Source organism: Larimichthys crocea, chromosome XX, assembly GCF_000972845.2.
Source record: "Larimichthys crocea isolate SSNF chromosome XX, L_crocea_2.0, whole genome shotgun sequence".
In the NCBI taxonomy this organism is placed as follows: Eukaryota; Metazoa; Chordata; class Actinopteri; family Sciaenidae; genus Larimichthys; species Larimichthys crocea.
This window is the reverse complement of record NC_040030.1, coordinates 6468644-6539689: the sequence shown is the minus strand read 5'-3', so window position 1 is coordinate 6539689 and position 71046 is coordinate 6468644. Positions and strand designations below refer to the sequence as shown.

Sequence of the window (71046 nt, the reverse complement as noted above, 5' to 3'; positions counted from 1 at the left end):
ACCGGCTTCTGTAAGAGTTTGATTACATGATACAGTTTGTTGATCTTACTGGTTGGAGCTCATCCTTGGAGACGGTGATAGACTGATCATCAAATCACCTGCAAAGTATTTTCTGAAGGTGCCAATTTCCAAGAACGTTCAATCTAAAGGTTTTCAGTGAGTTTTTCACATGGCCCTTTCATCTATTTTAGACCTAGTGTTTGATTGAGGCTGAATAAACTCTTGCATAGACAGACTGGAGAATGTGTGAAGGAAATCAAAAAAAAAAAGATAGAAAGGGAAGTGTGTCTATAACCTAAATGTAGTACACACACCAACCCCGCCTCCACCTCCTCAGGCATACTGCACGGGGAGCATGTCCATCCTTTCCGGAAGAATACTCAAGCAGACGTAGTTTGAAGTATTTAAAGCGGCAGCAGGCCTGTGCTACATCCATCAAGCTGCCAGAGAGGGTAAATACAGCCGCTACACACACAGTGTTTTACAGAGTGAGGCTAACAAGTGACTGAGTGAGGAAATAACACCCAGGTAGAGGAAGAGACACATACTCAGAACCACAAAGAACAGAAAATGGCTGTTAAAATAGTGGCATGTCAGGTTTGAGTCAGATGTGGATTCAAACTGTGCCAAGAAGATTAGTTTAAACTTTTAGCCGAGATTTGAATAAGACTCCCGCCATCACTGACATTGCTCCCAATAATGGACCAAAAGTCTGTTTATGTGCTGCGTCATCTCTACAGTTCATATTCAAGCAGATCCCATCTGTTTGCTGGTTCATATTTTAGTGTTTGTGTGTGTGTGAACGACATTAAAACCAAAGACGCACGGTGCAAAACAGCGTGGAAATACCATGCCACGGCAGCTCCTGCATTCACTCCGCATCCCCAAAGTGTCAGGAGTTGCTTGGCAACAGGCACAGAGGTGAATTCCAGTGCTAAAATGGTGGCATCTGAAAAGAAGAGAAACCAACCTCTCTGTGCGCAGCGATGACTCTGCTCTGAAGTTTTTGAAAAAACAACCAAACAGAAAGCACAAAGAAGCTGCCGACTGCTGAGGCAGTCTGAGTCTAAATGCTGCGCAGATTGCTCCAGCTTTGGAGAACAAATGAAAAATGAATGAAGGAGATTTCATTTTGGGTTTTAAATCAGACTTTGGAAACATGCAGTTCGGTTGGTAGAAGCTGTTTCAGATAAATTCATGCCCTGCATGAATTTATGAGAATATCCTTTGAAAGTTTTGAATATCATAACCACAACAGCACTGGAGTGAAGCCATACTTTGTAAGTCACAAAGAAAGTGTTGACGTCCCAAGTTAACCAAATTCACCCTCACACAGTTTATACAGGAAGTAAGTTACAGAGACCAAAACAGTTTTTTGTACCAGGCTGTAAACATGTTTATTTCTGCTGTGAAGTTGGACATTTGGACATGGGGACTTATGGAGACTGACATGCTTTTGCAACCAGCCTCAAGTGGCTGTTCATGAAAGTGCAGTTTTTGGCACTTCCATGTTAGCTCTTGAAAGAAATGGCACTGAAAACATAACCTCAGTATTGAAACTGAAATGAATTCAAATACTTTCATGACCTCCTAAAAAAACATTTCATCAGGCACACCTTCAATGGACAAGTCTTCTAAGTGAAGAGAGATTCAGCTATATGGATACACAATTACAGATACAATACAATTCTGTATAAAAGTTTCCGATTCAGTTCAGACATCTGCATGATGATTGTGTACAGCACAGGCTGTGATTGCTTTCTTGCATCAGTTTAATCATCCCTAACTAGCATCTTTTAAATATATATATACTGTATATTATATATTTTATTCATTTTATATTATTTTACCTCAGTATTTAGTCCGATCCAACCAAAAATGGATAAAACCTGAAGTGGTGAAACATCTTTAGCACATCCAGTTACTTTTGACTTTTAGAGTTCAAAATTCTTTTTTTTTCTTTTTCATTCACTCTCTTGAACAAAATTCAAATGTTTCATCAAAAAAAAAAATATTCAAGGTTTCTCAGTTCTTTCTATTTAAACTGACAATCTACCAGGATGAAAAGATGTTTGAAAAATATGCTGTAGTCAAGGGGAGGCTACAGCATGCTTTTAATAAAGAAAAAGAAGAAGCCTTTATCTTGCATCCATGGAGACTGTGACATATTGAATTTGCGTTGTTAGCACAAAGGTTCATCCTTGGAGCATTCAGCAGAACTTCTGCCATAGAAAATCTTGTCTTTTCACCTGGCAATGAAAGTCCTTCCAATCATCCTCCCATGCAAACACAGAAAATCTGAAAATCTGACATTATGAAGCCAAACCACTGCTGGCAGATTTGGTAGAGGACCGGTGGAGATGGAGGTAAGACACAGGACAAATGACCGTCCTTGTCTGTCGCAAAAAATGACGAATGAGACAATCAAACATTTGACCTGAGCAGATCAATCAGATTAAAGGACAGTGTCATTCCTCATAATTTGTCATTCAAAAGGAAGAAATCTCATCCATCACCTCCTCTGACAACCCGCAGGTTAATATCACGTATTTCGATGTATTTGGTGTCTTGCCTCCTAGAAATGTTGTCTCGCAATCATCCGTATGTTTTATATCAATCTCAGCAGTGTCTCTTAGATCTGAATTCTTCTGCAGGGAGATTTGTAGCGGTTTAAACCTATGGCTGAGCGCGTAACCTTTCCACCTTCTGCTAACATGATGGGAGTCATTATCGTGGATTGACATATGGGTATGCTATGCTTCAGGAGGAAGCCATCTGGCATAATGTTTGCTGGCAAGCCTTCACATTTACAATACACAAGACGGTCTTTTTATAGCGAGGGAAACATTTTTTACTGAGGTTGCTTCACTTCACTCCACCTGTATCTGCATGTACATGAAGCAGCTCATGTAATACATATAATGTGCGTTGTACGTTATTTTCCAAAGTATATTTTGACTTTCATCACAAAACTGCAATATTTTTAAAATATGCCAAGTTACTTTTAATAATGAGTGTGTAAGATTTAAAGATCTAGAGGGATTTATTGTCTTTGCCTGTGAACCTATTGCTGTTTAGCAGCATGATGTTACATAATGGCATATACAGTGAGACAGTAATCACCATTAAACTTCAGTTCATCAGTTTACATTATCATCAATTAAATTAAATCGCTGATGTCTTCATACCTAATCCAGTTTTACCATTTTCTGTTACACACATCTTCCGTCAATCTTAGAGAATAGGTAATTTTTTCCATCATTAATATTTCCTGTACTATATCTAACCACTGACTGTGTCTGGGTGGGTCCACATCAAGCCATATTCTTGTGGTAGCCTTTCTACTAGCTGTGAGCAGCACTTTGGCTAAGTAATTATCCCTTTAGCACCACATCAGTTATATTACCTAGATATAAAACTAAACATTTCTTGGGGACTACATACCCTAATACCTCATTCAATACTGCGTTCACTCTTTCCCAGAATGGCTCTATTTTTGGGCAACTCTATAAGATATGTGAATGATTTGCATCTGTATGCCCACATTTCCTCCAGCATGTTTGCTGTCTTAAGAGTTGTTTGCCTTTTATGTTCAGTGTGATAAAGAAACGAAAAAAGGTTTTTCCAATTAAATTCTCTCCAGCTATGTGACTTTCTGATGCCTCCCCTTTTTAGTTCTTTAATGTAGAAGAAGAAGTCTTGATTCTTAAGAACAAATGTATCCTTTAAATCTTGAAAACATCTGAATTTTTCATTTTCAGTCACAATACAAAATGCAGTCATTCCTTTTTCATCCATTCTTTAAATGTTGAATCATACTAGTTTAAATTCATTATCCAAAGCTATCCATCTTAACATGTTTTGCCCTTTTTTCAATTTAAGTTGTCTGATAAGAGTAAACCATGTTTCCAGTGTAAATATTGTTATTGGATCAGTCTTACTCTTGATATGTTCTGGAAGTGTTTGGATATAGTAACCGGGGGTATATACGTCTCAATCTCTTTCCATCTAGCTTGAAAACTATCATGACACCAATGAGTGGACTGAGTTGGGCTGCATAGAAATAATTCCTAAAATTTGGTAGTGCCAGTCCTCCTTTATCCTTTAGTAGCTGTAGTGTAGTATATCGGATTCTGGCCTTCTTCCCTCCACCAAATAAACCTTTATACTAATTTATCCCATTCTATGAATTGTTTCGGTGGTGCCTCTATTGGCAAGGAATGAAAAAGATATAAAAGCCTTGGTAAGATGTTCATTTTCACAGCATTTATCTTATTACTGAAATCTACTACTACTACTACTAGGTATGTAGACCATCTTTCTATATCCTTTCTTATATTCTGGTTAATGTGGTTGTAGTTTGCTCCATATAACTTTGATGTATGTTTTGTTATATATATAACAAAATAATTTTTGTTATTTTGAAATGTTTCATTTATACCCTGAAAAATAATAAAATTCTTCTATAATCCCCATCATCTTTGCAATGGAGGAATCAACGTCCATGAGGTATATCATCACATCATCTGCAAAAAGACCTATCCGGTGTTCTCTGTCCCCTATAGCTATTCCCTATCAATCATGACCGATTTGATCCATATTGCAACGAAGTTTCCTTAAGAAGCTAAATGCATGTTTTGAGTCTGATTCGTAGTTATACATGCATATATAAATGTAACAGAGAATACATGAATTTATTAAATGGAGCAACTTTAGAAGACAGACATTAACATAAGCCAGCAACTGTAAAAAATGAACCAAGTGAACTTTTGTACCGTCTGTTAATGTGCTTGTTTCTTTTCTTACACAGCAACTGTATAAGTGAACATTCTGCCTCTCTGTTAGTTTCCCTTGTTTATTTTAATATAATTTTTATAATGTATTTAAATGAAGAACTTCTGGTAACGCTGCTGTGATAAAGCTGACGTCAAATAATTTTTTGACAATATAAAATATGTCTTTAAACGACTAATGTCTAATGTATTCGGAAGCAGGCGTTGTTCAGAAGTCCAGGTTTAGTTCATTCTAAGTCAGGATTTTTATTTTAACAGTTTAAGTTGCAAAATAAGTTTGATCTTTTTGAGCAACAGTGCAGCTCTAATTCATAATAATGATGATTCTCTCCATTTTAAACAATATATGTCAATATTAAAACATATTAAAACATGAATAGCATCATTTCCAAAATACATTATGTAGCATGAGAAAGAAAGAAACAGACAGAGGAGGCTGCCCATTCCTTGAGTACACACAGTCACACACTCCCTTTACCATCTGCATGTTACCTCGGGGTCTGCTTTCACTCCAGAAAACATCTTAATCTCAACTCTGGGTTCCTGGCCATGTTTTGGCAGAATACCTCAGTGTGAGCTAATGATCTCATCCAAGTATGTGTTCATATCACAAAACAACTCTTCATACCATAAACAGAAGAGTGCCCTGCTTTTACCTCAAACACACACACACACAGACACACAGACTGTCAGCATGCAAAAATGCATTTCCTTGTTTGAAGAATGGTGAGCAGAGGTTAGGCCGTCCTTCATGCTGCACTCTTCCAATTCGGCTGGATCCAATTCTTCAAAGCCTTTCTATTACATACATGATCGACCATGCCTGACATATATTTCTAAGTGTAGATCTTGCGCAAATAAAATGTGAAGTAAACGCAGAAAGAAGGTCTCAAGGTGAGGTTTATTTATCCGTATAAAAAAAAACATCCGTTCTCTCCGTCTGGTTCAAGTTATTTGCACAAATATGTTGGCATAAATTAGCAGAGTGTAGTAAGTCACTTTGTAAATGAATTGAACAAAGTTTAGTTTTTGTCAATTGATGGAAACACTCTCTGATCCGGAGGAGGATCATGATGTGTGCCAGCTTAGCAGTTGGTGTTTATGACTGCTGAGTAAACACTGTGCTTATTGAGTAGAGCCCACACACCTGGTCAGTATGAGAAAAATAAAACCTGACAGATGGTTTTTGATGGCTGGTTTTGTTTGGTCTCCCCAACACAGCTGAGCCTTCTGCTGCTAGGACTCTGCTTAAAGAATTCAAGTTATAATATGTTTATGATCACACATGTTCAGTGAGGTAATTGTTAAAGCTTGATTGTGTGTGAAAGTAAACGTTAAGTAACTTCACAAAAGTACATTGCTTTATTCCCGCAATATTCAGTTCATATTTCAAAGAATGTTTTTTCATGGGAGCAGCTTGTTGGTTCCAGTGTTCTTTCAGTTCAACTTGGTTCATTGCAACACTTGACTGAGACTGAAAAGCTGAACCATTCAGTATCACTTGCAGTGTAACCTGGCAACATTTTAGCCCATGGTGTTAACTGTGTGTCAGTTTGCTTGTAGAAATTTTATTTAAATGCACATTTGTTTGGGGAATATGCACCACTGATGCACAATACCAACTGAAATGGTACAGTAGGTCCTTACATTATTACCTTATTTGTAGTCCTTGACTTGCAGAGATGATCTTTGTCAAAAATCTAATTTTAAAACTTCATTATTTAAATTGGATATCATTAAATCTGTTTATGTTTAATGCCATAAGCTAACACCACAAACATCTGGATTCCAACATTAAGCACTGGTTGGTTTCTTGTCTGCTGTGTGCACATATTTGATTTAGTAGTTAGCTGCTAATAAACTATTTTTATGTTATATCAAATATGTATTTAAAAGGGACTGCTTGTAATGACAAACATTCAGACAAATCCTCTGAGATTTTTAGCATCTTTTAGCTCATTGTTTTGGTTTTACAGCACACAGTGTTACTCACCCTCTTTCACTGCTCTTTTTACTCAAAAACTATATATATAGATATACAACGTTACTGACTGGCTTTTGAACATAGTGGAGTGTTAGAGAGCCAGATGTTTATTCTCAAAAATAGGTAGATATTAATGCTAATGTACTGTAGCTTGACCAGATGTGTATCAGGTACCTGTTTGCTGTTGGTGATGACACATCTGTGTTGTGTTGACAGCTTTATTCCACTTCAACCAAAAATCAGTTATTGCAGGTTTAAAATGTCAGAGCATACAGCATGCACAATGCACAGAGAGTGTGGGTGTCCATAGGGGCCCATAGTCCAGAACAGCCATGAGGTCTCTAAGCAGGTTAGTCCTGCCATGTTCTGAAGCAGTAATAACCAATGTTCTGATATTAAACGCTACACTGTGAACAGTAGTGTACTTTACTGCCCTTTAAATTGATCCTGATTGCATGTTGCTGTCAGCTAATCGGGATCTACAGTTGAGGTTACTCTGCACTAATGCCGCATGCCAGTCATGGTAGATTTAACATTAACACAAACTTCCCACTGGGGAAAAAACAGAGCCTATAAGTAATTACAACTAGGACATAAACAACATTTTGTAGGCTCTGATGTCTGTAATTTAATGTCATGGATGGCTGAAGTGTGTCAACATAGCTGGCAAACATGGGAATGAAATCCCTCCTGTAGTGCAGTGACATTCAAAATATATCACAGACACTGTACTACCATGTACTCAGATAAAGTGACTGAGATTCTCATCAGTTTGTTTCCAGATGTTATTTTGTTAAACAAACATGAATGTGACATAAGTTTAACTATCCATTTTCTACTAAACCCTGGCTTTAAGCTTAACATACCTTGCATACAGACTAATCTCACCTTGTCCTACAACCCTAAATTAAAACTTACAAATGTTTTTGTGGAACAAACTGTAGCAAGCTGTGTTTTCCTTGAGAAGTTTGTTCCATTGAGAAGCTTCAGACTCTGTTGAACTGGGAGAAAAAGAAGGTTTGGGATGACCGGGCTTATCTCGTCCTTATCTTGTCTGGCCTCCTTTTTCTCCAAAGAGGAAAGCAATTCGTCTTTGGTGAAAACCTGCTCTCAGATGCCTCTTTTTGTTTCTCCATCACCCAAGTAGGTGTTTCTATATTAGGACGGTGAAGGTGTAGTTTCGGATGACTGTGTGTGTATGTGTGTGTATGTGTGGAAGAGAGAGAGAGAGAGAGGAAAGGGAGGACAGAAGGAGAGCGGCGGGGTCGATCTCCGCGGGGACACAGTCAGCTGTGTTCTTAATTCAGGCTGTTTGCTGGGCCTTTGCCCTCCATTTGCCCTTCAAACAGCATCCATCCCCTCATAGATCACCATGGCAACAGGGCACACTCAGGACAAAGCAGCAGAGGATATGAAAAGGATTACGTAAGAGAAATTTAGATGAAGTGGGTTTGGTATTAAAATCCACTACTGACAAACATAATTGCGGGTCTCCGATCAAGTACAACAGGGACTGGTAAATGATTAAACAGCAGCGCCGGAGATGCTGCAGCAGAATAAAACACACAGATAAACCAACGTGGAAAACCTGAGTGTATGTGTAGCGTGTTCTCTCAGTGTGTGTGCCTGTGTGTGTGTGTGTGTGCTGATGAAAATAAAACCTCTCGAGTTAGTTCAACTCAGTGTGTTTGAGGAAATGAATTGCCTTGAACCATTTAAGATAACCAACTCACAATTTAAGCATGAAAAAAAATCCCATTCAAATCAGTACAAGTAACTCGAGGATTAGGGTGAGTCAGGTAACTGTACTTGTTTCATTCAATTCAACTACGAAGCATTTTACATATTTTTTCAAACTTATTGAAAATGTGTTCCCACATTCAACTCACTTCATTTGTGCAAAAGGATTGCCTTAAATCTTTGAAGTCTCAACACATTATGAACACCCATGTCTGACACAACTTAAACTGTTTATGTAGCTGTACTGCTTCTCCCCCCTCTTGGCTAATCTAAAAATCAGTAAAGATGTGGATCGTTGGATGACCTAAGGCAAGGCGAATGACGCCTGGGTGCTCAAACAAACCATCTGTGACAGCACTTACCTGACATTCAAAGCAGCCATGCTGTTAATTATGCATAACTTTAAGCCTTCATTTAATTTAAATGGGTGAGTTATATAAAAATTCAGACTGAGGACAGTTAAATGGGTAAATGAACCATGCTGTAAACATGTTTATTTCTGCTGTGAAGTTGGACATTTTAAAAGCCAGCCTCAAGTGGACATTCAAGGAACTGCAGCTTTTGGTACTTTGGGGCATTGGCTTTACTTCACTTCCCAGACACGGAGGTTGTTAGGGTTTTTGGGTTGTTAGTTTTTCTGATTTCAAAGCTGAGGTATCTAGATCAGCATGTAGCAGGGTGCTGTATAGGCAATACCGTACATGTGTTGCTCATATGAACATGCATTTTCTAATTTGGACATTTATGTTAATATAGTAATCTAGTAAGTGAATTTAGCTGAACTTGCTTTAAAGCACATTTTCCTTGTCAGGATTTGCAACTCTAGTTTTGAAAGTGTCTTTAGCTGTCTTTAAAAGTTTTCTGTGGTACACAATAAACGATACAAAGTTGTAGACAGTTCTTGAAGGTACTTTGTTTTCTTTATAGTACCTTATGTTGGTCAAGGAGAGATTTGAGGAAAGTCAGAAGTATGTTGAAGTGGCAGAGACTGAAGAAGGCTGTGAAGACTACAATACATTCTTCAGAAATTTTGAGAGTACTTTTTACACAGCCCTGATTTTATGAGTAATCGGATCAATTGCTATAATGTTAATTAAGTTCATAATAGCAAGTCAAAATATGCTATTGATAGATAAAATGTATGCTAGAAACACTATTCAGAATAACCCCCCTGTATATACAGTATAACTGTAAATGGGAGCATACTAATAAGTGTAAAGTTTTTCAAATCAAATGTTGTCTTAGGTCTTCCACTACAGACAGAGCTGCACTTGTCAGATGAATCAGGGACAGAAGTGGATGCACATGTGCACATGGAATATTGTTGTGCCGTTATCCTTGCTAGTGAATGTTTGTTTTATTTGTCACAGTCTGTCATACAGAGAGTCAGATATCTCATCCTTTGTGCCATCTGAGTCACAGGTGTCAGACAATTCATCCTCTGTGCTGTGTGATTCATCAGACGCAACAGTGAGTTGTTATTGTTGGAGGAAAGGCTAACATGATGACTATCTGATTCTTTATCTTCTAGATGATAAATCTGGGCAGGATAAATCTTGCACGAATGACAAAACTAAGACTTTAACGGCTCGTACACGTCAACAGATGGCTGATGGCAGGTGGCTGACAAGATTTAAGTTCATGCGTAAGCACTGAATGTTCTCTTGATGCTAATCATGTTTCTACAAGTGATGTAGGTGTCCATTTTTCAAACAGTTGAGCATTCAGTTATTGTGGTCTCAGACCATCCAACTGCAACACTACAGTTCTGTCCTTGAGATGGTCCACCAGCACAACCTATCAAGATGGTTAACAGAGCAAGAGGGATTTTCTCCCGACTGACTTTTAGTTGCACAGTTAGTTGCTAAGACTTAAGGTGTGTAGATTAACCAAGACTGTACCATAATGTTTGCAGAGGACGTTTCTGGCAGACTTTTGGCAAAATGGCTCATTTATTTCTTTATTATAGGATCACAACTGAATGAATGCAGGAACCTGGTTTCTAATTAGCAGTTTGAAGACTTTAAGCCCAGTTGAGTCTCTTGAGAACATTTTGTTTAATTTCAAGCTTCTGAAAGCTTTAAATCTTGTTCTTGGAGCAATGTGGATTTATTTAAGACTATTTTCAGATGCAAATGTTTCCAACAGTGACTGGTTGGAGCAGTGACCTGTCAAGCATTCTACTTTTGGGTCACCTACATCCCCATGCCTCAAGAGGCCATAAGACGGGTGCTAAAATGAGCTCATATGAAGCTGTCAACCATGTTTTTGTGTATTTTTTATGCGGTTGTTCTGACACTGCTGTGTCTTCTGTTGGGGCATATTTGTTTTTACTACATGATTCCCATGGGCCATTGAAATTCTTGAAAGTTTGTGAATGAGAAAACAAGGGACAGAGGTGTCTTTCTTTGAATCGCCATTGTAGTCTGTTATCAAAGTCCAGCTGACACAGTTTACATGAGCCATGGACCTCCACTACTGACCACTGACAGTTCAAAATAAAGAGAAACTAGCTCATTATTTTAAGATATTAAGTTATTATTTTGAGATTATGACTTACAGTATTATTTCATCACATACTGGTTCCATATACTTACTACATAGTTCAGTGTTCTAACATGTCAGTGTTGACGAGAGAAGTTCACTTCACTTTCCTTTACTCTGAGATTTTGCATCAGAATATTTTTTGTATTACTTTGAGTATTATCATGTCAGTGTTGGGGTATTTTACATTCTGCCTCCAGCCAATCCTGTGACACATACAGAAAATCAAATAACAAACTAATGGACATCTGCTCAGGGTTTCCTGCTTTTACTTTGACATCTGTCTGAGATGAAGCAGAACAGAGGATGACACCACACATCACCATCACTTATGCACAGTGACTTGTCTACAGAATTTTTTTTTTTCTTTTTTTGTCTGGACTCTCTCTGGAGAGTTGAATATTCAAAACTATATATGGTTCTATAGGGAAATATTTGAAATATATTAAGAGTTAAGAGTGTAGTTTTGATGGCTTACTCTTCAAAATAGGCCTATCTTTCCATCCCTGAAGAATAAATTAATGGGGTATAAAGCTTTCACTTCTTTAAAATGTAATGAAGTTTTAGTAGAGCAACAGACTTCAGAGACTTTTGTCTTTTTGTCTGTATGGAGCAAAAGTGAGTCACACTAGATCAATAATGACAGATGAAAGCAATCATCCATACAGATGACACTTTGTTTCTTTACACTGTGCTTATGGGACGATTACTACAATTTTAGAAGACAAAGAACGGATAGTAGACAGCAGTCACATTGTGTTATTGCATATGAACATCAGATGCTTTGGTGCCAATCACAGTGGTGTGTGTGTGTGTGTGTGTTATCCTCGAGAGGACACACACTAACACTAACACTGTTTGTGTCTGTAGATAACTACATCAGTGCACCATAGCACAACATACATGCTGGAGGGTTGAATGTCAGATAGTAGTGTGATATGTGTGGGTGTGTTGGTGATGTGAACAGGACCATCCTTCATACCCAGCACCTGTTGGCAGGTCCTCCTTGACTCACTCACTATATCAAGGTCATGCAGTAACACCAGTGGCTCTCTATCTCTCTCATTTCACACAATCTGTTTTTCCCTGTGCTATAAAATTGCATGTTTAATTGAGTTCTTATTCTATTGTGCTTTAATTCTACAGATGTAGATAGATTTATGGCTACTAGCAAGCAGAAGAACTCCAAAAGAAGTTGACAGACCCGACCTGACATATTGGTTGCAAACAGTCACCTATTTACATACACAGCAGACACAAAGCAACAGTATCATCTTAGTAGCCCTCTGCCAAATGTAACTACATCATTAGCTTTGGTCCAGCCTCCATCAACTCTTGAGGAAAACTAATTTTCATATAATTTGCGTACAGTGCTTTTGTAAACACAGCTCATGTAAAGAGTAAGACAGAACTAAACAAAAATGTATAGGTCACAAAACCAAAACAACAAGCCAAAACAGGCTAAAAAGCCCCATAGAGCCACAGACTCATGTGCTTATTCCCTGCCACATTACATAGTAATAATTCCAGTCAGAGGTAATATAACAAAAAAAGATGATTGATCCATGACAGCATATATTAAAAAATGTCACAGTAGCTTCTAAGGTAATAATAAGCAAATAATCATCAAATGTATTGCTTAATGTGTGTATTACTTTTACAGTCAATGCATTATATTTCACTTCATACATTGTCATAAAATAATAAAAACACACATCACAATTACCCAGAACTGAAAGTGATGTCTTCAGATTATTTGCTTTGTTTAAAACAGTCCAAAAAAGATTCTTGTTAAAATGATATAAAGCAGAAAACATATTTTTAAATGATTGCATTTTGCATTCCACATAAACTCTGCTCTCTCTCACCTCATTTCCTGTCTGTGTCTAAACTGTCTGCTTTACAGAATGGGATGAAGGGATGAAGAGGATCAGAGACTTTTCCATTATTGTTGTACAGTACTTAAACTCAAACAGTCCTGCATCTCATTAATTTTTCAGACCAGTCTTAATATGATCCCTTGCAAATAAAATAAAACGACCAAGATCCTTATTCAATGTTGGTGACAGGATCCAGATTGTTAATATCTTGTCATCTTTTCTTCAAAATGGCCAAGAATCATGAGAAATTCATTTTTTTCTTATTGTTGTGAGTAGGTGTTGCTTGTTCAAATTGCTATATTTCTCTTGTGGAGAACTCGTCTCACTTACTGGAGCAAAGTGGAAAGCATCATCCCCGATCACGACCCACACACCTCACACATCAGCATCAGTGTCTCCGTTGCCTGAGTCATCAAAAACAGCAATTATACTGTGTATCTTTCTCTAGCTCAATCACATGCCATTATTTGGTACAATACAGCACACGTTGTGGACCCATTGTTCAGTGGCTGTGCTCCCTCCCACTCAGTTACCCGTCTGTTTCATCTCCCCGTCTCTGCTCATTCTCGATTTCGACGGACCAATTGGACTCGTCACGGTCCTTTCAGTCATTCACCCGGCGTCTCTATCTGTGTTCCCTCCCATCCACCCCCATCACCATCAGTGCCGATTCCTCCTACGATTCTTCCTCCCCTCTGCTCCTTGTCTTCCTTCAGGTGCTGCAGCTTTGACCTTGATGGAAATCAGTAGTCATCACATGCAGGGACCTATCAAAATGTAAATGATGACAGGTAGAGGCAGGGAAGTGGGAGTGGGCCCATCGTTCGCCCAATGAGCCGTGCCTCAAGGGACCAACCAAATCAATCGGTTAAGAAGGCTGCAAGGGGTTTCCCAGAAGGCAAATGGTTGACCTGCCTGATGATGTCACTGTAATCTCTTCTCCTCGCTGTGGCTGACATGGTTACCACCACCAGTACACACAGCTGGGTGGTTCAAATGGAGATAATGGCTGGTTTTGTGTGTGATACTGTCATCAGTGCTCTTTTTTTCATTTCTCCCCTCCATGCTGAAATAATAACACGCCTCAATGTTACTGCAAATGACGGTGACCTTTTCCACTAGCTTATTTCAGCCATCTGTGTCTTAGAGGCTTGATGTGACCAAAAAGAAATCAAACGACTTAAATGTTGTCTACTACAACATTTAATGAACCAAAAGCCTGAATTTTCACTGCATTTATAACCGTTTTCTAAACTAGCCACTTTGGTGTAGCAACAGCCATGGATGAATTTACATGTGTTCTACACAAAAAACATTTTGGATCCATTCAAACCTTTATAATTAATCTGTGTTTTTAACACCAGTTTTACTCTTAAGTACTCTTCTGCACCACTGTCCTCTCCATAAAGAAGACGACTGAGGGCCAGAGGCTTTTTGTATAACCTCCCTGCCCCCTTCCTCCACAATGCCCCTCCTGCCCTCATCAGAACAGCAGATACTTTCTCAGGATTAAAATTCAGATTCGTGACAAATTTATTCAGCTACCGCCTTATCTGTCTGGCTTCTGCTGACCTCTATCAGCGACCAGTGGAAACAGATAGAATCACAGAGGTCACTCGTGACTGAGTGGCGTGGTAAAGCAATAACCATATGAGAAATCTCCCAGTCCCAGGAATGGAAAAGACACACAGTCCTTTACTTTGAAATGAATCTATTTTCAGTTTTCTGTCTTTGACATTCAGACACTCTGTACTGACTTCTGTCCAAATGTTTTGATGTCACTTGTAAAGAATTTAACTGAGCCTGAGATGACTGATCCACTCTTTACCTCTCACTAGAAAAGCTAGATATTTAAGAAAAAAGTAAGTACACACAGGTATATAATCTTGCTTTGCCCTGAGAACTAGTGGAAATGCAAGTTTTTACTTTTTACCAAATTATCTGATCATAATAATTTAAAAGATTCTTGAAAAGAAGAGGCACCAAAGGTTCCTACCTAACGTAACCAGCCAAACTCTGTTAGTCATGATTATCAATTAGCATTTTCTGTAACTCCTTGCTCAGAATCCAGAGTCCAGGATCAATGAGCAACTTACCATCAAAATTTTAAACCTGTTGGATTATGGTGAATCAAAATCTAAGCTTTGCTACCTTCTGAGAAGATCCACTATTCAGTGTGAGGCAAGACACAAAGACAAAGTAAGTCAATGACTTTTAAAACAGGGACTACAAATAAGGGGTAACTTTGGTGAGCAGCTGAGAAATGTCACCAGGAAGGACAAGGCCCATTATAATGCATCCCCTCTATAAGGACAGAGAGGTTGTGTGTGTGAAAGACAAAGCTGTATGTAATGTATAGCTTTCTCTGGCAAGGTAACCATGCTGTGATCCAATCTTGTTGTGTGACTTTGTGATTAGAGCAAAAAAGAAATTCTCCTTGTGCGTGTGATATAACCTGATTACCTTCCATCCGGGTTCAAACCACCCTGTGATGCTATTTTTGAATTCTCCTCTTCATCCTGTTTGGCTGCACTGATCTGCAGCCGTCACTTTTGTTCTGAGTGATGCTCGTCCATCTGCACTTTAGCTGCCTAAACTAACATTAAAGTTAGCCTCACACACTGACAAAATGTTAAACCGGCATGTTTCTACAGTAGTTGTTTACACTGGGCAACTGCCAGGCCTTACTACCTGTCTGATAGAAAACCGCAGTTAGAGCGCAAGGCTTAAATATAGTGGCCAGATCTTGTAATGACAGCAATGGCGAGGTCATGTGATAAACACTAGCCCAAAATTTTTTTTTTTACTAGGAGCTTCCATTGTTAAAGAAGAGGCTGTAAAATGGTGGCAGTGCCGGTCCTGGCCACATTTGCGCCCTGGGCGAAATCCCCCCCCCGAGGCGAACATTTTCTCGTGCGCCCTCATGGCCGCCCGTGCGCCCCTGGATGCGCTGTGCGCCCCCATCAGTCTGTCCGCCGCCCCTCTCTGTTTTGTCAACACCCCGCTCCCAGGGCGCCCGCTCCGCTAACTTAATGAGCGGTATCGAAAATTACCGAGGTTTTTTTCTTTTTCGGGCGCTCGTGCGCCCCCCACGGAGACTGCGCCCTGGGCGGCCGCCCACATTGCCCATAGCTAAGACCGGCCCTGAATGGTGGGGGTTTTTTCACGATCCCCACAAATTTGATCCAATTAGTGCGGAAATATTTAGAAAGTCTAGAACAGCAGCATGATTTCATATGTCATAAGTCTCTTTTGTGCGCACACCATTGTTGAACTTTTTTCACTAAGCAGCTTCCATAGGAATAAATGGAGCCAAGCCTCCAGCACCGTATCCAGTCCTCTGTTAAAACATCTTTTATCTGAAACTGACATTAGGCGACCATCTTCCAAAATAAGACACAGCCCTCTGTACACAGAGAGGTGTTTTAAAGACTGAAAACAAAATTAAGTGAGTATGACAAACTCTATGTAGGCTAGATTTTTGAATAAACTAACTCTTATAAATCAAGTGGAAAGATCAGATTAGATTAGAACAGAACACTCGCAGGTCCAGTGCACATTTACTGACAGATAGTGGTGACACGCTGTTTAGCTGCAAAAGTCACTATGTGTCACTGGGTCGTGCTTTGAAATGCAGTCAGTGAGGAGCTCTTAAAAGTAACAAAATCCAGCGAGGAAATTGTTACAGACCCCAGTATGCGGTGACGAACAGAGTTTCTCATTTGTTACTTTGGCAACTCATAGTATTATTGTTAATTAAGAACAGCTGTGGAAATTTGTAAAATTATGACAATTATGAACAGTGTAGTCCTGACTCTTGTGAATTCTAAATATCACGGTTTGAAAATTTCAGTTTAAGAAGATTTCAATTTAAAAATAATAAAATATTCAGGCCTACCACATGGTGATCATTTTAAATTATTTATTTATGTCCGTCATATAAGATTTATTTATGTTATGAGGCAATAATATCTACCTGTAACAAGCTACCATCTCAGCAGCCATTCTTTTCTTGATGAAACAGCTCTGATGCTCACACACACACTGGCCCTCTTTATAGTGCCCCCCCTCCCCTTTTTCAATCATATTAATGATTGTCTTTATCATCACTGCTTTTCTTTACTACCTGTATATGCATAAATGCAGTGACAGACACTTACAGTTCCCTGTGCACGGTTAAAGACACTTAACAACAATGTTAACCCCCCGAATGTGCTGATAGTGTGTTGTATGTTATGGCTATCGACAGGCACACACACTGTAAATGCCATCACCACACACGCTTTTGTTTTATTACTCAATCTAGCTCCATCACAGCACGCCTCCTGCTGTGGAAGTCATCTGAAGGTCTTCTTTAAATCTCTCTACTTCATTACCTGAAGCTCCCGTGTGATGGCAGAGCCCGATAGATCATTATTATCCCTAACAGTTCGCTTCACAACATTTAGCAGCCGCTCCGTTCCAGTGGATGCCTCTACTATTACTCCACTCGCTGTTCTCACATTACAGCTGGAGCGCGGTGACGTGGTTCAGCCATTATGTTTAGGAGCACAGCAGGACATCTACAGGGTTGATATCCTGTAGATGTTATTACTCATTCCTTACACAATTATATATAGATATATTTTTTGTGTGTGTTGAAGATGAAGGACTTCTTTTGTGAGTGAAGCCTGGTGAAGTCAACATTTAATAAGAGGGGAGCAGCATCCTTACACAGGTTCTATCTAGAGTCTTTATAGATATATAGATTTCCTCCAAAAAATACAAATTAATGATGATTTTAATAAAGAATTATTTTAGAAAAAACAAGAGACAAAAAAGGGGGGACAGAACTGAGAAAAAAAGAAAACTAGCTCATAAGCTCTTCGTTTTCAATATTTGAACTGTCAGCAGATCATCAATAAATATGTCATATTTTTAAAAAAATGTCAAACACTCAGATTTAACTTCTCAAAAATGAGAATTGAATGCTTTTCTCTCTTAAGTCGGATCAGTGCATTCAATATTTGCCCAACAACGTCTTTAAAATTCACACAGAGCAATGACTACATTTCCCAAAGCTTCAAGTCTCCCTACAGGCTTCTAGAAAGGAAGGCTGCAGTACTGAAATGAAGAAAGTTTGAATAATGATAACTTTGACAACTTGAGCACCAGAAGCACATTACATTTTTCATTTTTTACACATTTTATTGATTTAGTTGCTCAACAATGTTTTTGTAAATAGTTTCTTCATTTTAAAGTTAGTGATGTATCACATCATTTTTACATGGATCTTTTTAGAAATATAGTTCAGAAATATTTGGACAGTGATACGATTTTTATAATTGCACATACGCCACCACAATGGATTTGAAATGAAACAACCAAGATGCAATTAAAGTCCAGACTTGACTTTCAGCGTTAATTTAAGGGGTTGAACAAAAAAAAACTGAATTAAACTCTTAGGAATTTGAACCATTTTAATACACAGTCCCCTTATTTCAGGGGCTCAAATGTAATTGGACAAATTAACATAATCATAAATAAAATGTTCATTTTTAATACTTTGTTGAGAATCAGTGAAATGCAGGCAATTATAGCTTGAAGTCTGGAACTCAAAGACATCACCAAATACTGTGCTTCCTTCTTTTGTGATGCTTTGCCAGGCCTCTATTGCAGCTGTCTTAGGTTGTTGTTTGTTTGTGGGTCTGCCTTCATCGACTGAAATGCATGCTCAATCTGGCTGAGATCTGGTGATTGACTTATTCATAAAACTGATACTGTACTGTCAGCCTATATTCATTACTGAATATGAACTTGAATATGTTTTGATAATCAGATAAAATAACAAAAGTCAGTGTCCAAATATATATGGACATAACTGTATTACATTACACTTTTATCCAAAGCAACTTACAATATGTACATTTAATTACGTGGATACAACCCAAAAGTTTTAAGAATCACACTTCCTGTGTGAAGTGTCAATGTCCTGCTTCATTTCCAGATTACATGTCCAGTATCAGCCTTGCTCTGATACAGAGGGTGTTTACAGCTCCAGTGGCGAAATCATCAGTGAGAGCATCATTATGTGTACTGACTGGAAAGCATGCTGAGAAGCCATACATCATGCCAAGATAATACATCTGCCACTTATGTGGCTCAGTGTCATGTTGTGATATTACCCCTGAGAGTGATGTTTACCATAATCATGAACATGACTGTGATGAAAAAGCCCCAAGGTGGATCTACGTCACACGCCTAATCCACAAGGTCAACAGTGAGATCATGCCCAGTGAAGGTGAGAGGGAGAAAGTGCAATCCATTACGTTAAAAGCCATTATTATACAGCTGTAAACGAATACATGCAGAATTACAAAAACAGGTTTGAATGGAAGATGCCACGAGGTGAAGACATTAAGACATCACAACATTACACAGCATGTGTCATGTGTCTTTATTGCACTACTCCAAGTTGGCATTCATCAGTCATGCCACAGCAGCCTGAGGAAACTGAGATTACAACTGAGTTTTGAAAGGAGGTAAACAATCAGGAGAGGACCGAGGAAGAGGGAACGGGATGCAAGGTCCCCGTTCTAACTTGTGTTGATGTTTGTAGGTGGACGTTTTGGTTTCTTGTGGTGGATTTTCATAAAGATACACAAGAAATTAGGTTTAAGTGAGTGGGAAAAAACTGTAAATAAGTGAAATAAGTGTAGTTTTACATCAGAACAGCATTGTTGAGATTCTCTGACAGAGCCATTATTCTACTATATATACTATGAAACTGTGTGTGTGTGCGTGTGTGTACCATCTGTAATTCATTCTTTTTTTCTTTTCAAATCTATACTATTTTTAAAGCAATAAATGCAAAGGAAATGTATTTCTCAAATGTGAGTAATTAGTGGTTTTCTTTTCTTGGTTATCTGAGACAGTAAAGTGATTTTCTTTGGGGTTTGGGGTTTCACTGATCCCTTTGTCCCTTTGTTACTGTTGTTAGGTTGTACAACCTTGACAAAAAGAAACATGGTGACGCTGGTTCTGGTTATCCAGGTGCTGCAGAGTGTGTAAGTTTCAGCAAGGACTACAGTATGTGATGGAAGGATTCATTCATAGTGTTAAATGTTATCAGTATGGGTATTGAGTGTTGCTTTTCCAGGTCTTCCAGCAACATACATAACCACCTTCTTTTCAGCATAGGTGAGCCTAGCACAGCATATCTAAGTACAAGAAAGTGAAAAGTTGAAAAAGTCTGCCAGGTACCAAGGTGCTCAACTGTTATTGGAGCAGAGAGCAAAAAGGGCGGGCACATCAGTTATCATTGTCGCATTAGGAGACAGGTCTAACAAAAGCAGACAGACACCTTTTGGACAATACAGATTAAAACGCTCACAGCAACAAAGTGATGAACAGGGTCAAAAATCTAGTTGGATGTTTCCTAGCAACAACACAATCCCATATGACAAAGCTCAAAAAACCCTGTAGCACTATAAGCTATGTGATGATTTCTGTTGTACACATAAAAAGCAAAATCACACTGACCCTGACCTCCGACCTTTGTTTGGTAGTGAAAACAGTTTCTTGGTTGTGGTGGTAATAAAAATCAAAGCTGTAATGTTCCTCACTCTCCTCCATGTCAGCAGAGTCTGAAAGACGGCGAGCAGCTTGTCAACACAGTTCATTTGTGCTTTTGATGTTTCCAGGATGATCAGTAGCGAGCTTGTCGACTGTGACAACGCTCTATTCAGGAAGCATCTGCTGCTGCTGCTGTACACCATCAGCTCCTCGTTTAACACTCAGGATGTCTGAAAAGATCATAACGTGAGGGCAAGAAGAGCTTGTCACTAAAAAGAGATGTCCGTTATCTGACACCTCCAAGAAACGGCAGAAGTACAAATCAAAACAGGATCATGTTCTTTAAAATAGAAAATCCAAATCAGACTCTGTGGCCTTGAATTGGCCTTGGTAATATGAACCAGTACACAACTTAGAAAACAGCACCCATTAAATTTTTCCTGGATAAAAAAAAGGTATGAAGGCTGAAGGATATGCTGCACTGTAGGCTGAATTCACTATACTTCTGTATTGGCCATACTTGATCAAACATTTCCAAATCCAAGAATTGTTTCCCTTTAACAAAAACTAAACATTCACCCTCAGTACAGTTGTCATGAATGGTGAAATTAGCGAAAGAGAACAAAACCGTTTTTTGTACCAGGCTGTAAACATGTTTATTTATGTTGGACATTTCAACATGGGGACTGATAAGGATTGACTCACTTCTGCAGCCAGCCTCAAGTGGCTGTTCGAGGTACTGCAGTTTGAGGCACTTTTATATTGACTTCACAGCCATGGACCTTGACGCCTGGTTAATATGCAACAACAAACAAGAGGAAAGGATTTTTCCTGAACAACATGTCATAACCCAAACATCTGTCCAAACAAAAGCAGTCAGCCACAGCTGACTAAAGAAGAAATAAATAAATCATGGCTAAATAGGTTAAAAACATAGATAACAATACAGAGAAAGCATCTATAATACACCTTAACAGTAATAGAAAAAATAAGTCAAAATAAATTAAACAAGAAAATAAAAAATGGGATAGCGAAAGGAAGAACAAACTAACTAAAACAAACAGGCAACTACTCAAAGATTCATGTAGTCAAAACGGGGTGCCACACTTTGTAAAATGTACTTTCTGTTTCCTGGGTAGTATAAGAGATTTTCTCAATATTCATACAGGGCATGATGTCTCTAATCCAGCGTGAGTAGAAAGGACGGTAAGAATCCTTGTACAGTAGTGAAGTAAAAGCAAACAAATCCAAAAATGGCAGTCAAAGAATTTGGCTCCATGTGGTAGTGAAAGGTTTCTGAAATAGCTTGAAAAACTGAACTAGTAAGGCAGGTGCACTTTTACATTTAGCACATGTTGGATCCACATCAGGGACCAAACTAGTTTGGCTTTCAGTATGTGGATACAATGGACTACTTTGCCTACAAAAGTGCATGATGAGCACACATGGAAGAGAAATGTATCCAATTAGGGATTGAATCCCATGTTTCATCCATGAAAGTATAATCCAGGTCCTGTTCCTAAGCAGTTCTTATAGCCACCAGTGAGGGGCAGTGCACTTTTGAAATGACGTTGTAAAGGTTAGACATAATATTGGATGTCAGGTTGACAAAGAGAAAAATAAATCAACGGGATTAAGCAGATGGGGAAAATTGGGATAATCAGCGCTTGACTTACCTTCAAACGAACAAAAACACACTCGCTTGACAATTGACAGCCTGTAACCTCAGCCTGGACAGACGGAGAATCTGCTATTTAAAACATGAGTTGTCACAATATGTCTGTAATGGCTGCTCTCGCTTATTTGATTCAGTGTGATGGCTCAACATCCAGCTGGCGATTTAATGAAAGCTGAAGAAGCTCTTCATTTGAAGTGTGAAATAATCCTGACGGTTAAGTTAGTATTTTGACAACACTGCTTAACACCTGCATAGAATATATCCATTATTATAGAACACTTGGCTGCAGCCTACTCAGGTGTTTCGTTGTAGGTGGTGTGTGCGTTTTCTTATTTGATTTTATCTGCACCACGACTTTCTTTCTGCTTCTTTTTCATCCATTTCCAAACAGTGTTTGGAACACTGCTGAACTTGACCAGAACACACAATCCTCGATGTCACGAGGTCAGGGCAGGATTCTACCATTTGCAGAAGAGGCGAAGGAAAAAATCCATATTTCCAAGTCCACCATACTATATGTACTTTAACTCTGAGTGTTACATTTATGCACAATATAACAGAATGCCTTTAAAAATGTAACATGTATACTAATTTTTGCTTGTATACACGTGACAATGACGGTCATAAAAACACTGCACCTGTCAGTGATGGAGCACAATGATTCATAAGTGCCTGAAATCTCAATTTACACACTGTTGTTTTTAAATGTTGAATGACACTCTGATGCTTCATAGGCCTGCATATTATCTTGTCAGTGCAAATAAATAGAGTGCGTGGTGTATCAGTGTTGAGTTATCAAGTGCTCCATGCAGCTGTAATGAATGTGTGCAGAGCTGTTGCCAGATGGGATTAAAGAGACGGTGAAGGTTTTGACGGTGTTGCTTGTGTGAGATTTTCAGGTACGTGATGTGCAAGAAGAACTTGTCACCTGCATGTGTGTGTGTGTGTGTGTATAGGAAGGTCTTTGTCTCCTTTGTTTAAATCAGAGTTAGACACAAACACATGCAACGGGAAGGAGAATAAGTGTGAACAAGGCTGCGTTCACACCTTATTCATAACTTATTCCCTGTTGTATCCATATCTGGTAACAATTCAACCTGACGGCGGTGTTCTAAAGGCAAGTGGCAATAACAGAAGACATCACATCTGTTTTCGTAGCTCTGCCTCCCCTTCTCATCTCCATCACATTCCAGTTTAACTGACCTGATAAGTCTCCTCGAATTCCAATCAAACCTCTGCTTGTCTTCCTGCCCATTCATGTGTCTCATCGTCCTCCATGGAGCCAAAATTACGACAGCTGTCTCAGGTGAATAAAGGTTTGCCTATCGCCATGGCAACACCACCAAATTGCAAGTGTTAAAAATACGAGTCGCATGTGGGTCACTTGCTTCAACACAAGGATTTCCAAAATGTAGCCCAGATCGACAGAGAAAAGGGACCGTGGCTTTTTGATGCCAGTTAAAAAATATCAGATCAGTGTCACATGTCAGGGCAAAAAATGAAATTTGGCACAGGTTGTGGTTGTGTGCTGTTCCAAGAATGAATAAAAACATGTCACAGGTTGATAAGAAGGTGACTACCCTGGTGGTTTGGAGCTGATGCCATCAGGCAAGCAGGCCAGATCCTAAAGTGTCAGAGCTGCTGATAGAGAGGATAAAGGAGAGGCTGCTATTAACAATGAGTAGGAGAAAGGGAACTGTGTGTATGTGTGTGTGTGTATGTATGTGTGTTGATTAGCCTGTTGTGTAGCCAAAGTCAAAATTGTCCACCTCTCTGTCACCACTTTGATTATCCAGAACTGCACGCGCAAGACGGTGAAGGGAGGAATGCCTCGGTTCACATCACCAGAAATGGGGGGCCAATTACGGCGGCCAGTTACCATGCCGACGGGAGGCGGTCCCTTTCTATAAAAAGCCAGTAGTGTGTTACTTTACATAATTCTAGTCACTTTGGATTTTCCACTCTGCTCCTCGAGACTAAGGGAGCTACATTACTGAAGCAGGTTTAAGGAGGCACGTCCAATCGCTGTGCCACAGCAGCTCCGCACCATCGGTTTAGACCTGCAGCTCAACATGACAGACGTGTCATCTGCAGATCCAGGGTCTTTTTATCTTGATGTCATTGGTGGGTGATGAGAGCAGGCACAACTCTAATCATGCCTTAACTGCAGCTTTGGAGTTGCACATGATAAAAATGTTGTGAAGTGACTCAAGTCTTGCAGACTTATCTGGATTTGAATTCATTACAGAAGACGGGTTTTATCCACATTCTATGTACCCTAAACCACACCAGATAGATGGATAGATTATTGTCCTTTCAAGGAAGTCTGTTCCCACAGTCTGTACATAGCCTTACATAAATACATAAATACATTATACACGACTACAACATAAACACAAAAAGAGACATCTGATACAGCACCTCTCTACCAACATCCCATACAAAAGGCACCCACACACTACAGCCGCTAAGGTGTTTTGTTAAGTGATGCTATGGCAGAGGAGGCTAAACTCCTGTCACAGCATGGCTGTTTCCAGGCCACGGCTCTGTATCTGAGACTGGTGTCTGGGGTCATACTCTGTGTGCTCTGTGTGCCTTAACTGTTAATGTCTGAGATCTAATATTACATTTCTGGTAATGTTTTGGGGGTATCATTGGCAATGACACCGATATAACTGTCATATGAGTTGTATACCTTCATCTGTTTGCTTTTTACCTTTTTACTGATCTATGTCTGTCTATATCTGATGGTTTTTGTATAAAATTAACTGACTATGGGAGGGATCTACAGTTAACAGGTTAAATAACTTTTCACCATTCTGGTTTAGAGCATAGACAAATGAAAGTGCAAAGAATGGACCGAGCAATTTCTAATTAGCACTTAACACAAAGTACAGGTGACGCTGATGGGAATATCATTAGCTACTATTTAGACATAATACAAAGTATTGGACAATGGTGGTGATGAAAAGTGATGTCATCTGGGGGGCATTGCCAGTCAGTAGTCTTCGTCATTTGGAAACCAGGAATGACTATAACAAATTTTGAGCCTATCCAGACTGCCCAATGTCATTATCTCTTGAGGCAGACCACTAGCATGACTAAGAATATATCAGCTGCAAGTGTCCTGTTATTTAAAAAATTAAAGCACCCAGTTGAGGTCATTAAACCTGAAGGAAGCATTAGTGTGTTAGCCCAACAGATTAAAAACGCTCTCACGTCTCACTGGGATTGAAGAGGCAGCAGCTTCTTACCATTAATAACATTAAGATTAAGAAGTCAGTCTTAAACAAGTATTAAATTCACCATGTAAGTACATTTAAAGTGCCAAATATGATTAATGGCACGCTCAATGCAGAGCTGTCGCGTCACTACAGTTCTTTGTCTTGAGCTTTACTTGGACACAGGTGGCAGGAATCCAGAATATTTTGGCACAGTCTGTTCTGTCACATGGCCTCACCAGCTCTTTGTTTCGATTATAATCTGAAATACAAAGAAATTCAGACAAGTATTTCATGAATTCAGGAATATGCATCTAACTTGAATAAAGTCACCGATGTCCAGTAAAATGTAGAGGAGCTGAGTGTTTATAATATATATTGACATTGATAAATCAGAACAAACTGTTTATTATAGATAAAATGTTCAGATTATTCAGTTGTACAGCATCATTTTGTCATGGAAAATAACGATCAAAAAACGCCCATATTTTTAAACGGAAAAGGTAATTGTCATGCTTGTTTGGTGCACAGAACACGCATGCACACTTTTTCACTTGCAAAGTTTCTCCTCTTGCCTCGGGAAGTGTGTTTTGGATGGTAATTTATGCATTATAATTATGTTGATATAAAACAGTGTTATGTGTGCGGAACGCTGAAAGTATGTGGAGCGTGCAGTACAAACTACTGAACCACAGGAGGACGATTTCAGAAGCACCCACGTGACACTAACGAGGTACATTTCTCTCGAGATTGTTTACACAAGCCAAAAACATGATCATGCTTCACACTAAAGAAGAAACATAGATGCACGTTATTCTGCATTATTCTTACAGTGCATTGGATGGTGATGGTCTGGTTTTCATCAGACAGCCTCCATTATGGAAATATGGAAATGTAATCACAGTAAGCGGATTGGTTACGAGCATAATAGTAATTATGTGATGGTTCTCCTAGTGTGATTCCACTCTAACTGCACAGTAACACTTAATGTCTGACCAGACACAATGCCTTCTGCTTTGGCCACTGACATTCAAACAGTGTTTTCTAAAAGTAACTATTATGCGTCACATAGTTCTAATGCCATGTACTTTTAAAGAAGCAGTTTTTTAAGGGGCGCTTGACTGATTTTACATGTCAGTTTGCTCATCATAATGAGCGCTGCTCCGCCTTGGGGCTCCAAAGAAGTTTTGTCATGTCTAACTAAAGAAACAATTCTCTCATGTTTGGCAGGAGAATATTTCTAAATGAATACCTGCATTATGATCTGAGACTGTGAAGTCTGAACGATGGCAGGGACGATATAATAAAAGACATAATTAGCTATGCAGGATCCAGTGTTGTTAAAGTTTGACTCAGCGGGATTAAAAGTAAGGCTAATTCAGCCTCTGGTCATAAATGAGAAGACCTGACACACTAAAATTATTTTTGCTTTCATCGCCTGACTGCACTCGTTGGAGAACGGCATTAAGGCATGAGGATTTCAAATAACAACAACAACAAAACTGTTGCACTTACAGGTTCAGCGTGTAACTTTTAGGGTGATCTATGGGCAGTAATGGATTATAACATGCATAACTATGTTATCAGTAATACATAATCACTTTGGCAACTAGCTGTCTTTACTAGTTGAAGTCTTCTGTCGGTTATTGGTAATATCATTAACAACCACATTATCCATGTTTTCGTTTAGTGTTGCTCACTCTGACACGTGATGTGTAGAATACAACATGGTGTCTTGAGATGACATACATATATATATATATATATAGACATTATGCATTTTTGGACATAGGACACTCCAGTTTAGTATTGGTTCAAGTTGAGGGACTCCTCATAAGCAAAGCAGAGGAAGAGACAATATCCTGACTTTTAGTCTTTAATGGGTCAGACTATAAAATGTGGACCTTAGCCTCCTCTTGCCAGATGGTAATGCAGGCAGTCTCAAGCTGAGAAAACTGTTTCAATTGTCAAAATATAAATAATACGATAAATCCAATCTTTCTAATGTCATTTAAAATATACTCCCAGTGAAGCCATGCTCCCTCTCTCTCTCTCTTTCTCTCAACCTCTAGCTTGTGTTGTCCTCCCTGTGAAGTAATACACTGTACCTACTCACTGTTATGGGCTTTTAGTAATTTTCCGGGGGAGGAAACAAAAGCAATCAGAGGTACTTGTGTGAATGAAGAGGAGACCCTGTGACTAATATAGCAGCTAATCTGGCTTCCTTGTAGACTGATGCACTTGCTCTAATAGCTATTTTTAGCACAGACCTGGGATTCATTTGTTGAAAAGAAGAGTATTACTTTGACCTCACTCTCTTTCAACACTTCTACTTCAGATTAATTGCGGGTGAATTTGCTTAAAAGTTTGTTAAATTGGGAGGCGTTCTCACCTCATCTGTCTCGCGACCCTTCACGACGGCCAAACTGCAGCTGCGCTGACGCTGTAAGGATTTCTCCAAACCACACACATGGAGCTTATTAATCTCACACTGGTGTCAGCCTGCTGGCAGTGATTTAATGAGCCAATTAATGTTAAACAGAGGAGTCGCGCAGATTAGGAGCAATTCATATGAAAAATGAATCCTTAATTGTGTTGAACGTGTAGATGTACCTTATGCACTCTTCTCCCTCACTGGGATTAATATGGAGCGGTTATTTTGGATGAAGACCACTGGACTGTATAAAATATATTACCTGTAGAGATAATGAATCCTGGCACCATCTTTAAACATGTGGAAAAAAGGGGGTGCTGCAATAATGGCCAAAGTTTTGAACTTTATAAAAGTGCCTTTTTTGACTAAATGTGGAACACTGGAGCAGGTGAGTTCCAGGATAGGTTCAAGGTCCAGCTTCATACAATAGAGGATTGCACAATGAAATTCAGGTATAGCTGCCTCTATGCTCCAGAGAGAAAATATATAAACAGGTCAAATCCATAAGATTTGAATAGAATAAAACAATAATATAACAATAGAGCAAAGTCAAATATAAACAGTAGTATGTACCATGTACCCTATAATCAGTGTTTGAAAGGTATAGTTGCTACATTAGAGTTTGATTGTCACATACTGTACGTTGCTCTGCTGTAGCTGTCACCACAGATTACACTGAATGCACTAAAACAATCTCTAGAAACTCTTAAGCACTAAAGCTCAGTTGTGTCATTGATGTGTGTGACAAAATAATGTCAACTCAAATGTCCACTTACTGACTTTTTTGTAACTTTTAACCACATCTTCGTCAGCGAATGGAGGTGGTGTTGTGTCGTGGGGTCATAACAAGTGGTCAGTCACATAATGGACGTTTAGCTTAAGTCATATGATGACAAGCGAGTCCTCTCTGTTCACTGATGACAACCAAATTATATATTTGTAAGCCCTGAAAAGTGTAGTGAGTTGACCTTTGGGTGGTTATTTTGTCACATTTAAAGGTACAATATGTAAGATTGTATTCCAAGCTCGAATTACAAACAGTGGAGCAAGTCACCCCCATTCCCCTAACGATGCTCACACAGAACACACTAGAACAGGACGAGCGAAACGTAACGTAAACGTAACTATCTAAACTCTGATACTCTACCTGTTGTGTTCTGGCTTTGTTTATTTCATGAATCAGCGTCTGACTTGCAATTTACACTGTAAAATAGTGACACGAAGAAGTTTAGTTTGGTTTGTAATGAGAGAGAGAGAGCACTGGTCGAGATACATATGCGGTAAATCAGAGTGAGGGAGATTGTCTCATAGCGGTTGCGTCCAGCATACATAAACAAAACCAAAATGTATCACCAAGTATAAGAATTCCATAACCTTAACGAAGTGCTGCCAGTGCCTAAATATCACCATAAAAAGGTTGTTGTAGTCACTACAAGCATACACTTGAATGGACTTTTACACAAGACTAAAGTGATTCAAGTCTTTAACTGGAATGTCAAAGTTTTGTTTGTGGTTAATGTACATGGCTGCATGGCTGCAAAACCAATCAGAAACTCAAGGGCTCATGGGGAAAATCCTATTACAGTCTCAAAACCAATCAATATGTTGCCCTTCGCTTGATACATTCTTATTATTCATTTCCCTATACATCCACTGTTTAAGATGAAGTGGCTACAAAACCATCTCCTAATTCTATCTCTAGTAACGATGATGTATCTATGATATACTGTACAGTTCAACCAACTTTTTACCTCTGGTTTCCCTGAAAACATTTTCAAGACGAAGAAAGATTCTCCAAATCCTTTCTGATGCCTTACAATTCATTGTCATTGAATGATTGCCCATGTGCTCCTGCTGTACACTCAATTAGTGTAATGGAATTTAAGTGGTCGATCTGAGAGCGAGTCAACATGTGTCTTCAATATCCTTTAGTGTCCCAGCAAACTACCGAACAATCACAACTTCAGACATGCCTGACAACATTTCCCTTTCATTATCTTTTCCTCCTCTCCGCCTCTATTCTGTAAATCTGTCAGGTGAAAGTGAGGTCAAGAATACTTCTCTTGGCCTGATGCTTGAAAGACATGCATAATTGAATGATAATTTATAGTTTTCATTTTTTGTCAGGGAGGTTGTCTGCTCTTATGTGTCTATCAGATCATCTCAGTCGACGGAGCAGCCAGGCTGACTCAGACTGACACACCAGTTAACTAAAGAAAACATTTCTCCAGGTTGACATAGCAACTCTCAACCAAGCCCCAACTGGATCCAAAACCCATCCACTGATCTTGGATCCAGTTGGGGTAAAAGTAAAGTTGCTGGCCACAAAACCAAAACATTGATCTGAAATATGGTAAAATACTCCATAGAACTGAAATGTTGCTGATTATTTCCAGTGATTTCATCACAGTGACTGACTCCATATATTCATTTTACATTTATTTATTGAATTGTTTATATAAAAATATTGATAAGCCCAGATTTAAATTACATAGATTATATTAAATACATAAGTTTTCACTGTGATATGACAACACTGGGATCTGAATTGGAGCCCCAACTGAACCAGTCTACACTACAGAATTCACGGAATATCTTATCATAACTTGTTTTACACCATATCTTATTGGTTGTGGGTTTAATAGCAAATATTGCAAGTGTCCTCAAATTTTGGACTGGTCTGTTAATTTTGGCACATAAGCAACAGCAAAAATTGAAATGTTAACCAAACTGAAGTCACACTTTTACAGGTCACAATCTATTCCAGACACATTGGAAACCCAGAACTTTCCCTCTCCATCCTTCTCACAGTATGCATTACCAGCAAACTATATTCTCACAGATGTGGGGGACAAATGTGATACATGTGCAGCACATAAAGCATTACAGGCCCAAGATAAGAATAAAGCAATCCAAGTGGTCTGTGAGTCTGGACGATTACACAGTGGTCGACATAATAGAAGCCCATTATCCGAGGGCCAGAGAGGTATGACAGGGGTGGTGAAGTCACTCAGCAGATTAATGAGATTGTCATCCAGTTCCAGGGAACCGCTGCTTGGTCCAAGCCAAATCATTTAACAGAGAGCGACCTGTAAAGAGAGATGTCAGTAAACTGGAGGGAGGAGGCCACAGAACAATACGCTGAGATGAGTTCAACACACAGAAACTCAACAACTGGATCATTTTATAACTCACTGGTACTTTTATCAAATATGAAATTAAAAAGTAGACACAAAAGTTTGTACACTTTCTCGAAATAGTCATGAAGAATCACAAAATTTTGAACCACAATTATGACTATAAATTAGATTAAATTTGAATTAAGCTTTGGTTGCGTTGTTATTTTGGCTCCTGTCTTTCTGGTTTTCAAACTGGAGAACTGACATCACCCACTTCTTATCTTTATCTCCTAAGATTCACATAAAATAAACAAGTATTCAATTGCATTTTGTTTCACTGAATTATTTGAAATTCTGCTAAAATTTGCAAAATATTTGCCGACCACCAGTAACGTGCAGTGAGGTCCATGAGTAGGCAGCTGAGTAGGCAGGATCAGACCAGAGCTTAAATCGCATACAAAAATATATATTATGTAGAACTCAATATTAAAACCACTGCAAAGTCAGTCAAAATGCCGCTGTCAAAAATGTAGCTAGTTACTTACATCAGCGGATTATAGTTACTGCCAATTAAAGACATACATTCACCTGCATTTCTACAGGATTTACAGCTGGTAGCAGGTATCGTTAAGGCCAGCTTCAATAACTTGTGGGCTCTGGTACAGTCTACTGGAGGTCATTGTCTCTCAAACATGAGAGCAGCTGTACAAGTGACATTCCTTGGATCATTTGTGAACAGTATAATCCACCCAAATCAGACTGTAATCTAACCAGATTAAAGAATAGTATCCCTCTTTGACCCATACGTTGTCACTCCCCGCCAAAAAAAAAGGATACATGTAAAGCAGAACCAGTCTTTCTTTTTATACCAGTCTGTTTGGAAAGTCCTCACAATTTGTTGTCCCTTCCTTTGGATTAAATCCTTCAGTTGAGGGGTTGGTTTCAAGTTAAAATTAAGTTTTTCCCCCTCAAAAGTCAAGGTTGAAAATCTTCTCAGATGAGAATCCATCTTCGCTAGCCAACAGCATTGCGAGACCTTGGGGGGGTTCAGGACATGTCGGGATTCCCGCAGAGATTCTCTTGAATAAACTGTGTTAACTTTTTGTCCTGTAAGCGACTAAGCCTTTAGTTAGCTAGAAGGCTTGCTTAGCGTGCTATAGGGGCCAGCACTGGCTTGTTACCAGCCATCTAGCAGTCACTGTGCTCCAGCACTGCTTATTTATTTTGCTGTGCCACATCTGGTGCAACCTAGTAATTTGAGAACTTATAACTTGTACAGTATTCAGAGCTGCAGAGCTGCTTTGCATTTGTATGAAACTGTCATTTCCTTTAAATGTTTCTGTCATGCTACTGCCATGAGGCTGTGTCCTTCAAGCATAAAAAAAGTGGAATATTGGTGTGCTCATCCATCATTCATTCATACAGGCACACTATTTGTATGCAAATGATTCATCATTCAGCTCTGAATTGGGCAGTTAATAGTGTTCTCGTGGCAATCTGTCACTGTATACTTGTGTACTTGACAAGGCATTCATTCATTGACATGCCAGTCCTGCACTGTCGCATCCACGTGGCTCGTCTCACAGAGAGACAAATTCTATGTGTATTGTAGTGCTGATCACCGTGAGTGGTCTTCGAATAACTGCGAGAAGCTCACTCATATTCATTCATCACACACACACACACACACACACACACACACACACACACACACATTATGAGAGCATAAAAATGCAAACCACCAGACACAACCAACCTGCTACACAATGGCTGATGTGCAACAGATGTGACTGGAAATCAGGGGGAAATTCTTTTTTCAGTTTATTTACATGCATTTTTTTTACTTACTTTTTTATTTCACATGAAATGGCAAACATACATACAATTAACATATACATCAGGAACACACAACAGGAAATGGTCTTACACTTTGTTTGGTGCCTTGCTCAAAGGCTCCTCTGCAGTCCCCAGGAGGTGAACTGGCATGCCTCCAGCTACCAGTCCACCTTCCATACTTTGGTCCGTGCTGGACTTGAACCGGCCAAGTTTGTGTCGTTTTTAATGTGTACAGTTTTTTACAACAGAGTAGTAGTTGATGTATTTGTTTATAGCACAGCAAACCGACCTTTCAATAAAGTCGGCCCAAAATAAAAAGATCTGCTTATAAAACATGCTGGAATCTGAGCGGAAATGGCGGACTTTATGCCACTTACAATATGGTATATAGAGAGACCAAATGTAAATGTGGTGAATGGTATCAAATGTGTATAGTAATTGTAATAAAAAAGTAATATAGTATCAAATGGTGTGTGGTTTAAAATATCTTGAAATTGAAATGGGTAAATAACAATATAACAAGGAGAAGAAGTTGATTCTGTATTATAAGTTAAAGGGCTGACTTAATATCTTCTGTTTTGTTTTGTTTTTTAAGGTTTTCAGTTATAAGCTTTAACTATTAAGATTTTCAAAGTTCCGGGAATTTTGGTTGTGTTTTGATTGTGATGACAAATGTTGTCATAACCTTGGTAATGGTAAAGTCTTGCTCTATCCACTGAGCTACACCCACCGAACAGCACCCACTCCCATTTGGTTTGTCGTATTTTAAGCAATATCTTTGTCTATGAAATTCTAATCAAGGTTGTCCCACGTCATGAGCGTCAACCCACTCTGTGTCTAAATGAGATCAAGCTTTTGTCTGGAGGTACGTCATACTCGCTTGAAGCTTTGTGAGGAAATAGTCATAAATAGTGCTGGCATAGTTGGCTGCATAACCACGACTAAAAAAGACCACCCACATCAAGCCATGAAGAACATCACTGAAAAGGAAACAGCTTCAAAAGGTGCCAGTTATAGTTCATCAAGGGCTGTATAAAAGGAAACCAGTGGCATTGGAGCTACATTTGGACAAAATGGCTTTATACCCGCTCACAATTTAACTTAATTCTCAGACTGAAACATCACTTCACCTGGCTATGGAAGTGAAATTATGATTGAAATGGCTTGCTTACACTACACAAAGACTCACTCACTCTTCCCAGCTTAATTAACATCAACCAAAACCCATTCCTTGACTATATGATGTACATCAAACCCATTTAGATCATCTTATTCTCATTTGGTTTACTGGAGGCTTCTTTGTGTTAAGCTGACAGAAAAAAAGGAAAATGAAGCCTTGCTTCAGTTGTGGCTAAGCAACCAGCAACACAAGCTGTGTCTCATCTCTGTGAGAAGAAGCTCTCAAGTAAAAAAAAAAACACCCCAAACTCTTAATCTGTCGTGTTTATATTAAGATTTTGGCTCTCTTGCAGATCAGCTGTGAATTTTCTTTGATTCACGAGACAGGCCTTTAACAATGAGAGCAATTATAAAGGTCAGTGGTCTTTTTCGTAGCATAGAGGGTAATAATGAGAACTGTGAGAGTCAGCCAAACAGTAAAGTTGTGTTTGCAAGACCAAAACAAGAGCTGAAAGTCGCCAAAATGTTCTGTAAAGCAGAGTGCTGAAGTGTCTCTGTGGGTTTGGCCCTATAGGTGACAATATTCATATTACATCATATTTATGTCATTTTTTTCTGAGGTCATAGAGATGTCATTATTTCAGGTCATGTTATAACTGCTGTTATTGTCAGAAAGGAAGCCATCAATTTTACAATATTTCTGGCCACTATGATCAATTTCATGCTTGGTTTGAAAGGGGGGCACTTAATTTGAACTGAATGTGTGGATTTCTTGTCAGGTTCTGATCAATTTCATGCTTCGTTTGACTAGATTGTCACATCATTCGGGCTGCTGCCTCACTACAATGCAACAGAGGAGTATTTAATACAGAACGTTTAATTTGTCTTGCATGTACAGGGATGAACAACACATGCAATGAAACACAGTGTTTCTAAAAGAACTTTTTATGGGGCCATGAAACTATTTACAATGTATGTATGTGGAGAGTTGTGTAACTTTATCTTTGTGAGTTTGTAAATTTGTACATGTGTAAAATAATCTCTAAATGCGTATTGGGATTTGTTTTTACAGGAATCTGCAAATGTGTATTCAAAATCTTTGTGCACAATCAATCTCCGCTCACATTTGTAAATTAGTTCTGCTACAATAATGGCCCCATGACCCCGTCCCGCAATGTCCCCATCTTCAGTGGATGAATATCAAGACTTTGGTGAACATTACCTATCACAGGAAGCCACAAACTGAACCCACAACACAAAATATCTCCCAAATCTCAAACTGCAGCGAGTGGGCCATCACCCAGAGAAATAAATAAATCTCACATAAGTATGTGTGATGTTTTCACCTGTGATGTCTGCTCACATTTTCATCCCTCCAGTGGAGAGGAAGCTTCAGTAGATGTCTAAATCATATGCTTCACATACGTCTTGATTAATTTGCCAAATATGTTTACGTAAAACTTTATTGCCATATTTGGAATTTTCACTTTGAGTTTCCACTCAGGAAACTGAAAATGCGCACAGAGTTGAGTTTTCTTTGCAGGAACCTATAATGTCAGAAAGAGGCTGTTTAAGATCATGAAATAAATATTTGATAAGGGATTTGTTGGCTGCAGAGCTTAACAAATCCTGATATTTTAACAACTTGGAACTGGGTCCAGAAATGAAACGCCCCAATGAAACCCATCCCTAATATGCACTAGCAGTTTGGTCTTTTAGATGTGAGTAATGGATGGTTTTAGGCATCACTTTTAGACAAACCTTTGTCTCCATTACCATTTACAATGAGAGGCACCAGCAAGCACTTAAGGTAGCATTACAACTAACGGGAAAACTGTGGTAAGAACTTCAGTTGTGCATCAGCTCCATACAAAATGCCCCTTAATAACAATAAGAGGAACACTGGAGAGTCTTTGGACTAAAGTGACATCATCCCCAGAGCTGACATACTTTGTGAACATGATCCATCGTCTCTTTTCTCCTCCCAACTGGGTCACCTTTGTTTCGGTGGAAGTGATGAGTCACCGCCTGTTCTCAATAGTCCTCTGATGATGTTATCTAACTCACCTTTACTGCTGTTATGGCCTGTTATCATATGGCCACTTGCTGTAGCTCAGGGAACATGTTACTGTGAGCAAAATACATGTTGAAAATTGCAACCTCGCTCCGCCAGAGTGTGGATCCGTCATCTAATTGTGGTGGTTGCGCTCTCTCCATCAATGTCTCCAAGATTAGCTCAGACGGGTCAGCAGGGGTGCACCGATAAACTTAGACTGCATTTTACTTCTGCTCGTGTGATCATTAGAGGAAGAAGAAAGCCTTTGTGACATACCAAGCAGTGCGCAGTTCATCCATGACACAGCTCACTGACTGTGGACAGATCTCAAAGTGTGATGTGGTGTCTGTCAAAATAATGCAAATATTCTGCACAAAGAACCTTCACACAGCCATTTTATCTACTGGAGCGATGTTTGCTCTCTAAATGCCGACATCATGCAGCAACCCCCCCCCTGTCCAAAGATACAAGTCTTTCAACCCTGGTTCTGTTTGATCCAATAGAAATAAGAAACAGCGTGTTGTATCCAGGCAACAAGTTCGTTGCCAGGTGACAGATACAGAGGTCCTGAGACCAGAGACTGCGTGCAACAATTCCACATGAATAAGACAAGGCAGTACATCAGTCACCTCCTGCAGCTCACACATTTCTTTGATAATCCCGCTTTGATCGCCTTTACCATTAATGCAAACAATACACATCTGTTTGCCATTTTATGAACAGTAAACTCCCTTCTTCTTCTTCAGTGGTAACAAATGCAATAAACCCGGCTTATGAGCAGATGAAGTTACAGTAAAAATCCAATTGCATGGAAAGTGATCTCCACACCTTTCGCAGACCTTAATCAGCTTGCCTAATTGTCGCACGGAATCATGATGTGCACACCGACGGCTTATCAGAGAATACACATCCTCCAGCAAGTATGAAAACAGCCATAAGTGGTGGGATTATCAAACATGTTTCTACCACAGTGCTGGGCCTTTCATGTGGCAGCCATGAGCAGAGATAATGATCATTTCCAAGGCGCTTCAGCTGACAAATCTACCATCACCATTAAAGGCTTTCATTCTCCCCCGGAGCTGTGTGGGACGACTGTATACTTTTGCTTTGATTCGGATGCAGCTGCTTTAACAGGGGGGCATTTGTTTACTGGCGTCTGTTTAGCTCAAAAACTCAAATGTTGGATTGTAAACTGTATGTGAATTTACTGTTCCTGATGTTCATGGGACAGTAGAGCTGCTCTGTTTAATATTTTTTGGCAAAGGATCACAAGCATGTGTAATGTTTTCACACTGCATCAACATTTTTTAGCCCATTTTACCTGATTACTTTAGTTTCTACAGCCCGTTTACTTTATTTTCATTGACACTGTTTTCAGAAGCAGCAAACAGCTCAACGGCCCAAAAATAAACTCTATCCAGCACTAAAGAAAGGAAAGACAAGGTTAGCAGCAACTGGTGAAGAGAGTCAAACATTTAGCGACCCAGACAATTTTCTCAGGAGTTGATTGAGACCAAAACAGAGCTAAAAGGAGACTATGGTCACTATAAATACATCTCCAAATGAATGCTAATGTCGCTCCAGACAACTTTGTACAACACATAATCCATAACAACTGTATAAGTTAATATGTCAGATGTGTTTATATGGCTTATTTCTTTGTCCCTAAGTGACAAAGAACACCTTAACAAATATTCATTCCAATCAAATGATGACCATAACCTACTGTAGGGTCTTTTGGTCAATGCACAGACAATCTCCGAACCCATTGGATGTCTTATGATGATGATTTAGCGTCTGGGATCAACTGCCAACATAGCCAGTGGATATCTGAAATACTGATCACGGACATCTGGGCCAACACTTTCTTTGCAGTCCAATTAATAACTTATCTAACTTATTATTAGAAATAACAGGCCTGTAAAGGCTTCCTGTGAAAACTTGGTGGACCGACCATCCACCCAAATTACATAACCATCACCATCCATAGAGAAAATGATTGAACTCCAATTATTATTAGTGATGTGCTTAGCATTACTGAGTTTTCAAAAATGATTGATTGGAGCCAGAGTTTTGTGGTGGAAACATTTTTCATATAAAACACAGATTCTTAAGACTTCAGACATCTCTAAATGAAACACTGTAAACTGGATACCTTTCAGAATGTTTTCAAGGACAAAGCACACATTACATATTTGACTCCTTGCTTCATCAAAGAACACCACAGCCACGTTTCACACCACCATAATCAGACCTTTGCTGCCACCCACCTGTTGTGTCTGGTACATGCAAGAATAAATGACAGATCTGTGATTCTTCGCCTGTCCTTCACCAAGACAATGTCATTTTCTCAGTGCAGCTGATTAGTGTGACTGAAACTGGAATTGATACATTTGAATAATGCAGAACATTTGGAGTTGTAGATGTGGAGGAAATTCTCGTCCTATCTGCCTCCATACCATATTTGATAGACATGATATCCACCAGTTTGCCTTTAAAATAAGATTGATTTACTCCATGTTTTGATTTTCCCATTTTTCCCTCCACCATAATACAAAGAAATCGGATGGATGTTCAATTTTCGTGCTGATGGCACTGCAAAATGGGATTAAACAAATTAAACTGCAACTGAATCCATGTCTCAGTTATTCCTGATAATGCACAAAACAGTCTTCATGGGGACTGTGGTCTTGTGAACAATGGATCCGATATCTTCTGAATGCCAGTTCACTATCTGTTGTGACTGATGCTATATAATTTATATAATGCTGTTATTTATTTTAAACAGAATGAGATTTATTGGCAAGTATGTTCTCACATACACATGCCTTAGCGTTTTGGTGCAGAACAAACATTAAGCAGAGAAGAAGACAGATGAAAGATGAAAGTCTACCTCATGAATGGACACTGTATTTAAATATTCACCTGGTACGATCAAAGTGTTCTGTGACCCCATCTTAATCTATTTTAAAACATATTTTTGTATTTTTTGTCATTTATCTTTCCAGGTATGATTTTTCATACTGTTTGTATATTGCCACACTTTCCATCAAATGCATCCCGTGGTATACAGAAGTTGTTATAACATATTATTCAACTACTTTTATTGTCCTTGTATGGGATCAATACAATATGAGGTGTTTAGTCTTTGTGCGACATGTGCTTGCCACCTGGTGGACAAATATCTACATGACAACACAGTGGACATCGGTTTTCTTATAGTGAGCTCAGCATGCAAACGTTTTTTCACCAGTTTTACCCAAGCAATCTTTATTTATATTCCAGATACAGTCACACATATTCATTTCATAAATCAAGACCTTGTTAACAAAGAAAGTTATATTTGCAAATCAACGAGAGTGCGTCACTTACTCCAAAATGCTTGGGTGCGTTTTTGATCATTATGATTGAACTCTCCATGCTGTATCAGACAGATCAAACTATATTTTAATAACAAACGCTCTCCTTTTATTGTTTAGACGACAAACTAACAAACAAAAAAGGACACACACGCATGTGACTGTTCTTAGCAGAGATAGTACTTATACAGTGTTTTGAGTGTTTCCATTTACTTTCCACACAGAATGTCCTGTCCCGTCAAACATCCCAGAGTTCAGGCAGCCCTCAGAAGACCTCCAGGTCTGTGGAGTTGTAGACCACTGCCGTCTCCTCAATACCCACAGCGGCTTCCACCTGACCCTCCTCTTCCTCCAGTGACTCCAAAGCCTCGTTGGTATCACTGGCGAAAGTCTCCCTGGAGCCGTCGTCGTGCTCCTGCAGGTTCAGCGTGCCGATGGCCTGCTTCATCTTCTTGGCCACCATGTGCCGCCTCCTCTTCTGGGCGGCCTTCTTGCTCTTGTACTCTTTCTGGTGTTCCTCTAAGAAAATCTTCCTCACCTGGGCCTTGGTGATGCTGGGCGTGTTTTTCAGCAGATTCAGATACACGCCGCCGGGCGTCCGGCGCCTGCTGCCGTCCATGGTGTACACGCCGCCGCTTTCCTCCAGCGTGGCAGTCTCACCGAGCAGTTCTATGGCTTTTTTCTTTCCGATGACTTCGACAATGCGCTCTATTAGTTCTTTTTTAGGCTCTTGCAGCCTGTGTGCTATCTCGTCCGCCACCTTATCCTCAGGGTCGTCCTCTGTGATCTCATACCGGCCCTTGATGTCCATCTCGGCCCTGGGGCCCAGTCTCTCTTTAGCAGTCCTCTTCCTCTTTGCATCACCTCCTGCCCTCTCCTCTGATTCCCTGCCCTGCATGTATTCCTCCAGCTGGGCGTCCAGCATGCTCACTTCTCCTCCACCCTTCTCCTTCTCCATCTCCCTCTCCTTCTCCATTATCTTACGAGCGAGGACAAAGTTATAAGTCTCCACATTTCTGCTGGACGTGCTGACCTCACCCTCCATGCCGAATATCCCCAGCTCTGCAGCTACGGCATCCTGGCACTGCTCCGCGACCACAGAGCCCCAGATGTTGTTCACCTTACGGCCTTCCAGTGCGGCAGGGGTGTGCGTGTTGGCCGGCCTTGCCCGGTTGGTGAAGGCAGGTGGCTGGGGAGCGCTGGACACTTTCTGACGCTTCCGGCGCCAAACAGCCGCTTCCTCGTCCGACGAGTCCGGGTCACTGTCACTGGACTCCACCGTCCTACCAGCGTTGCGGTAGGCGGCGGCAGGGGGCTGAGCTGCGGCTCTGTTGTTGAAGGACTGGCCGCTAAAAGCTGGAGGAAGCAGGGGTCGAGCTTGTGTTGCTGCTGCTACTGCTGCGGCGGCGGCGGCGGTTCCCATCTCCGAGTCGGACCCGGAGATCTCTCCATCTTCCAGGTCACCGTCCATTAGATCTCCGGCATCCGCCATTTCTTATCTGGAAGTCACAGCAGAGACAATGACGGCTGCTTCAACGCCTCAGCTGAACTTATGAGCAGTCATTAGCACGCCGCTAGCAGCTAACAATACCACAGAACTTCATATTAAACACAGAGCAGAGGCTCAAAGTGCCGAGCGTTAAAACAGAAATACCTCCAAAGGTCAGACACAGCAGCAGCCCACTCTCTGACCCGCGTGGAACAGAGAGTGGTGAGTTTAACCTTTGTTTAACTCACCGTGAACCTCCGTGATGAGCCTGTCTGTCAAGCAACAAACTTGAGACGCTCCAAGAAAAATTCGCGCTAAGCTAAAGCCACACTTCCGCCCTCCAACTGTCAGTCCCTTTCAAAATAAACCTCACCGGAAAAAGAAAAAAAAGTGACTTTCTTCATATAATAAAAATAAACAAACGCAAATATCAAGATAATAATATAGCAAAAACAAAAATATACAAGTCTTAACTAGGACGTTTTAGGTTTGAATATCAAATTAGGTTTAATAACATGTTTTTTTAAACATACGCAGTTGTCAGAATAGAGGAAAAACAGACAAATTTATATAATTTATTTAACGTTGTTTACATTATGACTTTTGTATGGGGACTTTTATAAAGATAAAAAATTATTCTGTTTTTTTTTATTTCGCTTTTTTTATTTTGTCTAAAATGACGTCGTCCTCGCGGGCGGAAGCTGCGTGCTGATTGCGTAAGTGAAAACACTAACAGCGCACGCGCCGTGTGGCAGATAAACAACATGGCGGCGTCCTTACAGCGCCTCACACTCGCCGGGAGATGTCTCCTCCAGAGACATTTACTGAAGACAAAGTCTTCAAGCAGGGTAAGGACACCGTGTCTATAGTCGTGTCTGTGACTGACAGGTCTCTGTGGACGGTCTGACGGAGGGAAACCTCTCGGACAGGCTCAGTGTCTGCTCACAGTTAAAGTTAGAGAAGCTGCGTAAATTCCTAAAGCATGTTTGAAGTTTGTTTGTTGACCACGTAAAAATCGACGACATCGCGTGGTTAGTTTCATCATTGTTGACAGGTGACTCGTATCAGCTGACGTCACTGTCCTAAATGTGTTATGTCACGCTGACTGGGTGCTTGCTTCCTGTCTGTCCTCCAGCTGCAGCTCACAGCTGGACCGCGCAGACTCTTGGCCACTCAGGCTGCTCAGCAGGTGGCTCTGAATGTCCCCGAGACCAAGGTGACCACTTTAGAGAACGGGCTCAGGGTGGCCTCTGAGGACGCTGGGCTGACCACCTGCACAGTAAGTTTAAAGTGACCCCTCTGAACACACACACACACACACACACACACACACACAGTTTATTTGGTACAGCTACTGTGATATATTTACTACTGTAATATAAAGTAGTAAGTTCTAATCCTGTCGTAAACTGTAACAAACTGTGTTCAAATCATTGAAAGTTTTCGTCCAGCGTTCAACATATACATCAGAACATACAGAACAAAATATTTAATGTTTACCAAATAAATCTGTGTAACTTCAGTGGCTCTTACATCTGTGTTGAGTTGCAGTTGCCTGAAATATAATTTACCTGTTTTACAATTAACTAGCCAGAAAAAATATTGTAGCAAAGCATGGACGATGATCTCTCACTCTATGAGTTGTGTCATGAGATCATTTCCATGTTTAGTGTGTGTGTGTGTGTGTGTGTGTGTGTGTGTGTGTGTGGGTGGATGTAAATCTGTGGGTATTCATTCCTGACTTCTTCCAGGTGGGCCTCTGGATAGACGCCGGCAGTCGCTACGAGAACCAGAGAAACAATGGCACAGCACATTTTCTGGAACATATGGCGTTTAAGGTGAGACAGTAACAGCGCAGCAAAGTTTTTATTACTGCAATAACAGTAACACACCCCAAAAAAAAAGAAAAAAAGATAGGATATAAAAATATAAAAATTAGGATTATACTGGGTTTCTCGTGCACTTCCCTTATTTGGCCTGTTATTTACTGAGGCTGGCAGGGAGAGATAATTACAAATCAGTAGTTCAAGGTCAGGAGAGACAGGCTAGGGGAGTATCTTTTTAGATATGAATCATAATGCTCATTACTGAGCAGAAAACCAAAAAAGAATGTTATGATGTTATCTGTATCAGTGGGGAGGTGTCCGAGACAGCCCATTTTTAAAAAATGTATAAGAACCACCTGTTAGAGCTCCTCAAGGGGCCTTTTCTCTGTAACCCCTTTTGTGTGTTGCACTGTTTAACGCTCCTTCTTGTCCAATAATAAATTCAACTTAAACTTTGATACTTTGAATCCAGTCTTCATTATTCAAGAGTTTTTCTTTAAAAATTCCCATAACAGATGTGTCAGCGGATTTCTTGGTATGCAAAACATAACCTGAGATTGGTTTGTCTGTGTGTGTGGGACAGGGCACCAGGAAGCGCTCTCAGCTGGATCTGGAGTTGGAGATCGAGAATATGGGGGCTCACCTGAACGCCTACACGTCCCGAGAGCAGACTGTGTATTACGCCAAAGCGTTCTCTAAAGATCTCCCACGAGGTAACGTACAGCTTCTAGCTCCCTTTGTAGATGATTTGAAATGTTTTTTTACTCCAAATATACAACGTCTTTATAGGACGCCATACGCGAAGGCTTGCTGCGGAGGCCCAGGTTCAAATCCCGACCTGCGTATCATTCCCCATCTTTCTCCTGCTTTTCAGCTGTCTCTATCAAATAAAGCAAAGGCCAAAAAAATAATCTTTAAAAAAAATATATATATATATTTATTCTGTGGAATGAAAAACAAAAGTTCAGTTTGGGACAAGTGTAGGAGAGTTCAAAGTACAATTGGAAAGTTCATTTGTAGCTCCACTGGTATGTTAACTTCATTTATGTAAATTAACCTTTTCCCTGGCTTCTTCCTCTCAAGCTGTGGAGATCCTGGCTGACATCATCCAGAACAGCACGCTGGGTGAGGCGGAGATCGAGAGGGAGCGAGGGGTGATCCTCAGAGAGATGCAGGAAGTGGAGACCAATCTGCAGGAAGTGGTTTTTGATTACTTGCATGCCACGGCGTACCAGTCCACAGCTCTGGGCAGGACCATCCTCGGCCCCACAGAGAACATCAAGTAAGACAGACATGATCCCAATGTGGCTGATGTAGTGGACTCGCATGGTTCTGCTTTATTCAGACTGGTTTTTCTAAATGTTATCTTTTTTCTTTAATGCTACCAGGACGATCAACAGAGGAGACCTGGTGGAGTACATCACTACTCACTACAAAGGCCCCAGAATAGTGCTGGCTGCTGCTGGAGGTCAGAGCCCTTTATATGGATTCATTTGATCATTAAAGACTAAACTAAAGTCACACCAGACCAGAGGTCGTATATGAAGTAAGACTTTAACATTCTGTCGTGTTTATTAATCAGGAGTTTCACATGATGAGCTCATCGATTTGGCCAAGTATCATTTTGGAAAACTTCCTGGCAGATATAAGGGTGAAGCCCCGGCTCTTCCTCTGTGCCACTTTACAGGAAGTGAGGTAAGGCTGAAAGCAAACACCACACACTGTTACTGTGTTTGAGCCTCTTTTGTTTGTTTTTTGTACTTACTTGATTTTGTCATGTAAATTATTATCAGTTTTTAAGGCATCTTATATCTAGTACTTTATAAATAAAATCTAATTTTTTATTACATTGTAACATATCAGAGCAAAAATAAAACAGACTGTTTGTTTTGAAGAATATGTATATCAGGATATCACAGTCATGAATTATGAACACTGGAGTAATGATACCAGAACATGTTTTTCTGTCGCTTCAGATCCGTGTACGCGATGACAAGATGCCTCTGGCTCACATCGCCATCGCAGTGGAGGCGGTCGGATGGTCACACCCCGACACCATCCCCCTCATGGTGGCAAACACACTCATCGGAAACTGGGACCGCTCGTTCGGCGGAGGTGTGGTGAGTACAGCTGAAACCTGGAGGTCAGACCTAGTCCAGCTCAAAGTGACTCACCTCTAGTTCCCTTTGGTTTAGAATGTCACACCAGAAAACTATTTAGCTTACAAAGACCACATCATTAAATGCTTCATTTATAAACACACACAGCACAGGCCCGTCGTATATTCCATCTTGTAACTGCCCCTGTTGGTTTGTGTCCCTCTGAACCAGAATCTGTCCAGTAAACTGGCTCAGATGGCCTGTCAGGGAAACCTGTGTCACAGCTTTCAGTCCTTCAACACCTGCTACACAGACACAGGCCTGTGGGGGCTCTACATGGTGTGTGAGCCCGGCACCATCAACGACATGATGCACTTCACTCAGATGGAATGGTGAGTACACACACACAGAAAATGATGAGTCTGTGGAAATGGTTGCTCTAAGATCATAACATGGCTCCACATCTTGTCGCTCCCCGTCAGGATGACTCTTTGCACGAGCGTGACGGAGGGCGAGGTGGCACGGGCCAAAAACCTGCTCAAGACCAACATGCTCCTACATTTGGACGGTAAAGGCTGCGTCACGTCACTCATATTTAGAAAAGCACCATGTAGCACCGTTTTTTTTTTTAGTTATTTATTTTATTTGCTGTCCACAGGATCCACCCCCATCTGCGAGGACATTGGCAGACAGATGCTGTGTTACAGTCGCAGGATCCCTTTGCACGAGCTGGAGGCCAGAATCGATGTGAGTGGATCCACTTTGTCACTGACTTAAGAACGCATGTAGAGACGCACACATTTAGACTGAGTGATGTTAAGTGGAGAGTAGTCATTTTACCAAAAATATTTCAGGCTTTGAAAACCCATCACATGTAACTTTTCCCTCTGGAAGTGTTAACTCTGTATCCATTCTTGCTGCACCCCCATCAACACCTTCCATTGTTAAAGTCTTGATCAACCATCACTGTTTATGCCCTACGTCAAAACTTGGGAACTGTTCAAATTGTGGTTTGGAAAGTACTGCAGTGTTTTTACATTTTGATTGTCTCTGCCTCGACAGGCCATCGATGCTAAAACCATCAAGGACGTGTGCACCAAATATATTTTCAACAAGGCTCCTGCCATCGCAGCAGTTGGTATGTTCATGCTATTAAGAATTTTGAAAGCATATTGTAGCTGGCACATCTGCCTGGTATATAGTAACTGACAGTAACTGTCTTTGAGTTGTGAACGTTGTATTATAGTTTGACTCTTCAGACTCTAAACCATTTGGCACTTTATCTACGGCCATTGGTTCCACTGTTCTCATAACTAATAGAAACAATGTTCAGAACTCCAAAAATGAAACCCAGGTTGTCATGAACTGTAGTTTTCCTTTAAAAGCAGTGCTATACAATTTTAATGGCATTAACTCCATGTTTTTGTTTTTTCCCCCCTCAGGTCCAATTGAACAGCTGCCAGACTACAACCAGATCCACAGTGGAATGTTCTGGATGAGAACCTGATCAGAGCAGCTCTGAGAACAGAGAGCGTGTACAGCATAAGAAACAAACTCAGTATTTAAAGTCTTGTGTGTAGTATTTTTTCCTCCTTTAATTTTTCTTATAAAATAAAGACCAACACAATAATGTTAAAATAACACAGATACTATTCTTTGTGGTTTTTGTCATTTTTTACTCTTGGCTGCCACTTGTTCCTGTGCAGCTTTCTTGGCTTTAACCATCTCCACCAGCTCCTGTTAGAAACACAAGCAGAACATCGGTCAGATCGCGGAGGCTGTACTGCATCACATGTAGATGTTCTGACATTTTGTCTGCAGATTGATGATGATCGGGAGGACAAAATAGTAGAATAATACAATACAACAACTGAAACCTTCATAACACGTCCAGGACCGGCACGTCGTCTTACCTTGTACCTCTTCATACAGTCTTTCTTGCTTCGTCCCGGGACGGCAGCAGCGATCTTCTCCCACCGCTCAGGTGTGCTGACCGGGTAGGTCTTCAGGGCTTGTTCCAGAAGTTTCTGTTCCTCTGTGGTCCAGGCAGCAGTGTTACCATCAGTACCAGAGGCTGAGAGGACGACACAGTGTTAAAAAAAAAAAAGAATTTTATGAGAATACACCGTGAGAACAATCAACTGCTTTGTTACAGCAGGCGTCAGTACAGACGCTGTCCACTCACCGTCAAATCTCTCTGAGGGCACAGCGTTATCTACGGTGGGAGCCACTGAAGTGTGCTCCTTCTTGAACTTCTCAAAGGCTTTCCTGTTGATCTCATCTTTCTGTAGCGGATCTGTGGATGAAAATCATGAAAATAAAATGCTACAGCAGAAATTATTGTATTACATTAGCATCAAAACTTTATTTTAATCCTTGTTTTTTTTTTTACAGGTATATCATTTTTATAATATAATCCAGTTTTACAATATTAATCCAGTTTTATCTAGTCTAAGATGTTTTATGGACAACTGGAAATCTACCACACAGACATTTGAATAATTCTGTCACTTTTCTTTTGACAGTTCAGAAACATTTATCTTTTAATCAACTAATGTTTCAAGCTCAGTAAAAGAAGTTGCACACTGTTCTGTAGTCCATCTACAGGTCTTAATTAGCATTAATAAGCAGTTCATTTGAACCATGACTGGACACAGTAGTGCTGAATTGTGTGGTTATGTTGTGAACATTGTAGTTTCTTCACATGTAAACTTACCTAGCCGTTGTAGATTCTTGGCTTTGTTGATGACGTCTTTGGCGTTCCTCTTCATGCCGCTGGTGGAGTGCAGGTTCATATAGTTGGCGATAACTTCCCATCTGGAAGGAAAAGACACAAAGTTTGTCACATTCAGTCCAGTGCAGACACAGGACTGAAGCTGCTGCTCTGTGCGAGTGTGTACCTGGCGTTGGTTCCAGCGGGAAACAGGTTGACCGCTTTGATGAGCAGCTGGAGGTCATCCTCGTTCCAGCCCTTGCCCCCACCTCCTCCACCTCCACTGGCCTGCTCGGCGCTGCGAGCCGCCTGCCTCGCCTGGACCTCGGCCTCCCTCTCCCTCTGCAGCTGGGCGTTCACCTCTTGCACCTGAGAGAGAGAAACGCCGACGTGTTTGTACATTTGTGAGGACTTTATTACATCGACTGAAAGGTGGAGTTTCCTGGTGGTGTTTGCAGCATCTTTTTACCTGCTTCTCAACGGCTGCCTTACTGTCGTCTTTTGAGCCTGAGGCCAGGATTTCATTCAGGGACTGCAGACTGGAAACACACAAATAACATAACATCCTGTCACACATCTCCTCGGGGATCTGTTTCTACAAAAACTGTGATGATGTTGTAATTGGCTGTACCTTATCAGCTCCAGCCGATCACAGAGCTTCTCCACCTCCTCCATCATTTTCACACTGTCAGCTTCATTGTCAGCAAAGTAGTTCCAGTTCTGTGGAGTCAGAAAACATCATTGACTGAAGCAGGTCTGAGAAACACTTCAGGTTTGAGGCTGTCATCCTGTAAAAGAAAGAACCTTGCAGGTAGTCCTGAGTTTCTGCCTCTCTTTCTTGATGGCCTTCTTCTGGATCTCTTTCTCTTTCTTGGCCTGCTGGGCTGCCTGCTTCGCCTCCTCTTCCTCCTTCTCCTTCAGCAAACGAGCCGCCTCCAGCTCCGCCTGCCGGGCCTGTGAAACACACCGAAAACTGAGCGGTGAGCGTACGACAACATCTTGATAAGTTTAAGGAAATTGGTGACAGACTTGGACAGAAATGTTCATAGTTTTGGAATACATTTGTTTTATTATAAGCCCCTTCAGATTTCTGACCTCTTCTGCACAATTCCTGCCATCGTTGGTTTTGGCCTTTACAGTAAGAGTAAACTACGGATGCCAGCAGTAACTTCCATAGGACTTAAACAAAGCAAGAGCCTTTACATTTTGAGACATTTGGAACTGAACTTCTATTTCTAACCTTTATAATACATTTCTAAAAAGGTGGATGTTGAAACTAAAGACCTCCTGAGACATCTATTCCTCTTCCTCAGAGTTACAACACACTGCACATTTCCAAAAATGTATTCAGTCTGAGCAAGTCAAGGATGATGACACTTACTCGCTCCTTCTCCTCCTGCTCTCTCTTCTTGGCGTCAGCTTTAGCTTTTTTCTCAGACTCCTTCCTGGCTTTTTCTTCTTCTTTGAATTTCTTTATTCTAGGGTCACAACTGTAGGCGGTATCTGCAATGATGCAAGGAAACTCATCAGTGTCACTTATTTCCAAATACAAAATATCTAACAGCCTTATGTTTGCTGATATTTTTAGTAGTTTGCGTCCTTGTGCAGTGTGTGCTGGCTCTGAGACTGTACCAACTAGTGTTCGTATTCTATTCATCTCCTCCTTCTTCCTCTGAGCTCTGGAGGCTCGATTCTGCTTCTCGATCCATCTCCTCTCATCTCGACTGTGAGGGACAATTAAAACACGTCAGTCAGTTAGAACACAGGACCTGCTTCGGTACAATGGACTGCTGTCACACACACACACACACAAGCTTACCATTCAGCCTTCTCCTTTTCCTCTTCATCCAAGTAAGAGAATTCCCTCCATGAATCAAAGTTGTACCTTTAAACAGAAATCGACATCCAGGTTACAACACCTTCTCTTCTCTAACAACAACCGATCACCAACATTTCTCTAATCGGATCCCCAACTCTTACCAAAAAGAGTAAAAATTGTCGACGTCTTCAAAAGTAGACTCCATGGTGCCGAGTTTGGGCACGTGCTTTTTGGAAGACCATCTGGCGTTTCTATCGAAAACGGGAGCGAACACCTCGAAAAAGTTCTCTTTGCCTTCGCTCTTTGAAGGCACGGCGTTGTCGAAGGTGGGGTCGACACTGTCGAAAGCTCTCCTCTTCACAGGGTCCGACAGGATTTCTATAGCTGGAGTTCAGTAACAAACAGGACGGTGAGTTCAGGACCCTCCGGACAGCGTGACAGCAGTGTGACGACAATGAGACGCAGTGTTACACACCTTTAGTTATACAGGTGAAGTAGTCGTTGTCTCCCTCTACGATCTGCTCTCCTGCAGCTTTCCTCTTGTCAGGGTGGTGCTTCAACACGATGGCTTTGTCTTGTGGAGGAGCAGCAGAGAATGTGGTTGACGTAATATTCACACCAAACTAGAGAAATGATCCATGGGAGCAGGAGGAAGACGAATACTCACGAGCCGCTTTGATCTGTTTTTGTGTGGCTTTGTACCTCAGGTGTACGAGCCCGAGGACAGCATAGTGATCTTGATTCTGACAAACAAGTAACGGGTGAGTTAGGTCCAACTAATGAACAAACATGACTATCACAAAATGAAAGAAGCAGAAGTAATTAGCATTATTATTAACTAACTAACGATACCTTCCAGTCTTTGGGGTCAAGTGTTCGGAGCATGGGGTACTCCTCCAGCTGAAACTCCTCATCCTCTTCCTCCTCGGAGGACTCCTCTTCCTCCTCCAGCTCCTGGAAGGAGGTGGATGTGCTCCTGTTCCTCCGTTTCACATATGCCTCGAACCATCGTCCCACAGGCTCCACCTGGACCTGCACAGAGGCTGAGGGTGGTGCAGAGAGGCGAGAAAAGTGAGTGAGACGGTTTCCCATTAAGACAATAATATAGAGCCTGGCTGGATAGTAGATTTTTTAGGCCATTATCTGACAGTTTCACATAAACAGATATATTTTATTACTACTGTGACACTTTACAGCTTAAATATAAAACTCGTCAGTGCTCACTGAACAAACTAACGGCAAAACTGTTCCTACATGACCTCAGATGTTATCTTTGGCATTTCCCTACTGCAATGTCTTTTTATTCATCATCACATACGCTGGTTTTAACCCTAGTAGTTACATAGTATAATAAAATATATCAACCATGATATATCATTCTGGATCTAGGAAAAATGTTATGAAATTTAAGGAAACCCAATTGAGATACAAGTGACTTTTTACATGAAATGTGTGGATTCCCTGTGTGATCTGCTGTTGCAGACCCCCGTACAGAGAAGAATAATGGTCTGTAATAATTAAAAAAAACACCATGCTCAACATAAACTGAAAAGAATACATCTGAAGGGAATATTCTGATTCGATCAATTCTTTCGCCCCAAGTTACACACATCCTGAACATGAACTGTTAGTTTTTTGTCTTCTACCTTCATGTGTGATACAGCATCTTACAGAAGTGAAGCCTGAGCATGGTCTGTGTGTATTTTATGACACAAACTCAATGATGCTATAATAAACTATTTACTTGTATATATCTCAGGTGTCTCTGCCAACTGCACCAAAACCTACCTGGATGAAAGCCAGGTAACAGTGACTGAACGTTTTATTATGGTTTGCTGAATGTTTTCCTTTTTAAAAGTATAAAGAAAAAAAAAACTACATCAGTTTTTGTCCTCACACTAAACGGTGACAGGTGACACTGTGAAGGTACAACAGGTGTCCACACATTATGTAACGGTGTGGTGATCAGTGTTGTTCAGCTAATGTCCAGAAATAAATCACTGCAGTGAGTGGGCAGCAGCTCGCTCACGTTAAGAAACAACACAGCTGCGATAAACACGAATTATTAAGAACACAGAGAGTCTGTCTGCTTCTCAGCTGCACGCCACCGAGCCCAGTCTTCACATTTCACGCTGGTAGCACGGCTAGCTGCCTCCCTCCGGCCTCTCTCTCTCGGTGCTTACCGGCAGTGGTCGTGAAGACAACCGTCTCTTCGTCGTCCCGCGCTTCTAACAACATCTTAAAACGAACCGGGCTCACACGAACATTCAGGTGTCGAAACGATGAAGTGAAAGCTACGTAAAGTGCTGAAGTGTGTGGCCCCGCTCGCACCACATGGGCCTCACTTTCCCAAGTGCCAATCCGAAAAACGAGCTCCGCTGTCACCCGGTTGACCGCTCCGTGTTGCGACTTGAGGGTTCACTCACTTTGGTTCCGCAGTAGACGCTTTAATACGCAGTGCCCACACATACATATATTTTTATATAGGTTTGACCAGCATTTAAAATTTAAAATGGTGAATTATAATTATACAAGCGTTGTTTATGTGACAATTTATATATATTAATATATTAGTGGTACATGCTCAATAAAATTCCGACATATTTCCGGTGAGAGGCGCGTAGCGGCGGAAGTTGAAAGCTGCTGTGTAATGGTTCAGTGTGTTAGCAGCAGCAGCAGCAGCAGCTCAGTCTTTCTCTGACAAACCTTCAGTTTTCCTGACTTAAAATGCCGGACTATTTAGGAGACGACCAAAGAAAGACCAAGGAAGAGGAGAAGGACGACGGACCTATCAGAGGTAGCCGACATTTCAACAGTTCATGAGTTTTATTCAAAAAGAAAACAAGTTTGCCGAGGAAAGGAGTTAGCCGCTTAGCTCCCGTTAGCTTCGCTCCTTAAACAGACTCTCCGCTGACTCAGATAACTGCTGCGTTTTCAATAAACATCACATTTAAAGGTGTTTGCAGCCAGAGCAGTTGCTGCACAATGTGTAAATAAGGGAGTAAATAAACCTTCTCGCTCAGTACAACAAAGCCAGCGCAGGCCTGCTGTCACAGTGCGCACTCATCACTGTTTGTTTTCGTCCTCACAGCTCTGGATGAAGGAGACATCGCGCTGCTGAAGACATATGTAAGTACGCCAGGGTGTTATTATGACATGATGAGAGCAGTGAGGTCTGTCACTTTCTGACATTGAAAGTCTTTCTAACGTGATGCTTCATGCTGGTCGTCGGGCAGGGTCAAAGCACGTACTCCAGACAGATCAAACAAGTGGAAGATGACATCCAGCAGCTGCTCAAGAAGATCAACGAGCTCACAGGTGAGTGATGACACCACAGATACACCACGTGTTTCTTACTTCACTTTTCTAGGGTAGTTTGATGATGGAGATGTTCTGACCAGATGCTGAGTTGTGTGGTTTTTTTTCTGTTCTTTGGCTTCGACAGGCATTAAGGAGTCTGACACAGGACTGGCTCCACCAGCGCTCTGGGATCTGGCTGCTGACAAACAGACTCTGCAGAGTGAACAGCCGCTGCAGGTAGCAAGGTAAAGCAAAAAAAATCAGTCTATGTTTTTGAGTCATTTCATTTGTGCAAATCATTTTGGATACATATGCAAAGTGTACAATATAAAATGTAAAGTGATCTAAAAACAAAATATTTCTGTTTATTCCACCTCACACAGATCTTAGAAAGAAATACTCTGCATGACTAGCTCATAGACAATGTTTTACTATGTTTCCTTCCAGTACAGAAGACATCTTTGCCTTTTATGTTTATAGTATATAAATGTTTTGTTTCCCTTCCTCTGTATGATTCAAACAGATGCACAAAGATCATCAACGCAGACTCCGAAGACCCTAAATACATCATCAATGTCAAGCAGTTTGCTAAGTTTGTGGTGGACCTGAGCGACCAGGTGGCTCCAACTGACATCGAGGAGGGAATGAGAGTCGGGTGAGGCACGACTGTTATTTTATTATTCATTTATTTATGTCAAACGTCTAGTGAAACAATCTGCTAAATCTCAGTGTCTCTTCTGTTCTCCCAGTGTCGACAGAAACAAGTATCAGATCCACATCCCTCTGCCTCCCAAGATCGACCCAACTGTCACCATGATGCAGGTATGAATCCACCCGCTGAGACTGATGAGAACGACCGCAAGAAACTACAATTTCCAAACTAAGCTGATTCTTTGTTCTTATGCTGTAGGTGGAGGAGAAGCCTGATGTGACCTACAGTGATGTCGGTGGATGCAAGGAGCAAATCGAGAAGCTGAGAGAAGTGGTTGAGACCCCCCTGCTTCATGTGAGTGTTTGCTTAGTCACCACATTTAACCTGAGACTTGACACACGCCTCCATGCTGACCGCTCTCCTCTCCTCATCAGCCCGAGAGGTTTGTCAATCTGGGCATCGAGCCCCCAAAAGGCGTGCTGCTGTTCGGCCCCCCCGGCACAGGAAAGACCCTTTGCGCCCGCGCTGTGGCTAACAGGACGGACGCCTGCTTCATCAGAGTCATCGGCTCTGAGCTGGTGCAGAAATACGTGGGAGAGGTGAGTGTGTGCGAGAGGAAACACAGCAGACAAAAAACAGCAGCCGTTCAGATCATGAGTCCTGACGAATGTTAACGTGTTGTAGGGGGCCAGGATGGTGCGTGAACTGTTTGAGATGGCGAGGACTAAGAAGGCTTGTCTGATTTTCTTTGATGAAATCGATGCTATCGGAGGTAAGTGAGGATTCCCCACACTGTCCCATCGTTTGTGTTAAAATCTTATTAAAAGTATGTTTTAAACTCTCAAACCTTTTAAAAATATTAGACTCTCCGAGCACCACCATTATGACGTTAAAATACAGAGTAGACTGACCCGATTCAGCTACAGACAGTTTACACAGTGTGGAGTGGGTAAAGCGGGCTTCTCCTGATCTACACTTCTCTTCCTAATATTTCCAGTTTGGAGCCAGGATTGTATTTTTTTTTTTTTTAAAAAGCATTTTACTACCACTTACTGTCTTGTCATAGTTTAGTTTGCAAATAAATTTTTGATGTATGCAAGCGCCACGTGCATGAATGTGCCTATGCAGCAGGCTGATACTGGGACTTAAATATTACAGGAAATACAAAACTTAATTGAAGTTATATTTCAGTGATTAGTTTAGTTTTTAAACATTTTGTAGAGGAAGCTTGTGTAGCACACTTTGAGAAGCAGTGGATTAAACTGTGTTCACATCAGAGCAACATGAAGAGATATTAGTGAATGAACTCTATAGACCAGAAGATATCTCTGTCTTCTGTTCTATCATGAAATGCTGAATGTTTTTTCAAAGCAGTGTAAAGAAACTAAACAGAAAATGAAGAACACAAGTAAGACTGAAATTTGTCTCTTTGAACCTGTCAGGTGCTCGTTTTGACGACGGCGCCGGTGGAGACAATGAGGTCCAGAGGACTATGCTGGAGCTCATCAACCAGCTGGACGGCTTCGACCCTCGAGGCAACATCAAAGTACTGATGGCCACCAACAGACCGGACACCCTGGACCCGGCCCTGATGAGACCCGGACGTCTGGACAGGAAGATCGAGTTCAGCCTGCCAGACCTGGAGGTGAGCTAAAATGTGATCGCGCAGACATGAAGACTTTTGGTCGCTGTTTTATTCTTTTGTGAATATGAAGCCCCAACCTCACTGCTGTTTTGTGTTTTTCAGGGTCGCACACACATCTTTAAGATCCACGCCCGCTCCATGAGTGTGGAAAGAGACATTCGCTTTGAGCTGCTAGCTCGCCTCTGTCCCAACAGCACCGGTAAGAATGACACAGCAGCATCAGTCCTCTAAAGACCCACATTCTCACTACATTCCTTCCTCACTAGGTGTTGTACTGATTTGTCCACAAGGGTGCACTGTAACATTGTTTTTGCTGTGCGGTTAAAACCACCAGTCTCCATATTTAGTGATGTTGAAATTTCAGATGTGCAAAAAGGATTGTTTCTTTTTCAAAGGTCAGAAATCATTTAAAATCCTGCAGAGTGTCGCCACACAGATGAAAACAGACCTATTTTTACTGAGTCATGAAAAGGTGATGTTTTGGAGATGCAGGATAGACCATGAGTCAGGAAATCTTAAGATAATGAAAAGTTGAGATTAAGACAAATTTTTTTCTCTGCAAAGTTCTTTTTTTACTTTTTACTCCTTTATCACAACATGGTCATAGAACTAGCTCACCCAAACCGTAAAAAATTACAACATAAATGACTCAGCAAGCAAAATGTGATGTGTTTCCTGCCAGGGGCTGAGATCCGCAGCGTGTGCACAGAGGCCGGCATGTTCGCCATCAGAGCCCGCAGGAAGATTGCCACAGAGAAGGACTTCCTGGAGGCCGTTAACAAGGTCATCAAATCCTACGCCAAGTTCAGCGCCACCCCCAGATACATGACCTACAACTGAGAGTGTGTCTGAGAGTTTCCACTTTGGCATTTTACTGTCAGGAGAAGCAGAGAGTGGAGTCAAAAAAAAAACATTGTCCTTTTTTGTCTGTCATTGTTGTTCACTTAAAAATAAAGTTTATTCCAAAGTTCCATCTCACTGTGTTGTTAAATAGTGAAAAATAACCACGTGGTAACATCATTCACACAGTAACATCTTTCAAAAAAATAGACACCTAAAAATGCTAATATACGCTGACCGACAGAATGTGCAATACTACATGAGTGTCAAGCAGTGCAAATGTACTGTAACAAACATAACACTGCAACTGACCAATGATAGTGCTTTTGCTGGTTTAAATACACACAGAAATACAGCTGAACACTAATCACAACTTTCAGTAACCATAAACATTTGATGCAGCATGATGATGACAGTCAGCTCACAGAAATCGTTCTAACGAGGTCGTTCGGACTAGAGCAGCAGTGTAGTTTAAAATGTGATCCGTGCAGAGACAACTTCAGCAGAACTACAAGAACACCCCCAAAAAGGTGCAAGCAGTAACAGAGTGAGAGGATGCAGAGGAATAAGGCTATAGGAATGTTAACTTGAAATCCTGAATTTCTGATTGGATAAAATCCTCATAAAACCAGTGTCTCGCTGCTTTGGGCACTTTTGAGTCAACGAGGCTACAAACACTCGTCTATTCAATATGAACGATTGTTCAGTTCATCTGTACTGTGATGGCGTTCGTTCTCGTACATTTGGGTGTAGTATCTCCCAAATCTGCCTTCCACGTTGGTGCAAAAGGTGCTCCTCGGTTTACAGTGTCATCTCCCGTCAGGTTGTGTCATTGGTTGAAGTGGGCGGGAATTTGAGTTTTGACAGCGCAGCACGGCATCGTGGACGGTGGGGAACACCATCTCTGGAGTTACGATGCCGGTGAAGAACTGTAAGGTGTCCAGCTCAGACAGAAGGTTTCCTTCAAAGTCAAGAGAAATAAGGTCAGAGCAGACACAGACTGTGATCTTCCAGATGTTATGGAATTATCTATCCTTAGGTTACACGAGGTCACGTGTGGGCCTTGAGGGCCTCTGCAGTATTAATTGTTTTGCTTTGGTTGAGAACAGTAGGTGCCAGTCTATCTCAACACTGTGGTGGCCAGGGGTCGAAGAGACCTATTGCTGCCTTCCTAGACATAATAGATAGCTTGCTGATGATGTTCCTATCGACATAAACAGACATCTCTGTCTCCAGACTAGAATGTGTTGACAATAACAACGTTCTTGGTAAAAACATTCTCTTCGACTAATTCTGAAGATACAGTATTTGTGGTGTTATCTTGGGGTTTAAAGTCGATCCACCAGGATGAGTTGGGCAGAATGTGAGACAGACTCAGGCACTTCTGATGAACTATGAGAGTGTCTCTAATTCTTCTTGGCTAAGCATCAATAAATAACACAGCATAAGACATCGGAGGCTCCTGAACACTTTCTTCCCTCCTGACCTCATCATTGACCTTTGACTTCAATCATTTCTCCACAACAGCAATATTTAGGTGAAGGTTCTGCAGTATCATATCTCCCATTAAATTAAACTTTAATGACGTTTTAGTGTTGGACTGTGACAGCGTTCTGATTAACATTTTGTTTAACCAGAAAGCACAGGTTAAGTGCTGCGTTCACTGTACGCTGCAGAACCCGGACCTGCTGCTTCTACTGCTGCCTTGATCCATTCGTTTGTTCGTGTCATTGTGTGACACCAAAACCAGACGCATTTCTGAGCCTGTCGGCAAAAACAAGAACTCTTAGTGAACGTACAATGTCAGTGCAGAATTTATGCAAAGGCCATTTCGCGGTTGCTGTGCTCTCACTCAATTTAATGCAAAAAAAAATAATTATTGGACCAATTTCAAAAATTCTTGTCCCCATTAGTCACTTAGTCACAAACGCATGGGAAGAGCCTTTTAACAATGCTGTTTAGAATGCAGATCACCTTTCTGTATGAAGAAATAAATGAACTCATATTTAACTTAGAACAGACTATTTAAATGCAGCACAATTGGCTGAATAAATTTGCTGTCAGAGATGAATCACAGGTGAGGTTTAGGCATCTTAACTACAATCATTATGTCATCATGAGTACTCACTGCTGCAGCCGGCTATGACCACTTCAACATCCACCGCTGCATATTCCTTTATAACCTGCAGAGACACATATCGTGACTTACTCACTGCGTGTATCCACACAGGGATGACGTTAAACAGAACTGACGTCTCCACTTGTGGTTGTGATAAATCTTATAGTGAAAAAAACAAAAAGTGAAGGACCTGTTTGATGGCTTTGGCTCCCACAGAGTCGATGAAGCTGGCAGGCGTCCAGTCCAGGATGATGAAGTGGACAGTGCTGAGAGGTTCAAGGAAGACAGCCTCCTCCATGTCTAAATTGCTGTTTCTGTCCTCCAGCTGACCGTTCCTCTGCTCCTCCGCCACCAAGTTAAGGGGCAAAACCTCATGAGTCACTCCCTCCTCCTTATACTGGAACCACCAAAGACACAGATGATTTACATCTGTCAGTGAGCTGTGGTTCATGGTTTGAATTTCTCACATTATTTCGACCACTGTTTTTTAGCTCCACTGTGTGTTAAAACCTGCAGAGGGATCAGTCTACCACACATGAGCCTGGGAAACACACAGGCCCCCTATGTGACAATTACAAAGCAACATGCTGCATATTGACACTGTCAACAAAGCAGACTGTGTACATGCACAACAACAAGAGATGCAGGGAGACTCACCTTGGCACAAACCTTCATTGGAGAGTTGTGGCTGCCGTTTGCCTTCATCTGTTTCTTTCGGGCTTTACGGGAAGCTTGTAAGTGTACAGGGTTTACTCCCGTCTGCAAACACACCATCATGTCAGTGAAACAGGCACTGTCTCTTGTCCGAGCATATGGTCCGGAAAATAGATTTCTCTTGTCCTTTTCTGTTTTTAGAATGAATTTACAGGGTTGTTAAAAAAATGAGTGAACATCCAGAGACTGAAGCTGAACGCTGTAACAGAAAAGGAGAGGTGTGATCATTCCTCATTCCTGTATGAACTCCTTATTCTCCTGTTCCGGTCAACAGCTGTTGGACGTTGCAGACTCTTCAAAAATCCATAGGAATCAATAACAAAAAAGGTACAAAGTCCACCACACATGAGGCGTCTTTTGTTAAGTGGCTCATATTTTAAGCTAATGGACTTTCTGAGGTGAAAGAAAAGAACACAAGTACTTAAAACTTTATTTAACTGTAGCCTGGCTGAAGAGGGTGAAGTCAAGTTACTTGTCCAAAGATATTGCATACCAGCTTCATATTTACCGAACACATCAGAGATTTTCTCGTTCGTCAGCATTTCCTAAAAATGTCAAACTGTCCCTTTAAATCTAATTCACCGACTCATGTTCAACACGTTATACATGAACTTAATCTGACAAAGCTGGGCCACATTCTTCGATGAGTGATTTTTGGTTTCTTAAACTATTTAAATAAAGTGAATTTATTGTTTCAGTCCACATAAATGCACTCTGTGCTTCATTACAGGACAGTTTCATGTTTTCTGGTTCCAAAGAGTTTCTTTCTCCTGCTCCGTCTCTATCTTTCTCTGTTACAGTTGGCTCACCGCCAAATTGTTTTTGCATTCTTATAATTACATGTCTCTGGGTAACAGTCACGATAACCTACGTAGTGCCAACAATGTTTGCCAGTCCTTGACAACCTGATTAAAACCACTTCAACAACATGGATAAAAAGGTTTCTAATAGCCCTCTCCTTTATACATGTACATGGGACACAGACACAGACACAGACACACACAGACACACAGACACACACACACACACACACACACACACACACACACACACACACACACACACACACACACACCTTACCTTCTCCTTGAGGGCGTTCACATAAAGGTCACTGTTAGCAAAGTAGATTGAAGAGTTGGAGTGGAAAATCTTAATCCCCTCATATTCAGCCGCCTAGGAACAGAAACACCAGTCACACATGTTGAGACCGACACACTCTGTGACATTTTTTAATCTGTGTTCACACATCAGTGTTTTCTCTCCTGACAGACTCACCTCTTCATACTCATCCACGTCACAGTACAGCCCCGTGCCGGGAACATGGCCCAGGATGGCATTTTTAGGGCTGAAAGACAAAAAAAAGGTCTGAAAGACTTCAGCTTTACATTTACAAAACTGTAAATACACTGTTCACGCGTGTGTATTTACATTCTGTGATGTGTGGCATCATGTTTATTCAGCTGCCTTTCATCAGTACCTCTGTGTTCTGTAGATGACCGTCAGTATGGCGAATGCAATGGCCACCAGGAGGCCATAATCCAGGCCCAACAGCACAGACGCCACAAAAGCAACGAGCCAGATGACCTAAGAGGAAAAAAAGGGAAGAAACAGAAAAAAAACAACATGAAGTATTTCAGCACAGGGCAGATACCAACAGCTACATCCTCTTTTCCTCATCTGAGATGGAAAAAACAAGATGTGTCTTCAGTCATCTCTTTATATGTTAATCACTTTAAAAGTTCAGGTTTGTATCCCTCTATCTTCCTTTAACCTTGTTGAATTGTTAATATCAGCTAAAAAAAAGAAAGGGAAGATTTAAAATGGACAATCACATCATTGTTTAAAGGGCAGAACTCTACACGGTTCTCTTTCCAGGGTGGAACGTGACGTTGAGCTGAACAGTGATTAGATTTCTCTTCATTGTCACAAGTCGACAGTCTGCAGATACAGCACAACAACAGCACATTCGAGGTTTAAGTCTAATCTATGAGGAAAAGAAAGCTTTGTGCTGAATCGTGGAGGTCTTCTGACTGCAGCCCACACAGACTGTGAAGAAAAAAGGGGAAAGTAAATAACGTTTGTTTCTCGGTTGTGTTAAACTGGAGTAAAATGCCTCTGTTACCTTTTCCAGCTCTGAACCAGATGAGTTCACAGTTTGAATCTTAAATTTAAACAAGTTAGCTCTAACCCAGTTAACGCTCTCGAAACTTTAAATGCCCAGTTCATTCAACAGTATTTTTGGAAGGTACACAAACATGTTTAAAAGCACCATCAATAGTTCAGTCCTGCTGTTTCAAGGATCAGATCATTTCTGTCTGAAAGGCTCTCTAGCATCAGTAAAAATTCCCTGTCGTCTCCAAAAACTCTGCTGCCAGGATTTTGACTGTTGCCTACAGGGTAATTTTTAGATTTTACTGATTGCTTATGAATCTCTGAGAGGCTTTGCCCTCAGTTATTTAACTGATCCTCTAGTGTCCCCACGCCTGAGGTCTTCAGATGTGTCATTCCTGATTGTTTCTCGGTCGAGATTTATACCCAAATATGACAGAGCATTTGCAGTCAGGGCTCTACACTGTGGAATGACCTGCCTGAGGAGATCAGGGCTTATATACTATTTATTAAAAGGGCCTTTGACTGACCTTTTTATGTTCCATGTTACATTTTATTCTAATTTGTATTGATTTGTAAAGCACTTTGTAACTGTGTTTTAAAAGGCGCTATATGAATAAAGTTTGTTATCATTATTATTATGAAAAAATGAACAGCCAGTCTCAAACATAACAAGGACACATTGAAGTCAGTCCTTTATTGTGTTCCGATGTTCTGACTAAAGATTCACCACCTGTTGCTCTATAAGTTTAAACCAGACCAATCCATACAGGGCTGGAATTTACATTGATAACGATGTTAAACTTTAAATTTTTTTTCTCAGTATGGATTGATCCAGCAGCCAATCAGACAGCAGAAATAATCGAGACAACAGCCAGTCAGCCTGCGTTCACACCCCTCTCCTTCCACGAAGCATAGTTTGAGCTAACGTTACTGCTTAGTGGATTTCCTCTGAAGAAGAGGATTAAAATAAGTAGAACCGAGGTTCTCCTCTGCCTCTCTCTTTGTGTGTGTTGAGGACCTTTACTGCACTGTGACATGTTTGATGTCGAGTTTGATTTGATGTACTGACCAGTTCAATCTTGCTCGTCCTCCACAGCGTGGGAATGTCTCTGAACTGTTTGAACATCCCAATCAGGTTCACCATGATGATGGCAGCCAGTGCAGTCTGAGGCACAGAACAGAGGATAATAAACATGTGAGCAAACCAACAGACAAACGGCAAGCCATCAGACAGGACTGACTGGAAGCTCTGCGTCATAACCTCCACAGCCTCACCTACCTGAGGGAGGGGCTCGAAGACGAAACCGATGGCAACCACCACCAGCAGCACCACGAGTGACGCCAGCAGCCCTGCGATCTGAACACAAATACAGCGATAACTGAGTCAACATCGTGTTTCGATTTTTTTATGGTTTTACAACACCAATTCAGTCCAATGAGATGGTGTAATCGCTCCTGTAGTGGAAGTGTGTGTCTTACCTGTGTTTTTCCACCAGTGCTCTCCTGCACCAGGCTCCTTGACATGGAGCAAGTGATGGCGAAGGTTTGAAAGAAAGAGCTGATGAAGTTACACAGGCCGAGGGCAATCAGCTCCTGAAACATAAAAGTTTGTCCTCAGATGGTAACGAAGTAAAACTACAATGAACTCATCGACTGCTCACATATAAAACAACCAGATTTTAAAGCCTGTGTCCCTTATACATGAAAAGAAATCCTCTTTCTCCAGGACAAATCAGGTCTGTAACCCAGTTACTTAAGTGCATGTAAATGCACCAGTTGTCAGGATAGCATGTCCACACTCACCTGGTTGCCGTCCACGCTGTAGCCGTGCTTCAGGGCAAAGATTTTGGCAAGTGAGATCCCCATTGAGAATCCTACAATAGCTACAGCGAAGGAGTCTGTGACCAAATTGGGTAGCAGGGAGAACTCTGGGATGGCAGGAGAGCGAAGCCTGAGAACAAATAAGACAACACGTTAGATCCTCAAACCCACGACTCCACAACGTTCCACAAATTCCCCCGACAACCTACCCTGTTGGTATCTCCCCAACTACGTCCACCTTGTAGTCGTCTGATAGGGACATGCCATAGGAGATGCTGGTTGACACGATGACCACGATAATCTCTCCAGGAATGGGAATGGGCAGTTTCTTCTTGAAGCGTTCGTTGAGGTCTTTGATCCCGTACAGGAAGACGATGCACCCGAGGCCCAGGATGAGAGTGGAGATATTTGTGCTGGTGATGTCACTGAATACTGCCTTGATGCTCTGGTGCAAGAGAAATAGCGCAGTGAGACCATTTATGAAAATTAAAGTTATCTTTTTTTTTTTTTTTTTTTGCATAGAACAAAACCAGACCCAGTAAAAAAAAAAGGTCTGATGTCAAAAAGGCTCCTCTTGCCCTCTTTCCACCTACAAACCCTCCTGAAGCTACTCAAACTCACAAAAATAGCAGAGAGGGGCCCACTGAAGCGCTGTGTTTTCACCCCCAGCAGGTACTTCAACTGAGAGATCACGACGTGCACGGCTGCTGCTGTTGTGAAGCCTCGCACGAGGGGCTCTGTGAGGTAGATCGCCACAAAGCCAAACCTGAGAAGACCTAAGGCAAACTGAAAGAATAAGAGATAAAAGGTAAGGCGATAAGAACAAGCTACATAGTTTTGTTTAAAAAAAAAAAAACAGGAATTCAAGGTGTGGATACATCAACAGTGATTAAGACATCCTTTGGGTAAACAGTGATTTTGAGCGTGAGAACATTTCAGCAGGCTGTATCGCTTTACTGTCAGGGTTTGAACCACATGACACAAGCTCTGTGGGGGATGAAGGCAGTGTTCAGTCGCTGGCTGTGTGTGCTGTTTGTTTTCTCCAGGCTGACCTGGATGATTCCCACCAGGGTCGTGAGCACAATGGCCACTTGAACCCTCCTGTCATCGCGAGCCTTCACGTCCAGGAAGGCAGTAACGTTGGATCCGTTGGCAGGTAGGACGTAGAACATGGAGTCTGGGACCTCCCTCACTACAACGCCCCCAATCATCAGACTTATCACAGCAAAGGTGCCTGAAAATCAAACACACACACAAACAGAACTGTTTGGACAACTTTCCAGACTTCTGTATATATTATTACATCCACTGTGGACTGTGGAATCATGCACATAACTGTCTGTGAGTTTGTGCCTACACCCTCACTCATGTGAGTAAAAGGCCATCTTCACCCAGCACTTGAACGGCAGCCCAGTGACTCCCTTCCCTTTCTCTCTGTGCCAAAAATGAAAGGATCATCATTTCCTCCCTGTTATCTTTTGAAAGTTTACACAGATTCTGTTTCGCGGTGAACCCAACTGTTTCCTGTTGTTCCCTTTCGTAATTACCATCTTTTGTTTCAAAAGGTTTCAGTAGGTTCATCGTACCCATTTATCAAGATGGACCTAAAGGTTAAAGCTGACATTTGAGACGTCCTGGATGCCTTTCTTGGAAATAAAGTAGTCAGATGGGTGAGAGGAGGGGAGTGCGGCCAGCCACTCATGTCATTTCATGGGAGGTACATCAAAACCCATTTTAGTGTTTAACTTGTGAATCCTCAGACAGTTAACCGAGCTGAGCCCCTCAGTGCGGACAGAGACGGTTGGCAGTTTGAGCTCATCGCACTGTTCTTGGCACCGACTGTGGAAAGAAACCTGGCTGTGTGAAAAGGCCGCTGACTGCTTTAAAGACCACATTAATTTAGACCCAAGGCCTTCAGCATACACAGGGAATCTTTCTCTGACTTGACTCATGTTAACAACCTGCTAAGCAGTCAAAGGACAGTGGTGACCCATGTTTGCAATTATATGATAAATTGCAAACAAACGTGGACAAGCCTAGTGGCATAATTTACACACGAAGAACAAATATACAGAACATTAGGCAGATAAGAAGTTAAACACATAATTCATGCTAAAAGCCACACAGATGCCAAACACAGGAAGTACAGCTGCCAAAACAATTACAGATTGTGTGAATATGTAAGTTAATACTCTTATAATATGGCTGCTCCATCAGCAGGGCAAGAGTAGATCTGACTAGTGTGTATTCCATGAAATGAATGTGTTACATGAGCTACGTTCTCATGGTGTGAATGACAATTATAGCTTTATTCTTTGTGAAACAGAAGCAACAACAACAAAATTCATATCTTAGTACATGGATTTAGTGCTTCAATCGGTCCCTCTGACAAGACTCTATATCCTCTGCCTGACAAAAACTCTGTTTATATACGTCTACAGTTACTTTTATCTGGAACACACAGTCAAAGAACATGCAAATACACATAACAGATGGTTATATGTGTTTGGGATGTCTAATATCAGAGTTTAGGCCTATATTAGGAAGTCAGATTGTAATTAACATGATTTACAGATGTGTTATATAAAATAATGATGTAGTAGTGACCTCTTTTGCAATTATTCTTATGACACCGCATCACTTCACCTGCACTATGGCCTAGATTAAAACCAATCCAGCCCTTTTGACCATTTTCTGCTAGATGATCACCGAACTCCACGAGTAGTCCATGGTGTTTAATATGAGTTGCACCAGTAAGAAGTGAACCAGCATAGCAACACTGAAAACCTGTTGAGTTAAACCTGATGATACCTCACTAACTCCAAACCGTGCTACGTAGTAGATTGAATGCGACTGACGCACAGTATCTTATCAGCGTTGGCCCTCCCTGCAGGAAAATGCACCAAACCAAACACAAACAGATTTCACCTCAGCCCCACTTACGTCCAAGCTAAGTGCTTTATGACGTAATGAGTGTGTGTATGTGTGTACAGTGCCTTGCCCAGCATTTAAAAAGCAGCTCTGTTATTCCCTCTCACTCTCTGCAAGAAGTTAAGGGATGGACATTTCCACAGCACCCTGTGATCAGAGGAGATTTGTGGCCGAGGCAGTGAAGCTCCTTGTTGTTCCCTTCACATGAGATCTTTTGTTTGAAAAAGGTCAAGCAGGTTTAGTTTATTGAGCCTGTTTGTCAGATGGACTCCTGGCTCAGCGCTGACATTTGAGACGGCCTGGCGTCCCCTGGAGGAAAGATGGTACTCAGACGGGTGTAATGTCAGGGGTGGGGGGGTCAATGAAATTTCACAGTCCCTGCTGCTCATGTCAGCTGAGGACACGGTTAGTCACGCCTGAGTGAAAACAGTTCCTTCACATGACACCTCAGAGACAACTTCATCTTTCTTCTGATAATCTGGGTCAGTCTAAAACTTGTAAAACTTCAGGTAGTCAATAGAGTCGATCCCAGGAGCATGGCTGTGAACCTCTCTTGGTGAGCAGGACAGAGAAAGTGGCTGATAGAAGTGTTCTTGGCACAGAGGAGCAACCTGGCTGTGTCAAAAGGCCACAGAGTAGCTGCCTCTTAACGGCAGATACACCATTAATCTAGAACATGAAATCTGATAAACACAGGATTAGAACACCACGAGAATCCTTCCTGGAAATATTATAACACAAAAAAACAAGCGTACGTGTATCATCAGGTCTATCTATCTACACAAAAAAAGTCATCCGGAGACGACGTCTTCAACCAACTCATTGAGCTAATCTTGTCTAAATAAGCCGAGTAGCTACAACAACAAATCTGAAGTCGTGGTTGTCAACCTCAAGTCTCAAAACAAGGACTCATTGTTCCAAAACATTTCTCAGACCCACCGATCATCTGATCAGTGGATGACCTGCTCTACGTCATGAGCCAGAACCACATGTATGAACCACACAAACAGCATCACATATCACAACTTTAAGTTCAGTGTTTTAAAGTTTGCTCAGGGTGAGAGAGAAAAAAAAACTGGTAGTGTAGAAGTTGGCTAGCATCCATCCTGCCCTGACAGCTCTGTTTGCCTTTGGGTTACTTACTTTGCAATAACTAATATTGGTTTTTCAGTGACGCTCAGGTACGATACACGCCCCAATGTCTGACTGATTTCACCCTTGCTATTGTGTCTCCATTTTGGCACCAACCCCAGCGTAAGAGGACATTTATGAACCAAAAGCCTCTACGAGAAGCTTTCATTTCTCACCTATGGATATGTGTCTGGACGTGCCGAAGAAGGTGTAGAGCAGGACCGGGTAGAATGAGGAGTACAGACCATAAACTGGAGGTAAGGCAGCCAGCATGGCATAGGCAAGACCTGTGGAGAAAGGAGAGGAGAGATGTAAAATAAACTGAATGGTCCCAGAAGCCGAGTGATTGCATCACAAACTCAGAGCCACAGAGACACCAAAACAGAGACAGCGTGAAGCTGAAAGCAGCCCCACAGGAGCTGGCAGCTGGCCACATTTAATCCCTCACGTCATTCCTGCTACAAACCCTTGGAATACATAACATTTCTGGTTTAAACTGTACAGGTAATGTTTTCTCAAACAGTCTTATGCCTCTTTTAGACAGTAAGTTCACAGCAGGACTGTGTTGATGTTACGTCACCTGTATAAAATGTACAAATGCAGAATGACAGGGCATTGTTGTGAAGCAATAAAGATGGAGTTATAGCTTTGATGGGAAAGTCAGGAAGTCTGACACTCCTTTTGTCTGTTTGAACACTGGGAGGGGAAATGTGACAATAATAAAAAAAGAGTTCTGATGCTCTTTTCCTCAAATGAAAGGCACAGATTCAATGCAGACTGCAGTGGAAAGATCTTTCAAAGATATTGTCTCGCTGAAACTCTGAACAAGCAGACTGAAGACTGTGGTAAATGTGGGACACTGACCTTGAGGGAGCTGCACGACTCCCGTGCTGAGACCTGAGACCACATCCGAAAACAGGTACTGCTTGAGCGGATAGTTTGGAAGCCATGTAAGAATAGGCAGGAAGCTCAAAGCTACCGCCTTGGCCTTCTCTGATGAACACCTGCGAAAGGAGACGAGCGGATTCTTTTATCAGTCTGTACATGTAAAGCATCTTTTTGAATCATGGAAGCCATGTTGTTTTTAAACTTCACTATACAGGAGAATAAAGATTTTTGGATGATTTGCTGATTTTAATTCATTTCACTGATCAGTGTCAGGTCAACCTGCTGTGACATAGCATGACTTCTAATGAACACGCCGGAGGCTGGAAGAGAAGCAGTTTGCGTAAGGTAGGAATTTCACGGTGCAAACATTAGTTCCTGCTTCTCAAATACATTTCTGTTCGACGTGACTGTGGTGTCAAATAAAACAAGAAGTCTGAATGTGTCACTTTGGAAACTGCGAAAGGCAATTTCACATTTTCTGATATTTTAAAGACTAAACGACTAATCCATCCAACAGAAACAATACTTAGAGTTTTGAGATTTAATGAAAATGATCATTAGTTGTTGCTGCACATAAACAGCATTCAAGCAAACACCTGACACTTTATACCGCGTAAGGCTGTTGAGAAGTTGTAGATCAAACTACTGCACCCATGCAATGTATGCTTAATGAAGAGCTCCATTTTTTTTAATTAATAAATACATCAGGAAATAAACTGAAGCCAAAGATATCGTTTTGTCTGACACATTCAAGAAGCTGGAACCAGGAAATGTTCATCACGTCTGCATAACAGATTATTATTCCTTTATCATAACAGTTGGTAAATGAGGACTGGTACCACGGCAGACTTTTTGACTTGTCACAGCAGGAACACAGCCATCACTTCTCCACCCGTGACTTTCCTGCTGTGACATGTCAAAAACAGTTACATAGAAAAGAAATATTCAGTCGAACAGTGTGAACTCACCTGAACTGGTTTGCCAGCCTCTGACAGAGGGAGGTGGAGTTTTCTTTGTGGTGGAGAAGCTGCGAGCGGATGAAGGCTTCATCGTAGACCGGACGCTCTATGCTGTACATCAGCTGCGAGCCCGCGGCTTCTTCTTGTTCCATAACGGAGTGCAGGGTGGAGCGATCGTGTTCAAGTCAGACTGTTCTTTATCTCTCCTGCTGTATCCTCTCCGTCATTCTTCCAGCCGGAATATCTTCATTCCTTTAAAACCGTCTGTCTGCACTTCTTCTCTCTGCTCACGGGGCAAGAAAGGAGAAGAGAGATATTATTCCAGCAACGGTTTTGTCTCTTGTCTCCACTACATTTAAATGATAAAAAAAAAGAAGAGCGAGAGCGATGATAACCAATCAGGCCTTTGTGTTTGCGCATTTTTGTGCTGAGAAGAGAGAAGTACATTTGCATGGCTGTGGGTAAATGTTTTATCATATTTTAAGCAAACACTCGGTCTCCAGCCAGCTCATCCGAGCAGGCAAAGTCTGCTGCGCTGACATACGTATGCAAATATTTGAAAATGTACAACCATTTTGGTGGCCTGAGAGTAACAGTAAAGTCAGAGTCAGATGAAAACCAACTCTGAGCTTTAAAGTGTCAGCACAATACACAGCATGTACAGTGAATCTACTTTATCTCCTGTGATTGAAATATGAAGGTCTGTCACACACTCTCCTGGATTTCATTTGAATCAGTTAATGTTTTTTTTTTCTTATAAAGGTATGCGATAAGTGACATAAGATGTGATGTGCCCTGCAGTCTGGTGTGTGTCATGCAGGGTTCCCACACATTTTTCATGAACAAATTCAAGCACCTTCAAGCACCAGTTTTTCCATTTTTCCTGCACCTTTAAATAGGTAGCCTACTAGTTGTGTTTGCCATGATGGTCATGGGAAGCGCAGCGGTGCCACTGTATGGCATAATAATATGGGTCTAATTAGCATTATTTCATATGGTGGTAGATTGACTGTTTTGATTTTTAACTAATTGTGAATTGGCTTGTATTCTCAGCTTGTGAGCGGTGTATTGTGTAACTACCATAGCGCAATAACAGTGACAAATAGACATCACACAAATTTCAAGCATTTTCAAGCACTTCACAAAAAAATTCAAGCATTTTCACAACCTTGAAAACACTGAATTGAAATTCAAGCATTTTCAAGGAATTCAAGCACCCGTGGGAACCCTGGAAATATGAAGGTCTGTCACACACTCTCCTGGATTTCATTTGAATCAGTTCATATGTTTTTTTCTTATATAGGTATGCGATAAGTGACATAAGATGTGACGTGCCCTGCAGTCTGGTGTGTGTCATGTGTCGTTTCCATGTTAAAGGTGTGTGTTTGGAGTGTGTGTGTGTGTGTGTGTGTGTGTGTGTGTATGTGTGTAAATAAAGTATCTGACCTGATATATAACTGAAGTATGATGCTAGCAGACTAGTTTACAATGGCACCTCTTACTATATGCTCACACTGACACCTAACCGAGTGTGTTTCCTTTTTTTTATTTTTTATTTCTATGACAATTATGAAATATATATAATTATAACACAGTGTGACCTGGTCCACTGTGACGCACGCACGGCTGGCTGAGCTCCTTCCCGTTCACCCTCCTTCACCTCAGCGAGCTAACACCGTCCTCACAAAGGACAAACTCTTCATACGTTTGAAATATGACAGCAGTAATATTGTGGATACGGGTTGTTAAACCGTGTCCGGTGTTACAGTCTCCTCGCTGGGACAGGGTTTTGTTTCCCGCGGCTCTCCACAGGGTCAGCATCGAAGCTAACGCAAAGATGCTAAGACAGAGCTCTTACCTCCGGGACTCCTCCAGCTCTCAGAGAAGGCTGCTGGCTCAAGGACAGCGTGGATATGTGAAGGAGTCTCCTCAGTTAAAGTTTAACAGGGACCTCGGTCCTTCGAGGACAGCGGCTACTGCTTCTGATAGGGAAGAGATAGTCTACGCTGAGAGGAGGGATTACTCTGCGGTGAAATTCCTCTCCACTTCCGGTCTGCAAAGATTGTGTGTTGTGTTTCGCGCATGTGCTCTTCTCTTGTGCTGGGACTGTTTGTAGTCCTAAAAGGCTGCCAGGATCTGAGACATGTCTAAAGCAGGTATGTCCAAAGTACCAAACACGGCCCTGAAGGACATAAGGACATAACTGCTGGTGTTATATATCTGTAGATGTGACGCAAAATATTACTTTCTGGATGATCTTGTGAAAGACAAGAGCAAAAGTGACACGTTTTAAACTTAAAAGTTAACATAATTTGCATTACTCATATTAAGTCATGTTTAAAATGAATGTGAGGAAGTTTACATACAATTTATTCTGTGTTATCTGACTCCAGATGTGACAGAAAGGAAGAACTGTTTTTTAGATTTGCCTGATTGGCTTAGATTTGGTTACATTGTCATTTAAAAAAAAATAATAATAATTGTGACAATGAGAACAAAATTGTTACAAAACAGTGCATTTGTATGTAAAGTAGTAGGCATCGTCACATTGTCAAATCTGACCTCTTTTCAAAAAAGTTTGGACATCCCTGCAATAAAGTCTGTTTTGTTTTTTTATCTTGTGCGCACAAGATGAAGTGTAACTAAAATAAAGATGTTGAAATTCACAATT

The 71046-nt window shown here is 41.1% G+C and overlaps 5 protein-coding genes across 6 annotated transcripts; 2 read left to right on the top strand and 3 right to left on the bottom strand.

The window, feature by feature from the left end:
- Positions 1 to 39207: 39207 nt before the first annotated feature.
- Positions 39208 to 41188, bottom strand: phax (phosphorylated adaptor for RNA export). Of its 2 annotated transcripts, none has more exons than XM_010736938.3 (2): positions 41055 to 41188; positions 39208 to 40816 (listed from the first exon to the last, which is right to left on the bottom strand). In XM_010736938.3, the coding sequence occupies exon 2, from the start codon at positions 40807 to 40809 to the stop codon at positions 39583 to 39585; it is 1227 nt and encodes a 408-aa protein (XP_010735240.2). In that variant the 5' UTR covers positions 40810 to 40816; positions 41055 to 41188; the 3' UTR covers positions 39208 to 39582. The 2 variants fall into 2 exon arrangements, with proteins under 2 accessions (XP_010735240.2, XP_027128264.1); XM_027272463.1 differs by having other exon boundaries at positions 40972 to 41135.
- A 320-nt stretch (positions 41189 to 41508) lies between these two features.
- On the top strand, positions 41509 to 46383 carry pmpcb (peptidase, mitochondrial processing subunit beta). Its single transcript, XM_010736936.3, has 13 exons — positions 41509 to 41654; positions 41942 to 42085; positions 42558 to 42644; positions 43216 to 43345; positions 43716 to 43914; positions 44021 to 44100; positions 44215 to 44327; positions 44609 to 44752; positions 44963 to 45123; positions 45214 to 45299; positions 45390 to 45478; positions 45794 to 45869; positions 46174 to 46383. Exons 1-13 carry the CDS (start codon positions 41571 to 41573, stop codon positions 46236 to 46238), a joined length of 1458 nt encoding a protein of 485 aa, XP_010735238.1. The 5' UTR covers positions 41509 to 41570; the 3' UTR covers positions 46239 to 46383.
- Positions 46307 to 51710, bottom strand: dnajc2 (DnaJ (Hsp40) homolog, subfamily C, member 2). The gene is made up of 16 exons (XM_010736937.3): positions 51447 to 51710; positions 50116 to 50306; positions 49931 to 50006; positions 49739 to 49837; positions 49425 to 49647; positions 49264 to 49329; positions 49077 to 49168; positions 48826 to 48947; positions 48249 to 48398; positions 48076 to 48164; positions 47914 to 47983; positions 47632 to 47813; positions 47448 to 47548; positions 46917 to 47027; positions 46645 to 46805; positions 46307 to 46468 (listed from the first exon to the last, which is right to left on the bottom strand). Exons 1-16 carry the CDS (start codon positions 51499 to 51501, stop codon positions 46400 to 46402), a joined length of 1857 nt encoding a protein of 618 aa, XP_010735239.1. The 5' UTR covers positions 51502 to 51710; the 3' UTR covers positions 46307 to 46399.
- A 174-nt stretch (positions 51711 to 51884) lies between these two features.
- psmc2 (proteasome 26S subunit, ATPase 2) lies at positions 51885 to 55831 on the top strand. Its single transcript, XM_010736935.3, has 12 exons — positions 51885 to 52060; positions 52355 to 52392; positions 52500 to 52581; positions 52709 to 52808; positions 53087 to 53218; positions 53313 to 53385; positions 53474 to 53569; positions 53650 to 53814; positions 53900 to 53987; positions 54658 to 54860; positions 54963 to 55059; positions 55543 to 55831. Exons 1-12 carry the CDS (start codon positions 51991 to 51993, stop codon positions 55698 to 55700), a joined length of 1302 nt encoding a protein of 433 aa, XP_010735237.1. The 5' UTR covers positions 51885 to 51990; the 3' UTR covers positions 55701 to 55831.
- Positions 55797 to 70413, bottom strand: slc26a5 (solute carrier family 26 member 5). The gene is made up of 18 exons (XM_010736934.3): positions 70234 to 70413; positions 68385 to 68658; positions 67393 to 67532; positions 66705 to 66815; positions 63519 to 63700; positions 63088 to 63252; positions 62676 to 62911; positions 62449 to 62596; positions 62125 to 62238; positions 61925 to 62002; positions 61715 to 61810; positions 60011 to 60117; positions 59809 to 59878; positions 59614 to 59706; positions 58477 to 58578; positions 58010 to 58216; positions 57829 to 57883; positions 55797 to 56661 (listed from the first exon to the last, which is right to left on the bottom strand). Exons 2-18 carry the CDS (start codon positions 68525 to 68527, stop codon positions 56510 to 56512), a joined length of 2199 nt encoding a protein of 732 aa, XP_010735236.2. The 5' UTR covers positions 68528 to 68658; positions 70234 to 70413; the 3' UTR covers positions 55797 to 56509.
- Positions 70414 to 71046: the final 633 nt, after the last annotated feature.

Coding starts and splice junctions, on each gene's coding strand:
- psmc2 (XM_010736935.3), top strand. CDS start 51,991: ATGCCGGACTATTTAGGAGACGACCAAAGAAAGACCAAGGAAGAGGAG. Junction 52,061..52,354: donor GGACGACGGACCTATCAGAG/GTAGCCGACATT, acceptor TCGTCCTCACAG/CTCTGGATGAAGGAGACATC. Junction 53,219..53,312: donor GAGGAGGGAATGAGAGTCGG/GTGAGGCACGAC, acceptor CTGTTCTCCCAG/TGTCGACAGAAACAAGTATC.
- phax (XM_010736938.3), bottom strand. CDS start 40,809: ATGGCGGATGCCGGAGATCTAATGGACGGTGACCTGGAAGATGGAGAG.
- pmpcb (XM_010736936.3), top strand. CDS start 41,571: ATGGCGGCGTCCTTACAGCGCCTCACACTCGCCGGGAGATGTCTCCTC. Junction 43,915..44,020: donor GGCCCCACAGAGAACATCAA/GTAAGACAGACA, acceptor TAATGCTACCAG/GACGATCAACAGAGGAGACC. Junction 44,101..44,214: donor AGTGCTGGCTGCTGCTGGAG/GTCAGAGCCCTT, acceptor TTTATTAATCAG/GAGTTTCACATGATGAGCTC.
- dnajc2 (XM_010736937.3), bottom strand. CDS start 51,501: ATGTTGTTAGAAGCGCGGGACGACGAAGAGACGGTTGTCTTCACGACC. Junction 47,984..48,075: donor GATCGGCTGGAGCTGATAAG/GTACAGCCAATT, acceptor GTGTGTTTCCAG/TCTGCAGTCCCTGAATGAAA. Junction 47,549..47,631: donor CCCGCTGGAACCAACGCCAG/GTACACACTCGC, acceptor TTTTCCTTCCAG/ATGGGAAGTTATCGCCAACT.
- slc26a5 (XM_010736934.3), bottom strand. CDS start 68,527: ATGGAACAAGAAGAAGCCGCGGGCTCGCAGCTGATGTACAGCATAGAG. Junction 62,912..63,087: donor GGCCCCTCTCTGCTATTTTT/GTGAGTTTGAGT, acceptor CTCTTGCACCAG/AGCATCAAGGCAGTATTCAG. Junction 59,707..59,808: donor ACGTGGATGAGTATGAAGAG/GTGAGTCTGTCA, acceptor TTCTGTTCCTAG/GCGGCTGAATATGAGGGGAT.